This window comes from Lactuca saligna, chromosome 5 (assembly GCF_052625555.1).
Source record: "Lactuca saligna cultivar CGN05327 chromosome 5, ASM5262555v1, whole genome shotgun sequence".
Classification (NCBI taxonomy): domain Eukaryota; kingdom Viridiplantae; phylum Streptophyta; class Magnoliopsida; order Asterales; family Asteraceae; genus Lactuca; species Lactuca saligna.
This window is the reverse complement of record NC_136421.1, coordinates 161,800,477-161,872,565: the sequence shown is the minus strand read 5'-3', so window position 1 is coordinate 161,872,565 and position 72,089 is coordinate 161,800,477. Positions and strand designations below refer to the sequence as shown.

The 72,089-nt window shown below is 36.1% G+C and overlaps 1 protein-coding gene across 3 annotated transcripts; it reads left to right on the top strand.

The window, feature by feature from the left end:
- Positions 1-23,425: 23,425 nt before the first annotated feature.
- Positions 23,426-68,209, top strand: LOC144997049 (DUF21 domain-containing protein At4g14240-like). Of its 3 annotated transcripts, none has more exons than XM_078956866.1 (13): positions 23,426-23,807; positions 24,259-24,335; positions 24,558-24,641; positions 24,751-24,864; positions 25,177-25,260; positions 25,387-25,458; positions 25,567-25,634; positions 26,110-26,197; positions 26,430-26,503; positions 26,781-27,063; positions 27,193-27,239; positions 27,322-27,397; positions 27,524-27,741. In XM_078956866.1, the coding sequence occupies exons 1-13, from the start codon at positions 23,567-23,569 to the stop codon at positions 27,632-27,634; spliced, it is 1,419 nt and encodes a 472-aa protein (XP_078812992.1). In that variant the 5' UTR covers positions 23,426-23,566; the 3' UTR covers positions 27,635-27,741. The 3 variants fall into 3 exon arrangements, with proteins under 3 accessions (XP_078812992.1, XP_078812991.1, XP_078812990.1); XM_078956865.1 differs by lacking the exons at positions 26,781-27,063; positions 27,193-27,239; positions 27,322-27,397; positions 27,524-27,741 and adding exons at positions 67,066-67,348; positions 67,478-67,524; positions 67,610-67,685; positions 67,869-68,209 and having other exon boundaries at positions 23,428-23,807; XM_078956864.1 differs by lacking the exons at positions 23,426-23,807; positions 24,259-24,335; positions 24,558-24,641; ... (8 more) ...; positions 27,322-27,397; positions 27,524-27,741 and adding exons at positions 63,841-64,261; positions 64,803-64,879; positions 64,996-65,079; ... (8 more) ...; positions 67,610-67,685; positions 67,869-68,209.
- The last annotated feature ends 3,880 nt before the right edge of the window (positions 68,210-72,089 follow it).

The following is a 72,089-nucleotide window of genomic DNA, read 5'->3' as shown; positions in this document are numbered from 1 at the left end:
AAACATGTTTGCTTTCATAAACTTTGTTTTTATGCTTGTTTCTACTACAACTATGAGCTAAACTCGTTTTTGTTTCTGTTTGGGGAATACCAAAGAACTCCTATGGTTTAATTATTGAATTTTGTTAATTGTCTATTGGTGATTTATTAAATTAAGTTTGTTAAAGAACCTTATGTATTAATCACTACTATTTTCTGTTAATTGGAAGGCAATTAGGTTGCATGAACATCACTTAATTGTTAACCTCATATGTCTATGTGAATGCTAAAACGTATGCTTGGAAGTAATGAGTATGAAACTAAGATTAATAAGAAAATAGGAAGATTAATGTGTGAGCTTGTTTGAAAAACCATCAACAAGAGGTTAATTGAATTGATAACTTAATTGACCATTACAAATCTTATTTAATCCAAATAATTAATCTAGGAAATTAATTAGTTTAAACACTTGATCAACGCCTAAATTAGTTAATTGTCTAAGGGTTAGGAGTAATGAACATGAACCTAACTATTATCATTGGTAACCAATAGCAATTAATCTACCTTAATTTAAATAACCATAGGAGTGAATTGGTTGAACCTAAATAGAAACATCTTTATCAAATTTGGTGAATAGTTGTTGCTTTAGTTAATAGTTAATTTAGTTGTTTAAGTTTCTAGTCTTGCAAAACTAGAGAAAAAACCATTTACTTTTATTATTTGTTTTAGTTAAAATTAGCTCTTAGTTTAATTTCCGTTCCCTGAGTTCGATACCTTACTTATCAATCTATACCACTTAAAGACAGGTTCACTGCCTTTGTGTGCTTAAATTATCAATAAAAAGTAGGGATAAAACTAGTTGAATTTACACACATCAATTTACTTCCAAAATTTTTAGAAATTACACACTTATCTTCCTCTTACATAATTTTCACTTGTAAGTATATATATATATATATATATATATATATATATATATATATATATATATATATATATAGGTAGATGTTCGGCCGAAAGATATGATGTAAGTGGAAGATAATGGTGAAATTTTAAAACTCTTGGAAGTAAATCAAGTTAGGGGTTAAAGTTTAATAACCGTGTATGATTACAATGCATATATTATACAAAACGATGTAGTATGGTAGGTTTGGGTACCTAAGCTTATATACGTTCGAGGATATATATTCATTTTTCCATACATATTGTAACACCTGGTTTTGAAAGTACTCGGTTGTGGCTTCGGAGGACAAGGGTATATGCATAATGTGACGATTTTGCCTTTTATGGATCTCGGGTCTTATTCAGAAGATTTTATGCTTGGGGTGTAGCTAGGAGTGTAGGGCTTCCTACCACCTTTTCATGGATATAAAGTTCGTCGGAAACGGACTTAGAATGAAGGAGTTATAGCACTTTGAAGTTATTGACATGATTGGTCCCTAATAGAGAAAAGTGGCAAGAGGGTACCATGTATGCAAGGTGATAGGCACGAATGTACACCCAACGTAAGTTGGGGTACGCCCAACATAGAAGAGTAAAATGGACGTGGGTAGTTTGTGAGTACGTTGGGCGTACATAGAGGTATGTGGGGCATACGTCATTCAGACTTAAACCCTAAATTTTAGGGTGTGCCACTATAAAAGGAATAATATGCCTCAATGATTAGCCTCCATTTCACCCTTAGACAACCACCACAAAACCTAATCCTTCCTTGAGTGTTCTTGGAGCTTAGAAGGCCATTAGAGAGCATTTTGGTGTTGTGGAGCCATTTTCCAAGCAAGTGAAAAGCAAAGCAAGGTGGTGTTTCAAAGGAAAAGCTGTAGATTTGAGATTTTTGTTCCATTTTAGATCATTTTGAGGTATAAAGCCTTTAATTTTCCTCAAGTATGCTTAGATCTAGTGTGGTGATGTTTTTGACATTTTTGGTCCCAAGAATGGAGCTTTATGGTTCAAATCCGATTCTGTAGTGAATTATGAACATTGGTTTGGCATGTGGAATTAAAGAACACATAATGAACATGGTGAGTTGGGTGTTTAAGATATGCATGGTGTTACACAAAAAGGGGTCTAGATCTAAATCCACATAAATAACACGCACACACACGCTTAATGTTACATCTCTCAAGCACACCTCCATAAGTGGTATGAACCCACCTTATATTGAGGTGTTTACCTGTCTCTCTCTCTCACTCTCTATCTCAATTCATAAGGCTAATGCACCACATGCAAGCAGGTTTCCAAAAGTCAACACATTTACAAAGTCATACATGGATAACTTTGCACCCAACATTCTCCCCCTTAAAGTTAGGAATGGATGATCCACTTCAAATATTCCAAAATCGAGCAACTACTCGATCCGAGCCTCAAGTGTGACACATGTTGAAATGAAATTCAAATCATCAATTCTTCCATGATTCTTCAATTTGGGTTCTATGATGTGAGACCATACGAACCGGGCATCAACGAATGATTAAGAGCTTCTCAAACTCTAAAAAATCACCCTAAAGTTTAGCATAAAACACACCCCGAAAATATTTAATAAATCCAAACCCATCTCGAACCGAAAATCACTTCTGAATCTCCAATCACATCATTTCATAAAGTGCAAAAATTCAAGGTCACTTCGGTCTTCAAGTTCACGTAATATGAAAATTTCAACTTCGAATTTCCATATAAATTCCTCTCCCTTTTTATAATCTAAACTTGATTATAAAACCATCAAGGAAAGAGAATGTGCTCTATTCGGATTTTTTCATGTCAAAACTCCCCCTTAACATGTGGCATAAACTTTGTGCTTTAATTCGGAAAACCCAAAAAATATTCAATTTTTAGCTTTGTTCACGGACTGCCTGTGACAAAATTTCTCAAAAATAGGTAGAAATTGTCAATTTCAAAATTCTGTAGTGACCCGGTGCGCCTAAAACAACCAAAAATGCAAAACTCTCCCCCTTTTGCAAAATTGGGTAGAAAGCATCAATTCGCATGAACTGTAGGGGCCTGAATTGCATTTTCTTCAATTTCTCAGCAAAATCAATCCAATTTCGAAATTAGGTATGAACAACCAAATTTTCAAAATTTCAGGGACCGATTTCAAAATTTCTGCCTTTTGTCCTCTAAAACTTCGAAAATCACCCCAAATGTCAAAGTTGGGTAAAAACTACTAAACATTCGAAAGTGTATGTGCAACTTTCGAAATTGTTGCCACTTCCGTTGTGACATCCCCATTTTCACGGCCAGAAAAGACCGATTTTGTTTATGTTTTATAAAAATCAGAGTACCTCTTTTAATAAAAATGTTGCGAAATTAGTTCCCAGTAAAACATGATAAATACTTTATCAAAACATTTCTGAAGAAAATATTTTTATTCATTTTAAAACATTTGGGAAGTCATCGTCAATACAGAAACATAAGCATAAACAAAAGTTACATTCATTATCAATAGTGATTTATATCTTCTTAATCTTTCAGGGTAATGTGACTTCATATCAACACCTATGATATAAATAAACTGAGTGTGTCAGGTTAGGAAACATGGTGAGTACATAGGGTTTTCAACCCACAATAATATAATTATTATGCTCAATCATCAAACAGTTAACCCAATTACGCATCCCTATTATCTTCTTTACTCTTAAGGATCTACCAGAAGAATCAACTATTTCTCATTCATTCATTCCTAAGGATTATCCTAAGGAATAGGTATGAAGTCCATCATTATCAATGACACAGCTGTCAAGCACAACTGCTAGTTCTATCACTTAGGCGCAACTACCAGAATTGTGACATTTTCTATGAGGCGCAGCTGCTGGTATTGTCCTTCAGGCAAAGCTGCTAGGGTTATCTCATTTATTGACAATATCATTTTTGAGAGCCCACTCGCAATACATTTCAATGGGTTTTTAGAGTACACCGGTGAACACATCGTTCACAACACCTACAGGTTGCGAGCCTGCTAGTGTTCCACCGGACTATCTAGAATAGTCAATGGTTGTCATCCATGCTTTGCTAGATGACAGGGTCAGCATTTCGGAACAAGGCTTCTCACATCGTCCACCTCTCACCCTTACCTCATGGTCTATATCACTTCTCAACTCATCATCCAACTCATATTTCATCTACACATGTTTTACCCAACATATTATGTAGATATAAATACATATGCATTTTAAATCATATAAAACTTGTATAATATCGTTCATCCAACATAGATAGAAAGTATATAGATAATATGCACACAAAGCATGTAGTTTATATAAAGTACTTCATATCTATGTGTAAGATGAAAGGGACCATGCACTCACTTGATAAGGTGGTGACTCGACGCTCGGACAACACTTCATTACTCTTAACACAATTTTCCTTTGACAAAGCCTAGAATCATTACCACTAGAGTTTAGTCTAAGATTCACCGAGACTAATTAATAGTATTTCTATTATTACTATTATATAAGCACAAAATAATATTTCTCAACCACTATATATAGACAGGGGCCAGATATAAAACACCGGAGGGCAAGACCATTTTAGCATATTGCACTTCTAAAATCCAACAACCCTATGCGGCCCTTTAGACTAGATTCCCCGTACCGTGAGTGGTTAAAAAGATATTATAACGACACTTATATAACTCATAATAATAGCCTAAATACTTACTATAAGGTCTTAATAACATTACTATATTGAAACATAAGACATACTAATGATAGGGTAGGTGTAGCTCACTTACATCAGCTTTTTCACAAAATCGGTCTTCGCTGAAGCAGCATTCTCAAGCCGAAAGGCTACTTTTTTGTGACTCTGGGAGCCTCGGGGATTCCTTTGGGTGCTAGGGGGTTTACCTAGACTTTAGGGGGCTTAAGGGAGGCTAGAGAGAGAAAGTGAAGTTGGAAAGGTGTGAAGAATGAGGGAACCCGACACCTCTATTTATAGGCTGGAATCTTGCACTACTCGTTGAGTAGGGGTGCCTACTCGTCGAGTCCATGGCCAGGTGTCACCTTATGGTGGCTTGCCTTGGGGAGAAAGCATTGGCCCATATTCAGCCACGTCACCCGATTTCGCACAGCACCCTGCTGACTTCTAAACCCCATAACTTTTGCATACAAGCTTCATTTTCGATGTTCTTTATATCCACACGTAGGTAAAAAGATATCTACAACTTTCATTTGGACTCCATTGGCTAATTCTCGACCAATCTTAAATTTAACACTACGAGGATATTATATTGTTAAATGTCCGCGTCAAATTGATAACTTCTTCATACGAACTCCGTTTTTGTCTGTCTTTTTATCGTTGAGTTCCTATTAATGAGATCTTCAACTCTCATTTAGTTCGTGTAGGCCAAAAACCACTCGAACTAAAATTCAAGTGTCGGGTCGTGCACTGCTGTGCCAAATCTTAGAAAATTCATAACTTCCTCATACGAAGTTAGATTTGGGCGCTTTTTTTGTATGTTCTCGGTTTAACGTATACTACAACTTTTGTTTATATTTTTAAGGCTAAAAATTCCTCAATCGTAAATTCACTATTTACGTCTCCCGGTGCCGTGCCGGTTTTGCCTAAAAACTTCGATGGGTCATAACTTCTTCGTTATAACTCGGATTTTGGCGTTCTTTATATGTACGGAACCCTTGTAATATATAATACCACATGGAAAAGATTAATCCTTCTAAATAATATTCCATAAAAAAACTCAATTTTGATGTTTATTGTGTCTAAATTGACTAGCTCGGATCTACGGGCGTTACATCCGTCAAATTTTCGAAAATCATCACTTATTGCCCAACTTTCAAAACTACAGGGTCCAACAGCAAAAAAAATTTCATTTTGTGCCAAAATATAGAAACTCAACTTGCGAAACTTTGTCCCAATACACAAACTTTCGAAATTAACCCTTATTTCGAAATGTATTACAAAGTGACAAATAGTCGAAACTTCAAGGACACAATTTCAAAATATTTTATTTCTTTCTTTTTTCCAAATTCGTTACAGAGACAACAAAACCTTCTTCTTTCCAATTCTTGAACCAAGGAACTAAATCACATAACCCTTCGAAACATTTATCAATTCTTCGAAACAAAAACAGCTAACCTTTCGCTTTTAATTAACATCTTTGATGAACACAAATTCTATCCCGTTATCTTCAAACCCAAACATCAAAATTTCGAAATCACAATCCATCTGCTTTTCGTTATTATGCATACTTCCCAGATCAACAATCCAACAATAAGGATCCACCGATCAACGAATCCAATAGTTTGTCATCAAGATAGCGAATCTTGTTATTATACCCATTCAATCATATAAACACGACTTCCTAGTCGATAGAAATCAATAAACCAATATCAACAGCCACTGATCTAAATCAAAATCAACTTAAGCTTCAACTATCAACTCTAAACTTTCAATTTTCAAAAATCAAGTCTTCACAATCGAAATCAAACAACCATTGCCCATCGAAATTAAACAACAAAAACGACTTCTTCGTTTTTCAGTCATTAACCCAAATCAATGCTCTTTGACTCCAAAATCAACATCTCAACATTGAAACAAAATTCAGAAATCAACATACAAAGGGTGAGATCGAATTCATCAACTAAGAGGTTTCAATTTTGATTTTCTTTTAGACTTTTCATACCCGACCATCAACAAATACCTAATTCATCTTCTTAAATCAAGTCTGATTCCTTCTTTGAACCCGTAAATCAAGAACACCATTGATAAAACATTCATCTTCTTGATTTGTTCTTTCAACAATCCAATCCAAAACCAAGATTTCTCAATTTCGTATCATTAAAGAAGAATAAGCTTCTTTATTATCACATCATCAGAAGGTTAGGACAACTTAAAACTATTTAGATGAAAATGATTTTAAGATACAAAATTCAAATTGAAAACTTAAATCGTGATGAAAATTGGAATCATGAATGAAGATTACAAGCGATTTTGAGAAAATTGATTTAATGAACAGCAATCGTGAATCAGATTTGTCGCAAGAACATTTGGGGTCAAAATGATAAAACATGAATAATGATAAAATATTGAGATTTGGCTTACGAATTATTTAAGAATAATAAATATATTAGTTAATGGGCTTAAAATCAATGACAAATGGATTAAAGTTGAATTAAACTTCAAAATAGGTAGATGAACAGTAAACGATTTTGAAATCTGGAACAATATCTTTCTTGAACAGTAACAAATTATATTCATTTAGGCTTCGAATAAAATTAGACTTTCAAGAATATTATATGAACAAATTTTAGAATGATGTACAGTAACAGGATTTTGTTCTTATGCTTGATCTTAAAAAAATTAATTGGATCAAACAAAGAGATTTGAAACGAATTAGATACAATGAATCAAAATGATCAAAAATCAGGAACGCATCGCACGAATTCAATGAGATTAAGAGAGATCATAGAGAGAGACTCACCATAAATGCTCCAGTTGTGACAATATTTGCCAAACTGAGAATCATTCATCAAAAAATCACGTTGATCTTCGAAGACCCGCTCTAGTACCAAATGTAGTGAATTATGAACATTGGCTTGGCATGTGGAATTAAAGAACACACAATGAACATGGTGATTTGGGTGTTTAAGAGATGCATTCGATTATGTATGGTGTTACACAAAAAGGGATCTGGATCTAAATCTACATAAATAACACACACACACACACTCAATGTTACATCTCTCAAGCACACCTCCATAAGTGGTATGAACCCACCTTATATAGAGGTGTTTACATGTCTCTCTCTTACTCTCTATCTCAAGTCATAAGGCTAATGCACCACATGCAAGTGGGTTTACAAAATTCAACACATTTACAAAGTCATACATCGATAACTTTGCACCCAACAGATTCCTAGGCTTAGAGTTGCCACTCTCAGTGCCAAATGAGTCCCTAAGGTAGAAAGTTGTCATCTTGGATGTCTTAATGGGTTAATTCATGAGTTAAGATCACTTTCATGGAAATAGAATACCATTTTTGGAGTTTGGGCTTATTTGGATCATGTAAAGTCACCAAGTCAGTAACTTTATGGATTAAGACGTGGAAGAGAACTTGGATCTGTGATTATAGCCTTTGGAATAGAGTATTAAGAGCTTAATAGGAAAAGTGAGTTAACAGAGAAGTACTTTGGGCGTATATGCATGTATGCACAACATACAAGCCATACAGTCGTACGCTTAGCATACAAAGGAGTACGCCCCGCGTACTCAACTAAAGTGTGCTTTGCGTGTTTTGGGCCTCAAATTGGGCCATACATTGGACTTCGTTCCTTGGGCCTTAGTGGGCCATCAGAAGACAAATATTTTAAGATTAGAATATGTTTAGGCTTTAGCATAAGGCCCATTAGAGGGATTGGGCCCAATTTAGCAAATTAGGCCATTAGTGGGCTTGGAAAGTCTAACTAGTATTGGGCCTTTCATATTATGGTTTTGGGCTTGAGGTTGAGGCTCACGTGAAGGGATTGGGGTATTTGGAAATTGGGCCATATATTAGGCCTTGTGGAAGTGTTGATCTTTTTGGGCCAAGGTTAGGGTATAGTCCAATTTAGGATAAGAGTATGAGAGGGGTAGAATGGTCTTTTACCCCCAGTAAGGACTGATGGTTAGGTTATGAGAATCCCAGTAGGAACGGGTCGAAGGCACCAATGTCGGCCCGTTTATGTATGTTAGTATTACCGGGTTAGCCCGATGTAGCTTATATGTTTTCGGACTTCGTTCTGATGACGGACGAGGCCTAAGGAAGGTTTATATGTAAGTTTTCGAACTACGGTTCAATGACGGGTGGTGCCTGAGGAAGGAATGCACGTTTAGTTATACTTGTTGTCTTTGTGACACTTGTATGTGCCTGGTAGGGAAGTGAGTGTGGTAGGGGACTCGTATCTCATCACTAGCTGAGTTTGGACGGGGTTCCATATCTCATTAGACCGGAGGGTGTAGGAGGGAAGCTTCCCTCACTTTTTGTGGGCCATACCCTCCTTCCCCTCACCTAAAAGCCAAGGAATGGGTTGGAAGCCCTTCCCTCACCTTTTTTTTTAAATATATTTCATAAATATATTATACTCATTTTGTAGGGAATTAAAAACCATGAGTTTTGATATATATTTTTATATTTTTTAGTAAGTATATAATTTTATAAATATTAAAGAAGATAAAAAGAAAAAAAAACATGACCAATAGCGTGAAGGGAGAGAGTGCGGCACCCCCTCCTCCCATCTCTTTCCCGCAACTTTTTTCCCTCACCTTTCCCTCACCCACGGAGTGGTGTGTAGGATTGAGGGAAGCTTCCTCACCCCTTTCCGCACCCACTCCGTCCAGCCTTATTAACAGAGTAGGGGTGGGGCCCAAGATAGGCGGGGTCATAAGACTAGCAACTATAGAGTTGAGTTTGATTGGTATGTACTAGCATGATTGTGATTATATGTTTGTATGTGTATAGCGGGCGGGGCCCAGAGATAGGCGGGGCTTAGCAGAAACAAATATGTAAACCGAGCGGGGCTCAATGCCACGCGGGGCCTGATGTCGGATTCGTCCGATGCTGGGCGAGGCCCGATATAGCAGGCTAGGTCCAATGTTTGCAGTATGTGATTATGTGTATGGTATGTGGTAGTTTGGGGAGACTCACTAAGCTTCGTGCTTACAGTTTTCAGTTTTGGTTTCAGGTACTTCCACTAGTAAGGGGAAGAGCTCAAGATGACTATATGAGACACACCACAACTTTTAGCCTGGGATAATTTACTTTGATATTTTTATATATGATTTTGATAAAATATTTTGTTATGATGATTTGAGATACATTACTTATGTCTTTTATTGAGATGATGAATGATAATTATGGTTTTTATGAATATATAAAACAAAATTTTTGGACCGTATTTTGGTATGTTACACACACACACACACATATATATATATATATATATATATATATATATATATATATATATTAATGCATCAATATTTAAAAATATATTTGGAAAGTAAAGGCTAGGTTATAGAATACATATACCTTGGAAGGATCAAGCCTTAAACAATCAACTAAAGTAGTTGGGCATGTACCCTCGATTAATACACATAGATGTGATACTGTTGGATGAATATGAATCTACAAAAAAACAGATGTTTCAATAACAAAAGTGAAAACTAATTGAATTATTGATTGTTGGTTCTATGTGCTCAAGAAGGATCATAAAATGATATTGTCAATAATATATTGCCTTCAAGGGTCACTAATAACAAGTAAACACTTTAATTGATTATTTTAACTAAATGAATTTGATTCATGTTAAATATCATAAATCTTGTAAATATTATTTTGTTAGAAAATAATATAACAACATAATTTGTGTAAGATTTAGTTATTTAAGTTAAAGAGTTAAGTTAAATAAATAAAACTTGTATATATATATATATATATATATATATATATATATATATATATATATATATATATATAGAGAGAGAGAGAGAGAGAGAGAGCTTGGTTCAAATGTTTCTCACATCTGTTGTGTGCTAGATGCACCAATAAAAATTTAGTAAAAAATAAATTATTATTTAATCAAATAAAGATAAATATTAAAAGATTTTCATGATTATAGGTATATTAAATGATATTCATAATTATAATTTTTTTTTATAGAAACTAATTAAATTCATTATTAGTATCAACAATAATATTCTTTCAAAATGAATTCGCATCTAGTTTTTCATGTATGAGTTCGTATTTTGTTTCATGACCCAATCACTCAAAATATATAAAATTTGCATAAAACATGGAGAACAAGAGTGTATTTTTGTAGAATGAGAGTGTATTATAGAGGAATGAGAGTATATTCTTACATAATGAGAGTGTATCCTAGTAGAATATAGTATCGTTCTTGATATTCCATACAACTTTGTTGTATTTTAAGTGAGCATGTTCATAAATAAAACACGAATGCATAGATGAAAACTTAGATACAAATTCATTATGAAAAAATGTTATTAGTGACATTAATGATGAATTTAATTAATTTCCATAAAAAAGAATTATAATTATGGATATCATTTAATATACATACAATTATGGAAATCATTTAATATCTATCTTTATTTAATTAAATAATTATTTAATTTTACTAAATTTCTATTGATGAATTGAAGCACACAATAAATGTCATAAACGCATAAACCTACCTACCTACCTATATATATATATATATATATATATATATATATATATAGAGAGAGAGAGAGAGAGAGAGAGATAGGTTCAAATGTTTTTGACAACTATTGTGTGCCCATGTGCACCAATAGGAATTTAGGAATAATTAAATAATAAAAAATGGTAATAAGGGTAATTATGTAACTTTAGCATGCTAATTAAAATAAAATCCCTTTATTCATGGAAATTGCCATAAAAATCTGTTTGACCAACTATTTAACCCTAGCCTTCTATATCATACGTAATATGCCTCCTCCAATTTTCTTATGGACGAATGAAGATCGTCTGATCAAAAGAGGTAGTCAAACCTCTTGCTGGAAATCTGTTTCCCCATTCCATTGATTAAGAAGATGTTATTCTCGGTGGCTCCATCTCCAATCGAAGCTAGCTTCAACATCAAGGCAATTTTGGAGTCACAAGAAGTCAGTGTATGTTTCTGCATCATTGTTACAGTTCCTTCGATGTTCGGTTCTTTAGAGCTTTTCCAAATTGAGTAAACTTCGTATGCCCTTATTTATCCGGTAACAACTCTTCAATTCTCATTTATTATGGATCGTTAACTTGTGATTCAAATTATCTATTTCTATTGTTCGCTGAATTGGATGGTTAAGTAAGTGAAAACCTAACGTGTTCAAGAAGAACGAGCTATGCACATAAGGTGCTCGACTAAATTCCTGAAAGAAGGACCAACTTGCTGTCTTATTGAACTGTTGGTGGAATTGAAAATATTCTGATTTGCACACCAACTGTTTGTTAAAATGTCTCAGTGAACTTCAGTTACTTATTCCAAAATTTGTTCTTTCTTGCTTAATGAGTCACTTTCAGTTAGAAGGAAGCATAGAAAAAGATGTTAGTTCGTATGGTTCCAGCTCTTGTATCAAGGCCTTATAATGTAAGTAACATTCTTTATTCATGTGTTCAAGTTGATGAGTTTCAATTTCTTTTATGTGGATGCTCTTCTTTCTTACAAAATAATGTTTTCAAATCTTATATGAAAACCACGTTTCTATGCTTTAATGGGTCTGCCATATATTTTGTTTTTCTTTCGGTTATGGAATACAATTCTAGGTTGTTTGTGCCTTTTTATTTTTCATCAACACAAATTAATTTACTCTTTGAACCTTGTGGTATGCATTCTAAATCATGTTGCTGGAAATTATGTTTATATGTAAACTATTGCATGTAAATCAAATATGGTTTTTGACTTGTTTGATGATAATGTCTAACAAATGTTTGTTGAAATGCCTGAAAGAGTATTTAAAGAATTTAACCTTGTGGTATGGATTCTATCAGAATTACTAGCTGTAAATACAATACCTTTGAATGTATCCTATATATTCTATTAGAATTTATTCTATCAAAATAAAATCGATGTATTCTGCCAGAATGTATTATATGTATTATATCATATTCTATGTATTCTACCAGAATATATTAAGTTATAGATAATTGTAAGTAACATGTTTTTAACAAGTATTAGTTTTTGTTGTATTTGTGATAGGAATGGCTGGAAGAAGGCGTTTAAGACCTTGATATTTTTTTAGAATATGTATAATTATAATAGAATGTAAGAATATGTATGAATTTGTATTAAGTTTGGATGTATAAGAATATATTAGAATTGATTCAAGAATTTTGTTTTTCTTCAATAATATTCTATTAGAATAAAATCCTGATTCCTGAAAGAGCATCATTCTAACAAAATAATATTCTATTAGAATAAAATTCTGAAAGAGCATCATTCTAACAAATAATATTCTGACAGAATAAAATCGGTAAAAAAACTGAATTGAATTAATTAAAAAATTCAGATTTTTTTAAAATTAGGAGAATTAATCATCCCTAAAAATCCGAAAATTTCCTTTTATAAATGTAGTTAATTGTCCAAAATACCCTTTTACTTAAAATTGTGTGATTATATGCTACATGTTACCCCATTGTAATATCATACACCCTCAAATCATGTTCATTGATTAATTTCATCCATTGGTCCAGATTTGTGCATTCTGGCACACAATAGTTAGTAAAAACAAAATAACCTAAGCCTATATATATATATATATATATATATATATATATATATATATATATATATATTTGTGTGTGTGTGAAAGGTTTTATAAAATATAAAAGTTTAAATTTTATAAAATATAAGAAAAATAATGGGAATAGATGTTAAGTATTTGACTTCCCCCCCCCCCCCCCCCCCCATGAAGAACTTCCCACTCACCTCCACCTTCCCAGGGAAGGTGGTCCAATACATGTAAATGGGAGAAGGCTTTCATTTTCCTTTCCCCTTCTAGCATAAATTCAATAATACACACATATATACAAGGTTTTTCTATCAAATTAGTTTATTAAAGAATTAGCATGCATTCACCATTTTGAAGATCAAACTTGGATTTTATTATTTAAGGGTTCATGAATTTCACAAGAGTGGTTCTAACAATCCAAAGTGTTGTAATCTTGCCGATGGATCATTTCTTTAGAGGATCTCCACTTCAAGTTCTTTCTATGTTCACCAACGTTCAACATCCCGACAGTATCCAAAGGAAACAAAAGGTTGTTTATTTTATCATTCAATGGTTGTTTACATAAAATTATTGCATGTACATGTATTGCGATCTTGTTATGTAAATTATGCTGGTCACGTTTTCTTATAGTCTTCCATTTCAAAATTGATATTTTCATATTTTAAACTTGATCTTAAACACCATATTTCCACCATTTACCTATTATTTTGTACCCTTAACCTATTATAGAAGGTTGTAATGCCACTCTATAATACCTCAAATTTCAAACCAAAATTTTCCTTTTTAATTTACCAAAAATATTGTTCACAAACTAAACCATCAAAAAATCACAAGTATCAAATACAAAACATCACTGCAAATATCAAAAGTGTCACATAATGCCCAATAACAAATCTCTCAGCGAGTGTGTACAATCAGACCTTCACTTTCCCGCGATCCTCAAAAGTACTTGTAGCACATACAATCAACAAATGTAAGCACAAAGCATAAAGAGTTCCCCAAAATACCACACACATCACAACATAAATTAACCGTTATGGGTTATCAGCAACCCTAGAGACCACCAGATTGAATTAACCGCTATGGGTTAGCAGCAGATTGATTGAGGAGGCTTCAATGCAATCTGTCACATAATCTTCAATCGCAGCTTGACCTTGCTTCTGGAGTTGACAGATTGAATGTTGAAAGAATAATCTTCATTTCTTGTTCCTTCGAATTAGAATTCTTCGATGATCACGGATGAAGCCTTGGCTCAGGAAATCTCGATATAGTCTCCATGAGTCTTATCTAAATCTGAATTCACTTTTCAAGACAAAACAAAACAAAACTAAAAACAAAGTTAGCACAAAATATTTTTTTTTATTTTTTTTTATTTTTGTTTGACAAAGCTAAAAACAAAGTTAGCACACAATATTTTTTTATTTTTTTCTTTTTTTTTTAATTTTTGTTTGATTTTTTTATTTTTGTTTTTTTAATTCTCCCCCTAAATTTGTGCATAGAGGAAAACCATGGACAAATTTAACAAAAACAAAAATATTTGGGATCAAAGTTGTTAGACAACCTTAATCCATTTATCGGTACCTCCCCTTTCATGAATAGATCTGGCCAATCGTCGGTATTGTGGTCCACTTAAGCACAAAAAATTGTAACAAATTTTGGACATGTTATAAGTGACAAGACAATTTGATCCTATATTCCTAGATAAACTTCCTAATCACCATTCAACTGACAACAACCAGTGATATTGTTGTCCACCTAAATTGAGCAGCGAGATCTACAGACAAGCTATAATTGTTCAAATTTAATTGTACTAGAACGTGTTTCTCGCTTCCTGATATACCCTAATAATTAAGGACTTCCAAGATACTCCTTACTTTAGGTGAGCAAACAATTATTAGGAGAGAGAATTGATTTAGATTGCATATATTGTACACCCAAGTCGGATCTCTTCCAATCACGCAGAGGGTGAAACATATGACTAACTAGAATTTCAGAGGGATTAAGAAGCAGAAGGTTGCATATGATGTGTACCAGGTCAGATTATTAATCACGCGAATGAGACATCATATGGCTAACAGGCAGAAAGAATTGCATAGATAGAAGATGTAGAGAGATAGAGTTGCATATGTTGCAGTCCAGGTCGGATGTAAATCACAGAGAGGAGGCAACATATGACTAATAGAAAGAAAGAAAGAAAGAAAGAAAGAAAATAACTTTCTACAGACCTAATTTATCGGAATTCCCCAGTCGCCCCGTCAATATCAGAATTAAGGACAAAGTCTGTACATCAAGGAAAAGTTAAACCACAGTTCTAGATACGGGTTCCTTTAATGTGACTAGTGGATTCTCATGTATATCTCCCTGCTCAACCTATCCAAGCATCGTATTGTCAGGATAAACGAATCTATCTAGGTCAAGATTTGTCAAGTCATTTGATTTCTTAAGTTCATCTTTGCCTAGTCAAGTCCATTTAAATCCTTCGTGCCTACCAGCGCATCGAACACTGAGCTTAGACAATTCAGCTTTGGTACTATACACATACTCATATTACCCGTTATCACTTATTGATATCACTTCCCAAACAATACTTACAAACGAAAAATATAAAAGATTGAAAAATTGTCTTTAAATCGAAACAGTGTTAGATCAACTTAGGAGTATAAAGAAGAAAACGCAAACCATAATTCACTGATTGAATTTGCATCTAGGAGGTCTGAGAACAACACGCACAATCTCAGAATAGATCCAAAAATTCTTCACTTCGTTAAGCACAAACCCCAATGTGTGATCCCCTCCTTTCTTCCTTTCCTGCAAATGACACATACTCTCAAACAAAGTTCTGAGTGTTGCACAATTGAGAGATGCCTCCTATCATGTGCCTGGAACAACCACTATCTACAAACTGAAATTTGATGATATGTCTCCATAGTTGCTCCGACATAGAGCGGGATCAGTTGGTCTTTGGAACCCAGTCCATTTTGAAACTGGGTCGACCTTTTTCATCCTTGCACGATACTCTCTCCCATGACATATCCTGCTTATCACAAACAGAAGATGTAGAAACGTTAGAGTTATTACTTGATTTGGGAGATTGAACCTTTGGAACCCATTTGTAGTTAGGTTTGACCCATTTGTTTTTCGATCCGATGGGTGCATCGACACTTGATTTTGAACTCGAAGTCAACTTCCAAGATGATTTTGATTTTGGCTTCTCGAGAGCATCTCTTGGATTTTTCTTCTTGGCCGGCATTCCCTTCTTGTTCTTGGGAGTTGGATTCTTGTCCTTCTTGGCATTTCAGTTATCATTGTTTGAACGTGGCCTCGAAGGGTTTCTTTTAAAGTATTTTCCTCTTGGCGCGTTCTGCCACCCCTGTGCATCGTAGGTGTAACACTCTAAAATTCAAGCTAATTTAAACTTTTCAAAAGCATACCAATTTCATTAAGTTATTACAAAAAGGTTTTCAATACATTTATTATCATAGTATGCCCAGAACCATAACATGAAACATAAACATGAGGAGCGGTACGATCACGCCTTCGCCTTGCCACGGTCTCCGGAAGTACCTGAAAAACATTAAACCACAACTGTAATCCCGAAAGTTTAGTGAGATACCCCCAAAATACCAACCACATATACCACGCATAACATAACATAACCCAATAGAACAACCATGCACTTTGGGTCTACTGTGTGACTGGTCCGCCGCACCGGGCCTTCAGTCCACCTGGTCCACCCTCCGAGTCTAGCCATATCCTTTGAGTCTGCATCGTGGTTGGTCCGCCCGCATCGGGCCTTCAACCCACCTGGTCCACTCTCTGAGTCTACAGTATGATTGGTCTGCCCGTATCGGGCCTTCAGTTGGCCTGGTCCACTCTCCGAGCCTTGGCACGTCTGGTTCGCCCTCGTGGGCCTACAGGCTATCTGGACCGCTCGTTGGGCCTTCGGGATAACCGGTCCGCCCTGGGTATGTTGGCCTACAATACAAAGCAGGACCCGCCTCAACCTAACCCCAGTCAAACAACCATGTGCACATAAACATACAATCATATAACAATTCACATCCAATCAAACCAATCTAGCAGATCACATAACATAACATGCTCTAAACAGAATACCGACCTAACCGGTCACTAGCATAGCATCATCCTATATACCAGGATACCGACCTTAACCAGGTCTCTAACATATACCATCCTAACTACCGGGATGCAAACATAGCAAAGCAACAACATAACAAGATACCCGGATTACAATCCGATAAAGGGCCGACCTTGGTGCCTTAGACCCTGTTGATATAGTGAGGATAACTCACCTTGCAACTGCTGACTGAAAAGATAAGATCACGCTGCTCCAACCTTCGACACGAACTCCGCCCCTGATACTACCAAAAGACCGAATCTAATAAATACCAATAATTACCAAAATGTCGTTGGAAGTCAACTGGTCAACTCTTGACAAAGTCAAAGTTCTCAGTCAAAAATTCATGACTGGCCGTACTCGTCGAGTCAGCCCGATGACTCGCCGAGTCCCTCAACTCTGAAAATCCCCTCTCAATTCACTGAGTCATCCCTTGACTCACCGATTCTTAGCTTAACCAAAAAAGGCTAGGACCTCAAGACCAGACTCGTCGAGTCCAAGAATAGACTCGCCGAGTCCAAGGCTATCTTCAACCAACTCGCCGAGTTGTTCTTCCAAATCGCCGAGTTCCTGCCCACCTTCAAGCAACTTGCCGATTACACCCTTGTGACTCGCCGAGTACCCCTAGATCTTAATTCATACAGAAGCTTTCCAGGCCATGCAGATGATCCAAAACATAGATCTACCCTTATACAACCTATCCATCACGTAAAGTGGCAAACTTTACGTGAATCCAAAGAGATCTAAGCATATAACTCTCTAGGGTTAGGGTTTGGGACAAGATGGCTTCACCAATCACTCAAGAACAGGGACTTTAATGCACTTTAGACCTTCTTCATTCCAAATCTGAGGTAGCAACCCCAGATCTAACCTCCAAACGCGAAATATCACAAGCTATTCTTTCCAAATACTCCAAAATGATGAATCTAGATGAATAATAGCCCAAGCAACAAAATAATACCTCAAAAGGAAGCTCCAACAGAAGAGAAATCTGAATCCTAGCAAAGCCCCTTGCTCCAAGCCTCCTAACTCTCCAAGATCTCTTCCAAAATCTCTTCTCCAAGGTTCAATTGCTCTAAAAACTCTCACAAACATACATAAGGGTTTTCTGGACTTCAAGAGAGGGTAAAGAGGCTAGGGAGAGGGTTTTATGTTCATTATATAGGGCTAAATCCCCGGGATTCGGGTTTTCTCCATATAGCACCAACTCGCCGAGTCCACCCTTGAGACTCGCCGAGTTGGTCACTTATCACTCGACCAGCATCGCGACCCTACTCGCCGAGTCCACCCATGGACTCGCCGAGTTGCCCTTTCACATTTACACTTTGAACCCTGAACTTGCACTCCTGAACTCGGGATGTTACAGTAGGGAACGTATGTGCGATTAGGACGATTTCTGGCAATGTGTCCAGGTGTTCCACAGTGAAAACAAGTCTTTTTCTTCATTGGGAAGTTGTTTCTTCCTGCCCCTGGTGGCATGTCCATGCCTTGTCTCTTGTTGTTCCTACAAGCACAATTACAGCAAGCCGTCGGTTTCGCTTGTTTTGGTGGCTTGTATTTCTCAACAGAAGGTTTAGAAGTTACTGAGTTAGAAGCAGCAAATTCAGAGTTCAAGGAGACATTTGTTTGTTCAGTAGTATTCTCCTTGTTCTCATATTCCGCTACTTTACCTGCACGGGAAGTAGAAACATCAGTATTCTTCACCTCAACACCCTCAGTTGGCCCTAATTGTTCAGTCTTAACTGAAGTTGGAGTAGGGGTTTGGCCATACTGACAAACATTTCTTCATCATTGGTCTCAAGGGGTTGGTTATAGTTGTCATTAAAAGGCGGTGGAACACTGTGATACCCTAGACCCTTGTTTTGATTATCTTTGAATTTTAATTGCTTCTCAATCATCGAGGCAACTACCTCACTTGACACATCATATTTTCTAAAATTAAAATCTGCATTTTCAAATTTGTTTTTTAACGTGTCAAGCTCGGCAGTCACATAAACAATTTGTCTCTTAATATAGTCAAAATTTTCACATTTATTGCTAAATTTCTCTTGAAGTTTTCTAAAATCCTTAGTTTTGACCTCTAGTTGTACTTTTAAGGGTTTTTGACTTTCCTTAGAGTATAACCTTCATATTTAAGGTCCTCATTTTCCCTTTTTAACAAATCAATTTGTTTGCGAAGAAATTTAATCGTAGCTTCACAAGATGGAGTACATGAAACTTCATTTACCGGAATGGATGAGGAACCCATTTTTTTAAAAAAATATGCCCTTTGACTAAAAAATCAAAAGTCAACCCTAAAAGTCAAATTTAAAAGGTTAACCTTAAAATTCAAACCGAAAAGCTAAATTTGAAAATTTTAAAGTCAAACGAGAAAGTCAAAATTTAAAGTCAAAGGTCAAAATTTAAAAGTCAAAGTCAAAATATTAAGTAAAAAGTAAAATAAATAAAAGTTAAAAATTAAAATCTAAAATTTTGGTTGAAAATGAAATTTGAAAATAAAGGAAATTGATTTTTGAGTAAAATATGTCAAAAATGCGAAATTAGGAACCGAAAGAGAGTCCTTTTGAATTAAATTTGGGAGGAAAGCAACATCCAGCAAGGCGGATGAGATGGTAAGGCATTGGACTTGTTTATCAGGTGACCAGGGTTCGATTTTTGGCACCTCCAAAATTTCTTTTGATTATTTGTTGTTGTTGCGAAGTGTATAAAATAAAAACGAGCGAGATCTTGAACGAATTGCCTTGTAGCTCAACTGGTAAGAGACGTGTTTGATGAAGCTGGCACCCCCCAAAGGTCCTTCTTTTTAAGTATAGGACTCACAAAGCTGAGTCTTGCCGAGCCGTGAGCCGAGACGTACACCTAGCCGCACACACCGAGAATGCACACGTTCGAGCCTCACACTCCTAGCCGCACACTCGAGCCGTACACCTTCAACTGGCCGCACACCTTCAACAGATTCACGAAAAAACGATGTTTTTCCACCCCTTTTTGCTCCAAAACTCGATCAAAAACTCGTTTTTATGAAAAATGCAAAGAAGAAACCCCCTTATTTTTAGAGATCTATCCAAAAACGCAAAAATCTTTTTAAAATAAGATTAAATAAGCTCCAGATCTGACAAAATTGATTGATACAATCCAAACTCTGATACCAATTGTAAGTCCCCAAATTGCTTGTGTATCAATCAGATCCAATTGATGGTGCGAAATCCCAATCAAACGGATGATGTCAGATCACAATAAGAGAAGGAGAAGAAAAATAATAAGAATCTTGATTGTATTGATGATATGAATGAAGTTCCTTACAATAGATTCTCTCACACACACTCTTCTTCACTCTAGTTTCTCTCTCTCTAGAATGCCTTTGATTTCACACACTTAAGCTCCTAGGCCATGCACTCCTCACCCACCTAACATCTATTTATATGAACACTAACAGTCCATGAGTGTACAGCCGCACACACCTGTCTAACCGTACACAACCACAAAAAATACATATTAAATGACTGGAAACCCAATTGCCTAGAAAAGCAAAGTATAAACCATATTTTCATACACAACACTATTCTACTACACATGTAAGAATAAGTGAGGAGACTCACCTGATACTGATGACTGGTAAGTCTCACTCCCAAACTACCAGAACTAGTCTCTACCTAATAAACACAACAAGTAACCCTAGTTAATTAAGATTATAACTCGACTCATAGGTCTAATCCCATAATTATGCCCCTGAAGGCCAAAAGGTCATTTTGCCCTTCCATGGTCCAAAACCCCGAAATCTTTTGACCAAAAGTCAAAAGTCAGCAAAAGTCAAAAAGTCCACCTTCTCGTCCCTATGTGGGATGTATACTTCCTATGCGGGGTGTACAACTCGACTCAACAATCATCGACGACGGGCTTGGCTACATAGGCGTAGCCATGAGTATGCCCAACGTACTCTGCCTGGTCCCAAGTCCCAACTTTTATCTCTTAATCCTTTAAGAAAATTATCCCAACTTCAGATCAGACTAATATAGAATGCCTTAACCCATAACATTACTGACTTTAAGCCTTTGCATGGCTAGATAGGGCACGATACACAAAACCTTAACTTCTACAACACTCTAAGTTGCTTAACTCGTGCATGGGCCAAAGGAAACAATCAAGCAACCATTTTTATGAATCTAAGCACTCTAATACATCTAAAAGGACAACCAATATGGTCTAGAGTACCCCATACTCACAAAGGTCCAAGCTTTGGGACAAAAAGCTCATAAAACTCCATCTAAAGAGATCTACAAAGAACGTTAGCAAGGTATGGACTTTATACCTTCAAAATATGCATAAAGTGAGGTAGTTTATAGATCCACAAGCTTGTGCAACACCACTTTCTTCAGTGATCTTCTTCCTCAACAAAAATGCATAAAGTTACCAAAAAGGCTCCAAGATCTTCACTCTCAATGTTAGGGTTCGATATTAGGGTTTAAAAAGGAATGAAGGATGATCATGGGAGGTTCAAGGGTGAGATAATATGTTTAAATAGGGGTGAAACCCTAAAATTTAGGGTTTGGCATTAGCGATTGTACGCCCATCGTACTCCCTCGTACACCCATCATACACTGCCTCCGTCCTGGCTCATTTAAAGACTTACACCTGGTGTACATGGCTAGTACACCCCGTATAAGTAAGAAATTCTCAATGCTCGAATTAATAAATAAATAGACTGGTACCTTGGGATTTGAGATGTGACAATTCTCCCCTACTAGAATCAAAGTTCACCCTCGAAGTTAGCCTCAGAAAATAGATTAGGGTAGTGCTCGTGCATCTCAGTCTCAGGCTCCCAAGTCCACTCTGAGCCTTTTCGGTGTTACCACTGAACTTTAACCAAGTTCACTACCTTGTTCCTCAAGGTCTTCACTCTCCTATCCAGAATCGCCACTAGCCTCTCGATGTAATTCAGATGATCATCGACCTGAATGTCCTCCAAAGGAACCACAACTGTCTCATCAGCTATACACTTCCTCAACTGGGAAACATGGAAGGTATCATGAATCTGACTTAACTCCTCAGGTAGCTCCAGCTAGTAAGCTACCTTGCCTACACGAGCCAACATTCTGAAAGGGCCAATAAACCTGGGGCCCAACTTGCCCTACTTCTTGAAGCGGATAACACCCTTCCAGGGTGATCCCTTTAGAAGCACCAAATATCCAACCTAAAACTCTAGCTGAGAGTGTCGCTGATCCGCATAACTCTTCTGGAATCTCTGTCTAGCTTGCTGGATAAGCTCGGCTGTCTTGAGCACTATCTCAATGCTCCCCATGACTATCTGATCGACCTCGTCTCAACGTACTCCCTTGTACACCCAACATATGTTGCCTCCATCCCAACTCATTTAAAGACTTAAGCTCGACATATATGGTTAGTACGCCCCGCATAAGTCAGAAATCCTCAATGATCGAATTAATAAATATATAGATTGGTACCTCGGGATTCGGGATGTGACATGCACACCTAGTCAAATTGTCAATATGTTCACAATTCCTACAAATTGAAGATTCCAAGAAATCATCATAAGGAAAGTAAAACCACTAACTGTTGGAGGTAGCTAGTTTCACCATTTATGAAAGTTAAAATTCCAAATCTTAGTTAGATTCCTTCCACATACAGTAACCGTCGGTTTTTGTTCCAGACAATTAGGGCGTTACTCGCCTACGCTCATCCTTAAGGAGAATGCCGTAGTCGATTGAAGGAGAAATGAAAGTGTTGATGTGACTATATGATTGACGACAATGCAAGGGTAAACCAGTTATCCCTTAGTTTTTCTTAATATAAGAAAATGAACTTATAAACTACCAAAAACAATATTAAGAATTTTTTAAAACAAAAATATAAGTTTGTAGGGTGTCAATGACATAATATTAATAAATAAAATACAGGTGTTTTAAAATATAAAATATAGGTGTTGTAACATATAAAAGAGATGCATTTTCCAAAAAAAAAAACCATATATTTTACATTGACCTGTTACAAGATATATTTTAAAATTATCAATCAGCCACCTCGGTTCTGTTAGTTACTTATTTAACTATCAAGAGTTGTTTATTGAACAGAGAGAGCGAGAGATATTTTGATATCACTTGCGTTGAATACTTCTCTAGAAAGAGTTGTTGCTGAATATAAAAAGAGTTGCCAGAGAATCAGCAAGTCGCCATTGTTTCTTGTACAGGATGCATTTTATAAACGCAGTACAGTTGATACGAATGGTGACGAGTCCCAGTAGCAATTCGATGTTAGGAGCAGAAATTGAATTCGGATCGGCGATGTTCTACGTTTACGTTGGCATCTCGTGTTTTCTAGTCATCTTTGCCGGGATCATGTCCGGCCTTACCCTAGGATTGATGTCTCTAGGTCTCGTCGAGCTCGAAATCCTCCAGCGCAGCGGCACTCCGGTCGAGAAAAAACAAGCAGGTTTTTGATTTATTAATTCGCACTTAATTCTTCAACTTCTTTATCTAGTTAACGTGATTGATGCCTATTTTGAATGTATGGTTTCCTTCTTCCAATTTCTTGATGCTTTTTTGACCTTACAACTCTATTTGGGGTCCCAATTTGTATACGGAGTCAATTTAACTTGTAAACGAAGGTTTTGACTAGGATTAATCTCTACATGGATCACATCAACTGTGGTTCTATTCAAATATGATTTGATGTATCTGACCATTTTCAATTTCAAGTCAATGATTTCTAGTCGAGCAGAGAAACATCGACATTTTTTTTTTTTTTTGCTTAAATATGCTTTTTTATATCAGCATTTATGATCTTTTTTAGAGTGCTCAAAAGCTGTAGAAACTGTTTCCTTACATGGCAATGGTATTCATTGACCTCTCATATTGGTTTTATGCAACATTATCTTCTCCAGCTGTCATATTTCCAGTGGTTCAGAAACAACACCAACTTCTTGTAACATTGCTTTTATGCAATGCAGCTTCCATGGAGGTAATGCATTAAGATTTAAAATGGTGTTTTTAGAATTAGATCAATCCTTTTTTTCTCAAAAGATGTGGTTTGTTAATTTAACATTTAATAACCATTTGACAAAAGTACACACATCAAAGTTTTTAAACAAGCAAATCCTTGTAAAGTTTGTTATTAACTATTATTATATTTTTCACAAGATCCTTTTTGATGTAAATGTTTTATTCTATTGCAAATCTTCAGGCCCTACCAATATACTTGGACAAGATTTTCAATCAAGCTGTTGCAATCGTGCTTTCTGTAACTTTTGTCCTACTTTTTGGAGAGGTAACTTAGAAAATTCAGATTTTGGCTTCTTTCTTTCTTCTTCTTCTTCTTCATGAATCATGTATATGTATAAGTATAACTTTTTTTACAATTTATTTTTCATTAACAGGTGATTCCACAAGCATTGTGTACCAGATATGGACTTGCCATAGGTTCTAGCTTTATCTGGCTTGTACGTATTTTGATGATAATTTGCTATCCAATTGCTTACCCTATAAGCAAGGTAAATTTTAGGTTTAAAGGCAAGAAATTACAATGTACTTTCATTTATATGTTCATTATAGCTTCCTACTTTCATTTCTTCCTATTAAAGCATTGCAATATGAAAAAATTATCCAATTATATGTGACTATTTGGGTATGCTTTTCATATCACAATGCCTTTATAAATAATAAGAATCAAATTGGAAGTACAATGCTGTAACATAAAGAAACAAAAGCAGGATGCTGTAATAAACCCAAAAATTGAAGTATGTTGCTATGTTAAATATATACATTCTAGTTTTATTATGTTTTAAAGTATTTTGTGATTCCAGATTCTTGATTTGGTATTGGGACATAATGATGCTTTATTTAGAAGAGCTCAGTTGAAAGCTCTTGTTTCCATCCATGGCCTAGAGGTTAATTCTAATCTTTTAAGCATGTGGCATATAAGCATATAGACTTTTCTTTTTCTGAAATTTAGTTATGAAATTTTATTTTGGAATCCTTTTTATGCAATCAATAACATCTTGATTCTATTGCAGGCAGGAAAGGGAGGTGAACTGACTCATGATGAAACTACAATTATCAGTGGAGCACTTGATTTAACTGAAAAGGTATCAAATGAAATAAACCTGCAGTTTATAACATTGGTGTTTCTTTTTTCTTATATTTATGGTGTAAATTATTACTTTCTTAAAGTGATCATTGATTTGTCTGATCAGACTGCAGAGGAGGCTATGACACCAATCGAGTCAACTTTTTCATTGGATGTTAATTCAAAGTTAGATTGGTGAGTTTTGTACTTTTGTTCATGTACATTATTATATTTGTTTCTTATCATTTTGTCTTCTTTTGACAATTATTAAGCTTGCATGATTAATAGGGCAGCAGATTTTTTCTCATTACCTTTCCAAATCTTTGCTAGAGTTCTACTTAAGATAAATCGAATAACTAAATTACCCTTGTACACCTTTTGAACTAAAATCAATAACATATATATATATATATATATATATATATATATATATATATATATATATATATTTATATATCCTAAGTTGGCTTCCAAAATAACATAATATTCAATAATCAAGTTTCAAGAAACAAACCAATCCCCTTCAACCAAATGATTTGGTACTCTTTGTAGATGCTTTCATACGATTTTTCTATCAAAATTCAAAAATAAAAACCAATTAAACTTTCATATATATAAAAAAAAATGAAAAAAATGCTGCATTGATTTCCTTCTGTTTTGAATATGTCAGGGAAGCAATGGGAAAGATTCTTGCAAGAGGTCATAGCAGAGTTCCTGTTTACTCTGGAAACCCAAGAAATGTTATTGGACTTCTATTGGTAACTTCTCACTCTCCTTTAATCATTATTATCATTTAAATGCAACAAAAGTAGCAACAAACTTTCATTCATTTATTTAATATAGCAATGTCATCATTTGTATACAAAAATCAACTTTCACTGCTATATTTAGATAGTACATGTTTTTACAAAAATGAAAAACTAAAACTATAATGTTATGTAAATAAATGAAAGTAGGCATCTCCTAATTTTATCATTGTTTGAGGTGTAGGTGAAAAGTCTTCTTACTGTAAGAGCAGAAACAGAGACTACAGTAAGTGCAGTTTCCATTAGAAGAATTCCAAGGTTTTCGTGTTCTTCTCTTCAATTTTCCCTTTTTGATCTCAGAAAAAAGAGAGCTAAATGCATTATTTATTTATTGTAGCATCTTACCTTCATTCCTTTGTACTTTCAAACTTTTTCTTATCAACACTTTTTCCTTTGAAAAGTACACCCAGTTATAGCATTGTACTTTCAATTATTTTTATTCGGACATCATACTTCGAAAATCTACTACTTTTTTTATCAATCAATCAATCAATCACTATATTCTTCTTTTTTTTTTTTTTTTTTTTTTTGATAGGGTTCCAGCTGACATGCCACTATATGACATACTAAATGAGTTCCAAAAGGGAAGTAGTCATATGGCAGCTGTAGTCAAAACTAAAGGGAAAAGTCAAAAACCTTTTACACTTGAAGAAGAACCAAAACAGAGTGACAATGTAGCAATTGATGTGGAACCACGAATTTTTGCTAAGCTAGGGGATGTTGGAACTAAAGGAGTGTCTTATTTAACTGAGGACATTGAAGAAGGTGAAGTCATTGGTATAATCACTTTAGAAGATGTATTTGAGGAACTTCTTCAGGTTCTTTTGTTGCTTCCTTTACCTATAAATTGAATGCTTAATACCCATGTGTGGTTTAAACTTTAAACTTTAAAGTATCTACCTGCTTTTTAAATTTTAAATACATGGTAAAATTTTCTATCAATGCAGGAAGAGATTGTAGATGAGACTGATGAATATATTGATGTGCATAAAAGGTACATTAAATTTGTAGAATTGTAATATGTTATTTTGTTTTTGATGAAAATAAAAAAACCCACTAATATTTGCTTTCAACAGGATACGTGTAGCAGCAGTTGCAGCTGCTTCATGTGTAGCCCGTGCTCCCTCATTTCGGAGATTATCTTCTATTGCTGTAAGAAATCCATCTTTATATATATATATATATATATATATATATATATATATATATATATATATTCATCTTCTTGGTTTTGGTTAAACCCGAATTTGCTGATATTGATGTTGTTAAATACATCAGGGAGCCCAAAATAAGCAAGGGCACACTCCAAAGAAGTCGGGTGATGGTGATTCAACTTCATCAAAGTTGCAAAGGGCTCTCGTTGAGCCTTTGCTTCGAAAAGAGACATAAAATGGTCAATTGGTCAAAGCCTCGTAAAAGACAGTTTTTGTGTGCGTGGTATATATATATATATATATATATATATATATATATATATATATATATATATGTGTGTGTGTGTGTGTGTATATATTACATTATAATAATGAGAAAATATTGTTATGTCGTTTATTGATAAACAACAACGATACTTATATACAATCTAAACACTAAAGAAGGCAAGATAATCAATGTAAATCAATTAAAATCAGCTCCCTAATAACAACTATATCAAATCCTAATTATATGCATTCCAACTATAACATATTGTATTCTACAACACTCCCCCCTCAAGCTGGCAGGTATATATTTATCATGTCAAGCTTGCAAGTAAGTTTTACAGCTTCCTTGGGAGACTTTTAGTCGACAGATCGGCAATATGTTGTTTTGAGGGTAAGTAGACCATGTAAACACTTCCGTAATCTTCTATATATTTATCTATAAAATAAAGATCAACTTCTACATGCTTGGTTCTATTGTCGTGAAGTGGGTTATGAGCTATTCTTAGGGTTGCCTTGTTGTTGCAACAAAGTTTAATTGGTGCTTCAAAAGGTAACCGTTAGTCTTCCATTAGCCGCTTTATCCATATTCCTTCACATATGCCATGAGCAACAACTTGGAACTCAGATTCAAGATTCAACACTGCTTCAGAATAAATGCTTTGTGATACAACTGACTGCTTTTTGCTTCTACATGTTACGAGGTTTCCCTATACTTAACTACAATACCCACTAGTTGATCGCCTATCATTGACAACACCTGCCTTATCAACATCGGCAAACACTTCAAGGAAACAATTCTAGTGTGTGATAGATAGATGAGCTTTCCCACTAACTATCGATATCTTTTTTATTGACCTCTTAACCGTCTTTTGTAGTTCATAGCTTTTTGTTGGCTTCCATTGGGGTGTCAGCAGGTTTGCATCCTAACATTATTGTCTTAGCTAGTAAATCCATGACATATTTTCTTTGTGAAGTGGATATTTCCTTTTTGAATTCTTGCAACTTCCATTCCTAGTCCTAGACAATATTTAAGTAGTTTGAGGTCTTTCATCTCAAACTCCAAACTAAGATAGGCCTTTAGTTTGTTAATTTCATCCGAATCATTACTTGTTATAATAATAACATCGACATACACAATGAATTGCAAGTTTTCCGTCATTTGAATGTTTAAAAAAAACAATGTGATCTGCTTGTCCTTGGTCGTATACTTGTATCCTCTCCTTTGAGTGAATTGGCTAAACCATGAGTGTGGTGATTGTTTTAGCCTGTAAACTGATTTTTCAACATGTACACCTTTGGTTCTAGGTTGTCATATCTTGGGGGGAATTCCATATAAACTTCTTCACCAAGTACCCTATTCAGAAATGCATTTTTAACATTCAGTTGCATCAGAGGCCAATCAAGATTAGGTGTTAGAGAGAGTAAAAGTCGAACAATAATGAGCTTTTCAACCGGAGCAAACGTCTCTTGATAGTTAATGCCATATGTTTGTGTGTAGCCTTTATCTACAAGTCGTGCTTTATACCTATTCACACTCATGATATTGTTGTATTTGGTGGTGAACAACCATTTACACCCAACTGTTTTCTTCCCAATCAGAAGATTAATGGCCTCCCACGTTTTATTTCCTTCGAGGGCTGTTATTTCTTCTAGCACTACAGTCTTCCAATTGGGAGACATAAGTGCTTCTTCTACACTGCTTGGAATCTTAACTTGATCAATATTAGTAACAAATGCTTAGTGTGTGGGATGTAAGTTTTCATAGGCCATGAAACCGAAAATCAAATGTTTTATACATTACCTTTCCTAAGATCGATGAAAGATCTTCATTATTAGAATGCATGACCTGTGTCGGAAAGTTTTCTAGAGCATATTCATGACAATCTTGGGTCTTTGATGTCTATACTCTGTGAGGGTGATGCCTCCTTGAATAAACAAGTAAATTTGGGACATGTACTAACTTGTTACAAGCATTATCGTTGATTTGAAGTGGTTCTAAAGCTGCATACAGGGGTTGAATTGGTGGCACAATTGGTGGTATAGAATCTAGTGGATTTTTCAGGGGAGTATCAAATTTGAGAAAACTATCCATGTTCCCATCTTTATTTAGGTTCCCCCCCCCCCCCCCCCCCCCTAAAGATGAGACTTATTGAAGTAGGGTTTAGATTTGAAAAAAAGTAGCATCCTTAGAGACAAATACTTGATGCAAGGTTGGTGAGAAACAATTATATCCTTTTTGTGTTGAGAAGTAGCCAACAAATACACATTTGTGTGCATGAGGATCAAGTTTGGATTGGCCCGAGCGATAAGAATGGACAAATGTCTTACACCCAAAGATACTTGGTGGAAGTGATGAGACTTGGAATAATGGGAATGCCTTTTTAGGACAGAAAATTAGAGATCGAAATTGAAGGACTTTTGATGGCAGCATGTTTATGAGGTAACATGCAGTAAGAATAACTTCACCTCATTGTTATTTAGAGACATGTATGGTAAAAATTAGGATGTGGACTACCTCTAATATGTGGTGATTCTTTTGACATCATTCTTTTGTGGGGTGTAGGGACATGAAATTTAGTGAATAATACCATGTTTGGAGAGATAAGTACCTAAGGTGGTTTTAAAGTATTCCCTTATGTTATCGGTGTGAAGAGTGTGAATTGTGGATTGGAGTTAATTTTTGATCATGTTTGGAGAGATAAGATCCACCTTATTACCACCAATCCATGGAGGATGACAAGAACCTCAATTTTCAGCTTGTTTCTAATTCATTAAGTGCTTAATGGGTGTTGAAGACCAAACCCTTAAACCTCTTCTTATGAGCTTAATGTGAAGAAGCGTAATGTTTATAAGTCTATTTGTTCAAGTTCTTAGTCCATTAAGTCATTTATTATTTGGTATTGGAAATAGTTAGTTTAAGCTCACATGTCATTGTTTTGGTTGTCTATGCACTCAACCATTAAGGAATTAATGAGTTAAGTGGAATGTAAGCTCATGCTCACTGGTTTTGCAAAATTCTGAAATTGTTCTTTAGCTTTCAATAAACGTAATAAATCACTGGATGATCCAAATTGCATAAAAAATATGTCCTTGGAAAGGTATGGATGCCTAGTTTCATACGTACCAAGGGCTTCATCTGATTTCATCTACACATGTGGAAGGATTGTTGTAAGTGCATGTAGGTCCAAAAATTCCACTGATCACTTTGGTCTTTTTTGTAAAAATCATAACTAAATCTAGGTATCCCCATATTTCATAAGGTTTCCATCTGAATTTTGGTAAGAATATGTAGTTTTTTTTTTTTTCTAAATTGGGATTGATCCAATTCTATTCCTAAGTTGGATGGAATTGGCATTTCTTATTGGTTGGTCCACAAAAATGTTGTTTTTATTAGTCAATTTATAAAATGTGTAAATAAATCTAGAAAAATTTAATTTCATGAATCCAAATATGAGTTTATATGAAAGGGTCTAGTTTGTCTCACAATTTTTCAAAGGAATTATTCTTATCCCTTCTAGGGTGTTGATGACCATTTTCGCTGATTGGTGCAGGAATGGGGACAATTTTTATAGTTCATTGTTAAATCATTAGAATTTAATGGAAAAATAATTAAAACATGTGTTTTACAAATATGGAAATTTAAGGGAATGTTCTGTAATAATTAACATCAACCTTTCATGGTGTTAGGGTTGAAAGGGGTAAATCGGTTCGTGAGCCGGTTGTTATAACGATTTTAAAAGTAGTAATAAAGTGTAATATTAAGTATTATTAAGTAATAATTGAGGAATGAACTAATTAGGGGTTATTGATGTGTTGTAGGATTCATGAGAGGGACAAGCTCACATAGTTCACGTCAGTAGTGTAGTAGTGTTGCTTAGAAGATTTGATATTAGGAGGTTTGTGCCAACTGTTTCACCTCGGAGACCATTATTGAGTTCCTTCTGTTGGCTCAGGTGAGTTTCTCCCTATATTTAGTGTGAAATTGTATATCCTTTGTATGGTAGGATATAGGTACCGATAGAGTACACATAAATGCTAGTGATTAAGATAGTACTTGTTATGTATACACTTGCAGGACACTTGGTGTCATTATATGCCTGACTAGTAGGGGCTTGCTTGTTTTCTTTGGATGATATTGTTAGGTGTCATGATTGGATAAGGTAATGGTAGTATTGGCATATCATTGAGTGATACCCTAGGGGTCATATATGGTTTTAATGAGATAGACTAGGAATTTTTGGTCTAAGCCTTATTACATGGTTCTTGTTTGATTTATTGCTTTCGGGTATGATCATATGTTTGGTTGTCTATCTTATTCTTGACTGCCTTATTCCCAATCTGCTTCTCCATCTTATGATCCCTTGTGGATCCTTAATCTTTCTTCTTACTCTTGAATCCATCACAGATTCCTTACACTTAATCCTCCATAGATTACATCTAAGTTCTTACAAAGAACTTGATATGTGTATATTCAGTCATGTAATTCATATAATATCTTAATACTTTTTGCTATTTTCATCTCAATTTATAAACAAACGGTACTTAATTATGTTAAAATTACATTTTCATCTTTAAAGACATGCTCAGGCGAAAAATGAAGCGGAACTAGCAATTAGAAGCTTATAAATTGAAGTATTAAGAAAGAAGGCTTAATTAAGGAAGAACTCGACGAGTTTGCTGGAAGATTCCTAGTACAAGGATGCCTTTCTGTACACACGTATTAAGTAAAAAACTCGTCGAGTTGGGTCTAATAACTCGATGATTTGGATTTGAAATTTGGAATATATAAATAAAATCGGTTTCTCCCGAAACCCTAACGAATGCCAGAGGCTTTTGGTGATTATGAGAGACCAGAAGTGTTCTTAGAAGCTTTGGTTTTCCAGAATTAAACCTAGAAGGCAATTTTGAAGAGATCAAAGGCAAACAAACATTACTCGTATCTTAATCTTTTATGTGAACCATATTTGGATCATTAGATTTTGATTTTAGGATGCTATTTGCTGTAGGTATGAGCTAAAAGTTTCATACTTCTATTTAGAGTAGATAAACTTATAAATATGGTTTGATTAAGTGGCTTGGATTAATTTGATTTGGTTATTTGTCTTGACAAGCTTGTTAAAAGATCCTTGCATGCTAATAATAAATATTTTCTGTTAATAACTAAGTAATTGAGTTGCATGAACATCCTCTTGATTGCTTGAATCTTATAGTTTTGGGAAAACAAGATTGTATGCCTAGTATTAGTGAACATGAACCTAGGATTAACTAGAAAATAAGTAAGTTAGTGTGTGAGCATATGTGATGACCAACCTCATATGAGTTAATTAAACCAACCAATTTGATTAACTATATTATAAGTCTTGCTTGATTCGAATTGAACACTAGGAAATCTGTTAGTTTAATCAACTGGCCATTGTTTGAATTAACTTATTTGCTAAAGGATTAGTAATAGTGAACATGAACCTAATCATATTAAAAATCGGTAACCAATGACATATTAATCCACATCACTTGCCACGAAATCAACCATAGGAATAAGTGAATCGAATCTAAACAGAACTCTTTTTAAATTAATTGAATCTAGTTGTCTTTTTGATTCTCCTTAGTTGTTAATTGTCTTTTTCTTGAGTACTTAGGAAGTTATTTAAGTTTCTAGTCTTGCAAAACCAGAGAAAACCCCCCATTTTAATTACATGTCTTATTTACGTAATACTAGTATTTATTTTAATTGTTATCATTCCCTGTGTTTGATACCCTACTTGCTTGAACTATATTGGTAATCAATAGGTACACTTATTTTTGTGTTTTCGTCTTTGTGTCTAAGTTAGTAGGATTAAAACCAGTACAATTCACACACATAGGAACTCACTTATGTTGTTCCTCACAAGGAACCTTTCTCTATCTCTTCTAACCATACTCAATCTAGATTCTCGCTAGAATCATCTATCTAGATCCCCAAAAGGGATCATCTCTTTATGTTCCCTAAGGAACCATCATATCATTCTCGCAGGAATCATACTCTTGTCCCCATCAGAACCTCTACTCTATTCCCAAAGGAATCATACTCTTCATCCCCTTAGGAACCTTACTCTCGTCCCCGAAGGAACCTTCTATCTCTTGTCCTTGAAGTAATCATACTCTTGTTACCATAAGAACTTTACTATTGTTCCCAAAGGAACCATATTCTTGTTTCCAATGGAACCCTACTCTTGTTACTTAAGGAACCATACTCTTGTACCCGAAGGAAAAATACTCTTGTTCCCGCATGAATCATACTCTTGTTCCTGTAGGAACCCTACTCTTGTTTCCAAAGGAACCATACTATTGTTCTCGAAGGAACCTTATTCTTGTTCTTGAAGGAACCATACCCTTGTTCCTGTAGGAACCTTATCCTTGTTCCCGTAAGAACCTTCTTTCTTTATCTATCTTTGTTATGCAACTCATCACATAACACTTGTCCATTGGACAATCTATCTATATGTCTCATCAAGAGACCTTCTAATCTTTCTCTACTAGTACTTAACTCCTTAAGTACTTAATCTTTATCTATGTCTAGTACCAAATAGCATTCTACAATACTAATGATAGCTAGATATACTTACATACTCTTATGATTATATTACATATAATCATCTTCTATCTCTTAGGTATTTACCAAATACCCTTCTCATTTAAACCCACATATTCTTGGTATTCATACATGCTCTGCTACATGTATCTTGCGCATACCTTTTACACCCTCTTAATATGTGTGCATGCTTTAATACATGCTATGACACACATATTCTTCATCTATCTTTATCTCTTTACTTGGGGACATTCATTTAGTGCCCCAAGCTCCAACATACACACACACGTATATATATATATATATATATATATATATATATATATATATATATATATATATATATATATATAGGGTAAGTTTCAATAAAGAACCATAATTAACAAAGAACCAAGAAACCAATCGTGAGCGTCGAAAATCATAATGATCAACGGCCAAGGAAATAGATGTACACTTGTACATTGGACGCACACACACACACTAAATTATACCAAAAATCCACCTTCTTGCCAAAAAACCCATCTCTTTTTTCATTTAAATTTTTTTACACCACGTTTTTTATCGAAAAAAAATCGAATATACCGTCGTTCACAATTTTTCGTCCTCTTTGCATAGAGATTCATGTTGATATATAAAAAAATGAACTTATTTTCAAGAAAAACCTACTTCATTTTGTTATTTTTTTTTCAATATTTAAGTTTATTTTTATCCAAAAAAACTAATTATACCAAAAATATGATTTTTTGTACTCTATTAATAAATATCAACACCGATTAAAAAAATACTCGATTAGTTTAGATTTACACTGTGGATCTAAACTGCAAATATTTCAATTTGTAACATTCACAATGTCAAAAAAAAAAAACTCAATCAGTTCAAATTCACATTGTGAAACTAAACTGTAAATATTTCAATTTGGATTATCGGAGGTTAATGCATTGTTATTTGGTGGTTATTGCATGGTTTACTGTGACCACATTGGAAATGGGGTGAAATCACATCCTAAAGTCAATTTTCCCTTGTCTTATTCACATCCTAGACCGCAAACCATAAAATATCCTAGTATGATTTCGGCCTTAGTGGCCTTTTATGGAGTTTTCGGCCAATTATGCTCCTTTAAGGTAGTTTACGACCAAACCTTAATCCATTACGGTAGTTTTCGACCAAGCTACTTAGTTTTGAGGATGCTTTTGGTCTTGAGGTCCTCCATGGAAGGGGTTTGCGGTTCTAACTTGCCCCCATAAAGTGATTTCGGCCTTAGTGGGGTATTATGCTATGAATAAAAAAAATTGTTTAATATGTGCTTTCTTGTTGATTGTTAAGGCTAATTACAACATGGTTCCTCAAGACTTATATATACACACACACACATATATATATATATATATATATATATATATATATATATATATATATATATATATATATATATATATATATATATAAGGAGATGATCAAATGAGAACACCTAAAAGATTGAGAACGCGAGAACAGTTCTGGACCAATCAATATATAATGACATATTAGTAACTGTACATTTTAATTAAATTAAAGTAAAATAAAATTCAATCAAATTCCCTTAAATTTAGGATCAGTTACAAAAAAAAAAAAAACAAAGAAATATTCAATTTTTTATTAATAGTATATAAAAAACGTTTTTAGTCAAATTTATTTAAAATCTAAAAAAAAATCTTAAAAAAATTATTAGTTTCTCCTATTTCACGTTTTTGTTTTTCAAAAAAAAAATGAATAGAAATTCAATCTCAAATCAATACACTTGTATTCACAAACGAAATATTTCTTCAAAAAACATAATACTACTCCAATCACAAATGAATGTACATCAAATTACAAATAATTCATTCACATGAATAAACACACTCATTCACATGAATACACTATTATTCATAAATAAATAAAATCATTTACACATTAATACACTACTATTCACAAATGAATACATTGTTATTCATAAATTAATACACATTCTATCATAAAATGAATACCTCTAATCATAAATAAATGCACTCATTCACATGAAAACACTACAATTCATAAATACATACAACAATTCACACATGAATACACTGCTGTTCATAAATAAATACACATTCTATCATAAACAAGTACAATACCCTTATTTAACAGAACATGCAAAAACCTTCATACATCTGAATTTGAAACCTTTCATCCAACAATCCCTGCACATCTTCAGAAAATCATTTCTCTATTTCTTCCGTATGAACCTCACCATCTTTTGAAATTAAAGGAAGCCTCAGTCTCAGAGCAGCTTGAAATGTATTCTGATAAAAGGAAGAACAAGTTTGATCTTCCTGTGTCATTTAAGATGGATGTCCGATTGCAATATTAAGAGAAAGGTTGAAAAGAAAGGCGAAATGATTTCATCTTCGGAAATGATGAATCTGAGTTCGGGAAACAATAATCTGTGTGTGAGATTATAACTTAAGAACTTTAGATTATTTTACAATAAAATAAGTAAACAAAAGGTTAATAAAATCTTTATTTAATTGTCTTGCAAAAGTACAAGATGTTCAAATTCATCCCTGAATCATCCAAAGGCAAGTTGAATTAGTTAAACCACCCCAGCCATCAAACTAAACCAAACGACAAACAATTGATGCTACAATTGAAATGACTTAAGTGAAAAAAAGAAGGAAGGATTTCACCTACCTTCGGCAATGATGAATCTGAGTCCCAAATATGGAAACAAAAGCTAGTTCAAAAAATAAAGGCGGAATGATTTCATCTTCTTGTATCTTTCAAGACAGATATCCGATTGAGATCTGAACCAGGTACACACCTCCCTCTCGGGTTTCCATGAATCGATTGCGATCTGAACCAGGTACACACCTTCCTCTTGAGTTTCCATGAATCGGGGGTGTAGGAGACTGATTGAGCTCAAGTTACAGGAGGCTGATTGGAAATCTACTTGCAGGACCGATTAGCTGTAGCACCTAGTTCCTGGTATGTATTTTAATCTAAGTATTTTTGCATTTTTAGCTAGAACTCGGCGAGTGGCAAGCCCGACTCACCGATTAGAGGCACGATATCCAGCACGTTTGAGTTGGCGACTCGACGAGTCCATATCCTAGACTCGGCGAGTCCGCCTGTCTCGATGAAACCCTAACTTCAAGAGTTTGCACCCTATTTAAACCCCCTTATGCGCCTCAAGCTCGCCCCCTTCACTCTCAGAGCACCCTTTGACAAACCCTAACCTTCCCCTTTGTGATTTGAGTGTTTGTGTGCTTTTCCTTGAAGTTTGAAGAAGAGAATGAAGGAAGGACCAAGGGGAAGGACAAGTGCAAGGATCTAGAACTCAATCCAGATTCCATTAAGGTATATTTCAGATCTTTCCTGTTGCCATGATGATTTCCTTTTAGAAAGCCCCATTTAAGCCATCTTTACGTATTTCCTAGTTTGATTGTAATATTAAGATCATATTGAGTGGAAATGGCCTTTGAATCTAGCTAGGTTTGAGCTTCAAGAGCCCAAATCTACTGCCTTTATGGGGCCATATTGCATGAAGGCCCTAGATCTACTCTTTTAGTGTGTTTTGAGCCTTAAATTCGTCATTGGTGTTTATCTACACGTAAAGTTGGAAACTTTACATGTTAATCGAGCCCTAAGAACCAAGATCTACAGATGGAATGCACTGGGTTCAAGCTGAATCGAGTATATAGTGATTGCATGCATGCGACTCGGCATGTCATTCTTCGGACTCGGCGAGTCAAGTCACGAGTCCCCGATTATCCCCTTTTTTAGTTATGTTGAGTGGGATCAGTGAGCTATAAGCAGACTCAGTGAGACGGAAGACAGACTCATGAATGGAGGTACTCAGCGAGTCAATGCCTTGACTCGGCGAGTCCAAGGCAATCTACTTGCCTCAAGAACAGACTCGACGAGTTGTTCATAAAACTCGGCGAGTCATAGACCAGAGTGTTCATTGGATGAAGATGAACTCGACGAGTTGTTCATACAACTCGGCGAGTCGAATGAAGGACTATTGGATATCTGTATGGAATGAGAACTCATCGAGTCAATGCCTAACTCGACGAGTAGGGACGGGAGTGAGGACAATCGAATGAACAGGGACTCGACAAGTTGGCGAGCCAACTCGGCGAGTCGGGTCAATTAGAAGTTGACCTTGACTTTGACTTTTGACTTGGTTAGGGGTAAAATGGTTATTTTACTCTAAGGATAGTTAGTAGTGTTTGATGGAGTGTTTCGTGGGAATTGCAGCCGGAGGATTTCCGGAGCAGCAGCAGACAGACAGACAGTTCCCGCACAGATCAGTAGCTACTTCGAGGTGAGTTACCTTCCAATAGCGGTGGGTCTACGGCCACAATGCTGGCCCACCAGTAGGAGTTGTGTGTTAGATGATTGTCTTTGTGATATAATCTAGGTTTGCTATTACTTGATATGTTATATGCTAGCTTGAGGTATTATAGTAGTAGAGTTCGGTTGATAGGACCGAAGGGTAGTCAGACACCCCAGATACGTCTGACAGTATGTGATGTCATGAATATATGCTAGCATGTTCTGAGATATGTGTTAGGGGTAGTAGGAGGGGAACAGTCCCCGAGTTCGGTTGTTAGGACCGAAGGGTAGTCAAACACCCCAGATAGGTCTGATAGTATGTTATGTATTGATATGTGATAGTAGTAGTGGTAGGGGTGAAATAGTCCCTAATGTTCGGTTGTTAGGACAAAAGGGTGGTCGGCACCCCAGAATGGCCGCACGGGTAGGTCGGCACCCCAGAATGGCCGTACCGGGTAGGTCGGGCACCCCAGAATTGCCTGACAAGTATGGTATGTTATATGATTGTGTTATATTTTACATGATTGTATGGTATGTAGTATGTTGGGGGAACTCACTAAGCTTTGTGCTTACAGTTTTCAGTTTGGTTTCAGGTACCTCTTCTTCTAAGGGGAAGGAGCTGGCGCGGTAGCGGTACATCATACACATGCACTATTTTCCACATTACGAGATTGTTCTGGGATTTGTACTCTTATATGTAGTTGATTTTCATATTTGGTTTTTCAAACATGATATATGATTGTGGAATGTCTTGATCAGACAATGTTTATTTACCAATGCTTTTTAAAGTATTGATTTTAAAATTGAAATTTTTTGGACCTAAAAATTGGGCTGTTCATTCGATTGTCCTCACTCTCGTCGAGTCCCTGTTCATTCGGTTGTCCTCACTCCTGACCCTACTCGTCGAGTTAGGCATTGACTCGATGAGTTCTCCTTCCATACAGATATCCAATAGTCCTTCATTCGACTCGTTGAGTTGTATGAACAACTCGTCGAGTTCATCTTCATCCGATGAACACTCTGGTCTATGACTCGTCGAGTTTTATGAACAACTCGTCGAGTCTGTTCTTGAGGTAAGAAGATTACCTTGGACTTGTCGAGTCAGGGCATTAACTCGCTGAGTACCTCCATTACTGAGTTTGGCTTCCGACTCACTGAGTCCGCTTATAGCTCACTGATCCCACTCAGCATAACTAAAAAAGTCGATAACCGGGGACTCGCGACTTGACTCACCGAGTCTGAAGAATGACTTTCCGAGTCGCATGCATGCAATCACTATATACTCGATTTAGCTTGAACCCAGTGCATTCCATCTATAGATCTAGGTTCGTTGGGCTCGATTAACATGTAAAGTTTCCAACTTTACGTGTAGATAAACACCAATGACGAATTTAAGGCTCAAAACACACTAAAAGAGTAGATCTAGGGCCTTCATGCAATATGGCCCCATAAAGGCAGTAGATTTGGGCTCTTGAAGCTCAAACCTAGCTAGATTCAAAGGCCATTCCACTCAATATGATCTTAACATTACAATCAAGCTAGGAAATGGGTAAAGATGGCTTAAATGGGTCTTTCTAAAAGGAAATCATCATGGCAACAGGAAAGATCCGAAATATACCTTAATGGACTCTGGATTGAATTCTAGATCCATGCACTTCTCATTCTCCTTGGTCCTTCCTTCCTTCTCTTCTTCAAACTTCAAGGAAAAGCACACAAACACTCAAATCACAAAGGGGAGGGTTAGGGTTTGTCAAAGGGTGCTCTGAGAGTGAACGGGGCGAGCTTGGGGTGCATAAGGGGGTTTAAATAGGGTGCAAACCCTTGAAGTTAGGGTTTCATCCAGACAGGCGGACTCGCCGAGTGCAGGATATGGACTCGTCGAGTCGCCAACTTAAACGTGCTCGATATTGCGCCTCTACTCGGTGAGTCGGGCCTGCAACTTGCCGGGTTCCAGCTAAAAATGAAAAAAATACTTAGATTAAAATACATACCAGGAACCAGGTGCTACAAATCTCCCCCACTTATTTTAGACTTCGTCCTCGAAGTCTGCCACTCGCTCCTAGAAAAGCTCGAGATAGTGCTCCCTCATCTCTTCTACCAATTCCCAAGTCCACTCCGAACCCTTCCGCTGCTGCCATTGCACCTTTACTAGCTCCACCTTCTTGTTCCTCAGATCCTTCGACTTCCGGTCGAGGATTGCTATTGGCCGCTCAATGTAATTCTAGCTGTCATCACCCTGAATATCCTCCAAAGGCACCACCACTGAGTCGTCCACTAGGCATTTTCACAGCTGCGAGATGGGGAAGGTGTTGTGGATCTGACTGAGTTCGGTTGGTAGATCCAGCCGGTACACCACCTTGCCCACCCGGGCCAGAACCGTGAAGGGTCCAATGTACCTGGGGCCCAACTTGCCCCGCTTTCTGAATCGGATGACACCCTTCCAAGGCGACACCTTCAGGAGAGCCATATCCCCGACCTGGAACTCCAGGTCTGATCAGTGTTTGTCGGCACAACTTTTCTGCCGACTCTAAGCAGTCTAAAGCCTACTCCGAACCTGTTGAATCCTCTCGGTCGTCTTGAGCACCACTTCGGTGCTCCCCATGACCCTCTGGGCATCTTCTCCCCAACATATCGGGGTCCTGCACCTTATCCCATACAAGTTTATGTTACGTTTAACAGTTTCAGTAGAACAACATGCTAGTATAGGACTAAGGATCTAGGAGTGATGCCTTATGTGCCTGTTTTCTGTGCTTCAGCTTATGAGGATTGTGTTGGGTTTTGGTATAATACAACATCCTATGGTGTACATATAACCCTAAATACCTTGGATCTATGTTTTCATTAATTATACATGCAAATGGTTTCCAAGGCATTAAACCTATAACTAGCATGCATTTGACATAAACCATATAATATACTAGTTAGGGAAACATACCTTTTATGTGGCTTGAAGTCTTGATGTATTTGGCCTTAAGAGCTTAGCACCAATGGTATGAAATGCCTCAAATGGAATCACAACACACCTAGGACAAAGGTGGCTCTTGAGAGAGAATTCCATGCACCAAAACACCTCCATATTTCTCTAAGAAAAGAAGTGGTGATTTTGTCTATGGAGTAACCTATTTATATGTAGGATTCCAAGGGTCATGGGTATCACCCATAATCCATACCCATGGGTTTTATGATCCATGGTTCATGTGGCCCAACTCTTTATGTATCCATACATAAAATTGGTCCAACTTGGATCATAAGCCCAACACATATAAATATAACTAATTATCACAATTAGTCCCCATAGATTTAATTAGTCTTTTTTATGACCACTAAATTTATTCCAAATTAATTCTTGATCAATACTAATTAAAACATATGATTGCATATTAATATATTATAACTTATAATATATTAATAAACCATAATTAACCTTCTCTCAAAAGTCCATCCTAACAAATTGTCCTGATGATATGAAACCCAAATGGACCATGCTACTCTTGGGTCGAATACATACCAATAATAGTTATGGGCTTAGACACCTAATCCAACAGATTTCATGCTAGAATTGAGTAGACAGTAGTAGGATAGCCTGAGAGTATGAGCTTAACATTATATGCTAGTACAGTTCCTGTTATGAGAATATAATTGCTAGAGAGTTGTTCCCTTTTGTTTGAATGCTGATTGCTTTGTGCTTTGTGGGACTCTGAACAATGGGAGTTAGCTATTAGGTGAGTATGTCACATCACATGTGATCAGGGTTGAATAATCTTAGAGTGCTGGAATTGGTCCTATTACGCAGCTCTTGTTTGAGTCTAACCGTGGTAGGGACGAGTCTTTTACTCGAAGGATTATCCGAGCCTCACCTCATGTGATAGTATTCAGGTAATGGCTAATTGGCATTGCAAGTAGGCCTTCAACAGCTGAGGACGGATAGGGTGGAGTCAGAGGTTTTCCCTAGGGTAAGCCTAGGATGAGGATAACAGTGATCAGCAGTGGAAAAATGGATCTGGTGGAGTCAAGACAGTCCTTGAGGAAGGTACGGATAGATGTGGAGGGTAGTATGGGCCCGTACTACTGAAAGCAGAGGATCCGTACCCGAACTGAGGAAGGTCGAGATAAGACCAGGGAACTTGTAGTAGATGTGATCCCTCAAGAGGTATCAGTATCACTAACGGTTGTATTTATGTATTGCAGAATGCTGGTACTATGTCCGAGGCCAGCAGTTGGCAGCTTAGGAGAGGGATCGGGTTCGAGATCAGGTTCTGAGCCAGTAAATGAGGGGCTATGCGGGTTCATAGCGTCAGAAATCACCAGAGGTATCCTTGAGTCGGCCCTCATCATCTTCGGGTCGATCAAGGAAGGGATAGTTGAGTTGATGGAGGACCGCCTCAGGGTGTTCAGGAGTGACCTGGCATCTGGTCAGTCAGGATCTCGCACATTGTCCTTTAAGGACTTCAGGGGTAGTGGTGCGCTATATTTCCATGGGGCGAAGGACTCCATTGCTGCCAGACGATGGATCACAGACATTGAGTCTGCACAGTTGACTAGGTTCTACCCCGAGGGGTCGAAGGTGAGGTTCGCAACAGGGTGTTTGAGAGACAGAGCTAGAGACTGGTGGGAGTCTGTTGGTGACTCATTGGGAGCCTCGGCAGCTGAGGCAATGACATAGCCGGACTTTGTGACCCGGTTCAGAACGGAGTTCGCACCTGCGGTGGAGCTCCAACAGTTAGCTAGAGAGTTTTTGGACATGAGACAAACGATGGAGAGTGTGGCGGATATCACCGCCAAGTTCCGAGAGAGGGTGTTGTTGGTGCCCCAGTATGAGGGAGATGAGGATATGAAGAGGACCCACTACCACGACATGCTGCGAGCCGACATTCGGAAGCATGTTAGTTTTTCGGCTTGCCCTACCCTGGACTCTATGATTTCCAGGGAAAGGGAGATAGATCTGGAGCACATTCGGAAGAGGAAGTCAGAGGAGGGAAAATAGGAGGGGCTTCAAGGAAGAAACCCAAGGGATCAGATGGTAGGCCGAAAGTTCAGACAGGACCGGGCCGCTGCAGGAAATGTGGCAGGCCACATGAGGGGGCATGTGGAGTGGGATCACCAGGCTGCTATAAGTGCGACAAGGTAGGGTACTTTAGTAGGGATTGTACCACCCCTACACCTGTGATACAGACGTTAGATTTGCTGTGGTTCCACTGCAACCAGAGGGGCCACAAGAAGGCCAATTGCCCCTAGTTGACAGTAGCCGCGCCAGTGAAGGCGCCGGCCCTAGCGACCTTGCGGGTTACCGATGGCTGGAAGGGCAAGGCAGAGGCTCCAGCGGTAAGGAGTCGGGCATTTCAGCTGACTACCGAGGAGGCACACGCCACACCCGATGTGGTGATGGGTATGATTCTTTCCTTCTAATTTATTTATATGATGTTATGATGTTGATATGTGCTTTGTGTATATACGTTTAGGATTGTTCCATGTGAACAGTATCCTAGTACAAGTGTTGTTTGACTCGGGTACCACCCGATAGTTTGTTTCTCTTGCACTTAGCAAGAATTTCACTGAGTCTCCGGGCTTGTTGGATTTCCCTTTAGAGGTAGAGATTGTCGATGATCGGTCGGTGCGAGCATCAATAGTGTTCATAGATTGCGTTTTGAGGCTATTTGAGGAGCGCTACTTGGTAGACTTGGTTCCCATTCTGTTTCGTGGGAACAAGGTGATTATAGGCATGGATTGGCTCAGCCCCAATGGGGCGGTGATAGATTGTGCTCAGCAGCTGGTGCAGATCAGGACCCCAAGTGGGGGAGAGTTGGTAGTTCAGGGCGAGAGGCCTCCGCGAGGGCCAGCGATATGTTCGTCAGCGAGAGCTAGGCGCTAACTTCAGCAGGGTTGCGTAGGATATGTCACGTATGTTATGGAAACCTGTGAGGTGGGTAAGGCGACGGTGAGCGAGGTTCTAGTGGTGCGAGATTACACAGATGTGTTCCCAGAGGAGCTTCGTGGGCTACCTCCAGAGCGACAAGTAGAATTCAGGATCGACCTAGTCCCTGGTGCGGCTCTGATAACCAAGGCATCGTATCGGTTGACTCCACCTGAGATGCAGAAGTTGTATACACAGCTGCAGGAGCTGTTAGACAAAGGATTCATTAGACCGAGCAGTTTGCCCTGGGGATCCCCGATTCTATTTGTGAAGAAGAAGGATGGGTTGCATCTTATGTGTATAGATTATCGGGAGCTGAACAAGGTAACGGTGTAGAACCGTTACCCACTCTTGAGGATTGATGACCTCTTTAACCAGCTTTAGGGAGCATCTTGGTTCTCCAAGATTGACCTGCATTCAGGATACCATCATATGAGGGTTAGGGAGGAGGATGTGCAATAGTCTGTGTTTCAGACGCGTTATGGCCATTACGAGTTTGTGGTGATGCCCTTTGGGCTCACCAATGCTCCTGCCGCGTTCATGGACCTCATGAACTGCGTGTGTAAACCGATGTTAGACCGGTCTGTGATAGTGTTTATCGATGACATCTTGATTTACTCCAAGACGCAGGAGGAGCACAAGGAACATCTGCGAGAAGTTCTGGAGACCTTAAGGAGGGAGAACTTGTATGCTAAGTTCTCCAAGTGTGAGTTCTGGTTGCGCGAGGTGCAGTTTCTGGGGCATCTCGTCAACCTGAACGGGATCTCAGTGGACCCGGCCAAGGTAGAGGCCGTGATGAGATGGGAAGTTCCAAAGTCTAGGGGTGTGCAAAAAAACCGCAAAACCGAAAAACCGAGCCGAACCGGCCGATCCAAAACCGAAAAAAACCGAAACATAAAAAAACCGAAACCGAAAAAACCGGATATCAACGGGTCGGTTTTGGTTTGGATACTTAGGTATCCGCGGATAACCGAACCGAACCGCTTGATATATATATATATATATATATATATATATATATATATATATATATATATATATATTATTCATTTTCATTGAACTTTTAGCCATATCCCAAACAAAAATCATGATCGTCTATTCTAATTTTACACTTCTACATTATGTTTTCTTCTATTTTTATTTTTATATTTATTATACCAATTATAATGTATGTTATTTGACCTTCATTATGTATTTATAATTCTTTGGACTTAGTAATTTTTGAAAGAAATCGTTGGAATGAAGTTTGTAATTTTAATAGTATTTGAATTCTTATATTTAGCGGGTACTCGTGAACCGAACCGTGGTTACCCGCCTTTATACGGTTCGGTTCGGTTCGGGTTTTTTGCTAATTCGGTTCGGTTTCGGTTAGTACACATGAAGTACCCGCCCCGTGATGACGGTTCACAATTTTATTACTATCCGAACCGAACCGCCCTGTTAACACCCCTACCAAAGTCTCTATCTGAGATTCAGAGTTTCCTAGGATTAGCGGGCTATTATCAGATATTCATTTAGGATTTCTCCAAGATATCCGTACCCCTGAGGCGGATGACGAAGAAATCCGTGGTCTTTCGATGGGGGCCTGAGCAGCAGGCAGGGCCGGCCCAATACATGGGCCGCTTGGGCTTAGGCCCAGGGCATCAAAGTTTTTGGGGCATCAAATAGTTCCAGCTGTATCTATATTATATATAAGGATGGACCAATAAAAATAGCCCATATCTTTGTGCTCCATATCTTTGTGTTTACTGATGGAAAGAGATTAGGGAAAAAAAGAGGCGCCAAAGCTAGACATAGCAACATAGAGAAACGAAACGTCCCATGGTGCCTAGAAATTGTTGTCCACGAGGTAATCAAATCCTATTAACCTGTAATACGTCTCTGTCTCTTTCTCTAATAAATAGAAAGTAAGAACAGATGTTGATATTGTTGTTTAATCGGTTCTTCATTGTTAGAGATATAGGGATTCTGAAAAGTGATACTGATGCATCAATTCTTAATTTTTGATTTAGTGATGTTGGCGTGATTGTATTTTGTTGGTCGCTGGCTGTTTTAGTGCTTCAGATTTATCCTCTAACTATATTTATTCTGGATATTGCAGTTTCAAAATCATTTTGGGTAAATTTAGTCTCGAAATCTATTTATTTCTTATCTATTTGATGTATTCTCTATCTGATTTCCACTGCTTATTATTTGAAATCTATGTTTATTTAGGTTTGTTTCAAAAATCTCTTTAACTTCTTATTCATCTGATTTCTTCTCTACTTCTATACAGGAAAAGTTAATCATAGTCTGAAAGATTAATCGTTCATCTGAAATCTGTTTGACTTCTTATTCATCTGTTTGACTTATGGTTAAGTTTTGTTATCGAAATCAGTGTTTATTTACTTTTTTTAGAAATCTTATTTGTTTCTTATATATCTTATTTCATCTTTGAGACTTATGGTTATTGGTTTTTTTGTTTTTGATTTCTCTATTGTTTCTGAAATCGGATTTGGGTGGTTTGGCTACTAATTTCATTATTGTGAAGCAGGAGCTATATTTTTGAGTTCTGACTTTACTACCTAAAGATCCGTCCTTATCAAATTTCTGATTTCTAGAGGCTGCCTAAAGATCGTTTCTTATCAGGATGTATCTCTGAAGTATGATGATGCAAGAAATATTGAATGTATTAACAATTTTAAGTATTGCAAATGATTTTTGTTAAAATATTGATTATTATGAAAGAGTAGATGTTTTTATTGTTTTTTTATTTTATATATATATATATATATATATATATATATATATATATATATATATATATATATATATATATATATATATATATATATATAAAAGGGCATAAATTTTTTGTTTTGCCCCGGGTAGTAAAAAACAATGGACCGGCCCTGGCAGCAGGCAGCGTTTGAGACTTTGAGATAGAGATTGTGCGAAGCGCCAATCTTAGCCCTGCCAGAGGGGGTAGAGGATCTTGTTGTATACTGTGACGCGTCCATTTCAGGGTTGGGCGCGGTGCTGATGCAAATAGGGCATGTCATCGCCTACGCTTCGAGGCAGCTGAAGCCTCACGAGGCGAACTAACTGACGCAGGATTTAGAGCTGGGGGCGGTTGTCTTCGCCCTTAAGATTTGGCGGCATTACCTCTATAGAGTCCGATGTACCATTTACACGGACCATAAGAGTTTGAGATACCTCATGGACCAGCCGAATCTGAACATGAGGCAACGATGGTGGTTGGATATGGTAAAGGATTATGACTGCAAGATCCTTTATCACCCACGGAAGGCCAATGTGGTGGCCGATGCGCTTAGCCGCAAGGCGGCACCGATCAGAGATGTGTGTATGAGGATGACGGTGGTGACCCCACTGTTAGATCAGATACGGGAGGCTCTGCAGGAGGCTATGAAGGAGGAACATCGGAAGAGCGAGCGTATAGTGCGTCAGGTTTCCTCCTTCGATTATGATAGCCGAGGATTATTGACACTACACCGTATGGTGTGGGTACCGTATCACAGGGGTATGCGTAAGGTTCTACTGGAGGAGGTGTACAAATCCCGATTCTCCATTCATACCAGGGCGATGAAGATGTATAGGAATCTTCGTATGGATTATTGGTGGCACTGCATGAAGCAGGATGTGGCATGGTACGTAGAGCGATGCTTGACCTGCAGGAAGGTCAAGGTCGAGCATCAGAGACCACACAACAAGATGCAGCCGTTGGATATCCCGTTATGGAAGTGGGAAGATATCACGATGGATTTTATCACCAAACTTCCCAGGACTGCACAGGGAGTGGATTCTATATGGGTCATCGTGGATCGGTTGACCAAGAGTGCTCACTTCATACCGATCAAGGAGAGTATCTCGGCAGAGAAGTTGGCCGATATCTACATCCGAGAGGTGGTGGTGCGGCATGGAGTGCCAGTCTCTGTGATTTCGGATAGAGACGTATGGTTTACTTCCAGGTTTTGGAAGAAGTTCCATGACGAACTAGGTACTCGTCTGCATTTTAGCACCGCTTTTCACTCGAAAACAGATGGTAGAGCAAGTGGACCATCCAGACTCTGGAAGATATGTTTCGGGCATGTGTGTTAGACTTCGGTGGTAGCTGGGATACTTATCTTCCTTTGGTTGAGTTCTTATACAACAACATCTACCACATGAGCATTGACCGTCCTCCTTTCGAGATGTTGTATGGGAGAAGGTGCAGGACCCCGATATGTTGGGGAGAAGTTGGCAAGAGGGTCATGGGGAGCACCTAAGTGGTGCTCAAGATGACCGAGAGGATTTAACAGGTTCGGAGTAGGCTTCAGACTGCTCAGAGTCGGCAGAAAAGTTATGCCGACAAGTGCCGATCAGACCTGGAGTTCCAGGTCGGAGATATGGTTCTCCTAAAGGTGTTGCCTTGGAAGGGCGTCATCCGATTCAGAAAGCGGGGCAAGTTGGGACCCAGGTACATTGGACCCTTCAGGGTTCTGGCCCGGGTGGGCAAGGTGGCGTACCGGCTGGATCTGCCAACCAAACTCAGTCAGATCCGCAACACCTTCCACGTCTCGCAGCTGCAGAAATTCCTGGTGGACGACTCAACGGTGGTGCCTTTGGAGGATATTCAGGGTGATGACAGCCTGAATTACATTGAGCGGCCAGTAGCAATCCTCGACCGGAAGTCAAAGGATCTGAGGAACAAGAGGGTGGAGCTAGTAAAGGTGCAATGGAAGCACTGGAAGGGTTCAAAGTGGACTTGGGAACCAGTAGAAGAGTTGAGGGAACACTATCCCGAGCTTTTCCAGGAGCGAGTGGCAGACTTCGAGGATGAAGTCTAAAAAAAAGGGGGGGGGGGGGGGGGGGGAGATTTGTAGCACTTGGTTCCTGGTATGTATTTTAATCTAAGTATTTTTGCATTTTTAGCTGGAACTCAGCGAGTTGCAGGCCTGACATGCCGAGTAGAGGCGCGATATCGAGCACGTTTGAGTTGGCAACTCGACGAGTCCATATCCTGGACTCGGCGAGTCCGCTTGTCTGGATGAAACCCTAACTTTAAGGGTTTGCACCCTATTTAAACCCCTTTATGCGCCCCAAGCTCGCCCCTTTCACTCTCAGAGCACCCTTTGATAAACCCTAACCCTCCCCTTTGTGATTTGAGTGTTTGTGTGCTTTTCCTTGAAGTTTGAAGAAGAGAAGGTGTAACGATGAGATTTTCATAACAAATTTTTCATTTCTCAACAACCAAATTTATGTAAAAACATTCTCAAAAGTATTCAACAATAGTTATCAAAATATAACATATCCCAAGATCGCAAAAAATGAAATCCTTTCTCTAATGTTTACGCGTCACGCCGACACCTTTCCTCGGTCCTCGCTAGTACATGAGACACAAAAGACAACAGTTGTAAGCATAAAAGTTTAGTGAGTTCCCCAAAACACCACATACAACACATATGCCACTCGAGGCTACTGTACAACCCTCCGGTCGATGTGTCTCAGCGGGACCCTCCAGTCCCATAGCTCGTTGGACCCTCTGGTCCGGTCATAGCTCGTTGGGCCCTCTGGCCCGGTCTGAGTCGTTGGACCCTCCGATCTGGTCTATATCGTTGGACCCTCCGGTCCAGTCTATACAATCATATAACATACAAATAACACATAACACGTAAATTCACATATTCTCATACATAGCACATAAGACCCTCCGATCCACATAAATACCACTCTAGGTAACGTATAGTGAGAAGACTAACCTCGCGTAGCTCGATGACTTGTAAATCTCGGAAATCTCGAACTCCGTGGGATAAGATCTAGCCTCCGCCTAATCATATGGAATAAACACTCGAGATCAACACATTTCCCAAGGCTAGACTATCCTTTCTCTTAATACTCTCATGAGGGTAAAAGACCATTTTACCCCTCACATGGCTCACATACCCTAAAGTTGACCAAACCCTAAAAGTCAACAAAAATCAACCCTTCGGGTTACGCTGCGCATACTAAATATGTGTTGGATTAATGTCTAAGTCCATAACTATAATTGGTAAGGCTTGACCCGACCCGGCATGGTCTATTTGGGTTGCATGGCATCATGCACTTGGATAGACTATAATGAGAGAAATAAGACACTTATGGTTATTAATATATTATAAGTTCTAGTATATTAATAATAAGAATAATAAGATTATTTAATTAGTATTGATCAAGAATTAATCTAGGATTAATTAAGTGATCAAAAGAAGACTAATTAAATATATGAGTTGATTGTGTAAATCATTCATACTTATATAGTGGGCTAATGCTCCATGGATTATCTAGTTGGGCCAAAACCCATATGATGCTCCATGGATGCTCCATGGTGTATTTGAACCCATGGATCCAAGGAAATGGAAAGTCATGAAAATTAGAGTTTACCCTAATTGTATAACTATATAAGCATCTTATTCTTGAGGAAAATCGGCCACTAGATTATTCTAGAGAGGGCTAGCCGATTTCATGAAGTGTAGAATTCTCTCTAAGTTATTCCAAGTGTTTATGGTGTTGTGTGAACCATTTGAGGTGTCACACTTGGGGCACTAGGCACTCAAGCTTCATGAAGACATTCTACATCAAAGAGGTATGTATTCTATCTTGTTATATTGATAGTTTTGTATGCTAGATTAGGATAATACCTTGGATGTTCATATTTGCATGTATAATAGAGAAAACATAGATCCAAGGTATTTAGGGTTGCATGTACACTTAGGAGTGTTAGAATGCTCATAACCCAACAGTGGTATCAGAGCCTAGGCTTGTTTTCTTGTTATACTTGCAAATGGAGCTGAAAAATCGAGTTTTGATGCTGTCAGCCCAGCAGACTCGCCGAGTCCACGAAGGGACTCGACGAGTCCAAGGCAAAATGCATCTAACTCGCCGAGTTTTGTTCATGCACTCGACGAGTTGGACCCCAGGCATCATATTTTCGAGTTTTTTGGCTAGAAATGGACTAGGAACATTACCCTAAAATGTTTTTGAACTTATAAACATGTTTTTGATGTGGTAATGTTCATGCTAATCCAGTTTCAAAGATAATTGTCAATAGATTCATGTTTTGTATTAGTTTAAAGGTTACACTAATTACATGAAAAAGTTTGATTTGAATTATCTTGTTCTTATGAGTTGCTTAGATTAATAGAAAAGTTAATTGAAATAGTTGTTTTCAATCCATTTTAATCTAAGAGTTGAGTATAAAATGTGTTTGTGTAACTTGTCCTCAAGTTACATGAAGAGTCACATTAAAGACTCATAAAACTCATAAAAGTTGGCAATGGTTACAAAATGAAGAGTCTTGTGTCATTAAATATTTTATTTTATGACTCCATAACTTGTCCTCAAGTTATAGAAGTTCAAGAGTCACTTCATTAAAGTGTAAAAGTGTAACCTTAATTAATTCCATAAGTTATAAAAATAAAGAAAAGTTAATTCTTTTATTAGTTTAAAGTCTTCCATAAGTTATGGAACTTGAAGAGTTTTTGGATTAAAACTACTTTAAACACATAAGTTATGGAATTAATTAGTTTTGAATAGTTTCAAAACTTGCCCTCAAGTTTTGGAATTTGTAAAGTTTTCTCTTATGAATACTTTAATTCCAAGTTAGTCCTTGGAATTTTAAAAGTTAAAATTCAACCCTTATACTTTATAATATTATAAGTTAATAATATATATATGTATAAGAGTAAAGTCAGTCTTACCTCTAGTACGCCTCATTCACGAAGCCGGACTATAAGGTGGGTATAAGGTTGTTGCCTATAAAATGGCAACTTAATGGGTGTCCACTCTCACCCACCGCTTGCTTGACTGGTGGAGGGTCGTTAGCCGAACGGGTTTGACAGGACTATAATTCTCCCTTCATTAAAAGTATTAATGATAAATACTAAGTAACTAAACTCTTAATAATTCCCAATCTTAGTTACTTAGGAAAAATGTGAATAAGGTGCTAATCCATGAAATTACACTTTACACTTTGTCTAAGTCGTTAGTGGAGCGTGTGTGGTTAACCGGCACACTAACTTGGACTTAACAAGGTAGGTAAAGGGTGACTTAATGTTTATCATAGTATCGATGGAGCGTGTGTGGTTAACCGGCACATCGATTAAGGGGTAAACACTTAAGGGTACCAAGTAATTTGCATGGTTACTTCACACCTTGTTTTGTGATCCTCGACATCCCAGTCACAAAACCTGAAGGGCACACTCGAGATTGAAACATGCCATTGAACAGTTCAATGAATCTCAAAGATCTAGGAGTTTCAAATTCAATTAAAACCTAATAATACATTTCGTTTATCTTGGTGGAAATTGGTGAATCGTCATTCACCTACCTTCAAATATTTTATAGCTTGGATTACGGCATACCTCTTCTAAGTTATAAAATAGGTTGTTGGGTCCTAGCCTTAATATTTCATATTGGGTGTCATATTAAGGACTTTAAGATCAACTATCTTGAATATCTCCCAAAAACATGTCTGGTTTAGACATTTATGATCTTCACAAATCTCTTGAAACAAGCTTTCCTAATGAAGATGATGTCCCATGGATATAATACTTCTTTCTCCTCCTCCAATTATTCTCCCTAACCCACAAGTTCTTGAAATGTTTAAGGTCACTCAAGACCTATTGGCAAGGCAAGGTCTATGTGTGGTCACATCTTGGAGATGTAGTCACATATTGACAAGCCGGGAGAGTTGGGTGTCAAAGTCTTGAGAAAGTTGGTGGTTCAACTACTTTCTAAGTCACATAGTGAGTTCTTTTGGAACACCTATGAAACAGACTATGACAAGACCCTTAATGATCCTATCTATTTGCTAAGATCAACTTCCTGAAACTTTATGGACATTGACAATTGTGACACTGGAAGTATAGAAAAAGCATTATCCTCCCAAGGAAAGGGGTTGACCATAGTCAACTCGGTTGAACAAATGGTAAAGAGAAAAGCTAAGTCTGTGATAGTCCCGTGTACCATTATCAAAGGGTCCATATGTTTATATTGCCAAAGGAAGGGTCATTAGTTGTGAAGCTGCCAAATTTACCTAAGGATGTTAAAGTCAATAAGTTTGACTCTACTTCAGGTAAAGTCCACTATCTAACTCTGTTAAGTTTCTATTTTCAGATTCCTGATACATGATGTGACTGGCTCACATGGTAATGTTTTAAGAATCAAAGGAAAAGTGAAGGAACTTAAAGAAAGAATATGCTGAATCTGATCGCATAGATGGATTTCTATCGCGTAGTTTGAAGATCGGATTCTTGAGCTACTTCTTCGGAGTTATGAGGTATTGCTTAGGAATAGATAACAACAAGTTTTCATATGGATTGCAAGGATAATTTTTTCCGCATAGTTTTAAAATAAAAGAAAATTTTTTGATTTTATTTATTTTAAAATATCCTTACAATGGCATTTGAGGAAAAATTGTTGCTTATATGATTCCATTAATAGCAAGAGTGGAAATATGAAATTGACTCTTTCATTTGTGGTAATGTCTAAATTTGCCAAATAAGGAAAGTTTCTCATCATCCAAGTCTCAATTGGACCGGAACTTGGAATCATGCAAGGTGTATAGCATGATGAATGAGAACTTTCAAGTATTGGAAGAATTAAGACTAATTACTTGGTCACATGGATGTGTGAGTCAAGTAATGGACTAAGGGATCGAGTACATAGTCATATGCACTGATTAAGTCCACCACAAAAGATCAATAAGATTATTCGTCATAATTTACTAAAGTTCAGTAGATATGGTTATACTTACAAGCTTAAGTGTAATTCTGAGACATTGGAAAAGGTTCCAATGTAAGGCAGAGCGAATAAGAAGAATCAAATTAGGCAGAAGGATAAAAGTTTCTCAAATCTGAAAAGATGGGAGAGTACTTTAGTATCAGTTTTTGTGATCATCTTAATGATTAAGAAACCATATCAAAATTAGTTCTCTAAGGAAGTCTTAGTGCATTCTTATGACTAAGAAGAAGGGATCTTGAATTGTTGAAATGGTTAAATCAAGAAGATGAGTCGTACTTCATTCCAATACAAGTCTTAGAGTCATACTCCAAGATTGTAATTTGAGTGACATGTCTTAAAGAAGGTTTAAAAACACTTATCAAATGTAAGAGTAAAAGTTTCCTACTCTTGTACATTTGAAATTGGTAAGTTGTGATGTTTTGGATAAAACAAAGACCAACTTAGGCCAATTGTGTGAAGTGTTTGTCTTGATTAGAATCCGCACTATCTCTTGGATGTTTGACAAGGGAGTCTTATAGGTCAAGAGGACAGTGGGAGTCTTAAAGGTCTTGAAAGTCTCAAGAACTAATCAAGAATAAAACCTAAAGTTCTTCACTCGCACACGACTTGAGGTTTATAACCTATCGTGTTGACATAGTCTGTGCCTATTCCAGTTAAAGTTGAGTTCTTAGAGTTCTCAATTGGTTGCACAACAACTTGGAAGCAATGGCAGACCCTTGAGCTGCCAGGTGGCAAGAAGTTAAGATTGAGTTCAGTCCATATGAGTTTGGATTTTTCATTATCCTTGTCTTGTGACTATGGTTTTGACAATTCACATGGATAAGAACACATACACCATTAAATCTAAGTGTCATAAGGTTTCTCTCCGATTCATGAAAAATGATGGTGAGGAAACACTTTCACTAAGTAGTTTTTAGTTAGATAGCAATTGTGATATTTGCATTCTCAAAGTCGTTAGTGGAGCGTGTGTGGTTTACCTTCACACTAACCTGGACTTGTGAGAAGTGGCAAAAAGATCTAAGCATTATGATTACGGCATCCCTCTTCATAATTGTTTAGACACACAAGTGTGCTATCTAAGGGAAGGTGTATGATTTTGATAAAGTCTTATCAAAACAATCTAGTATCAGAAATCTGAACTTTGGTAAGAAAGTCAATAAAGTATTGATTTCTAGAAGTCGAGCTTTCTGAGTACATGTCAAAGCTAGTAGGAGCATAAGTGTTATGCTAATAATCATCATGTTAGTGGGAGCATGATAATTATGATAAGTATTGCAAGTTAGCAATGTTAATTATAGAAAACAAAAGGTTTCAATTAGAAAAAGTTGTTTTGCTATAATTAAGGGAGAGGAAATTATACTTCATCTCAAATCTATAAGCTTAGATCGTGAGGTTTTAATCATTTAGTCAAGGGTATATATGAATTTCATGTTGGAATGGCTCAACATAAGGAAATTCTGTATATGGGTCGATTATTTGCGTTCTAAAATTCGATTATGATTACGGCATCCCTTTTCATAATCTGAATTATGAGAACTTGGCAAATAGAAATGGAAATGTTATAGCAAAAGACTGGTTTAGTCTTTATGTGAGACATCATGAATCGTGTCCCATATGCTTCGGATATAGGATCGATTACATGTGCTATATTCATCCCTTCTAAAAGTTTCCAAATGCCTGGGGAATTAAGAAGGGAAAAGGTTTAGAACTGGATATGACTAAAAGGATTAAACAATTGTCGAGGACAATCTAAGGTTTACCAAAGATTGGTTTCTCAAGGACAATTGGAAGTATAGTGATAATTCTGGAAGGACCATATTGACCTAATCTGTAAGGAGGCAACTCTTGTTCAGAAGTGATAGTCAAAATGGAATCTGGAAATGTTTCAAAGTTAGAATTTTCAATCTGTGTAAGATTAAGGAAACTTAATGCAAGAAGGATGTTTCCAAGGAGTTGATCTCCTTTGGAATGCTCTGTAATGATTGTTGTCAAGTCTTTCTGACTTTGTGCATAATCATTACGAGAGGATCAATGCATATAAGTTTAGAATCTAACAGATTTCAGTAAGTGACATGAATTTGGAATTCTTGCATTTGCAGTAAGGATTTGGGAGTGTGAAAAGAGAATCATATTGAAGTTATGTTCAATTGATCTAGTTCACAAAGTAAAGATCATAGACAAACATAGTATGCATACTTGGTGTATGGCATGACTAGTGTTTAGAAAACATAGTGTACATGCTTGGAGCATGGGACAACTATTGTTTTTAAATTCAAGAATAAAGTTGATAGCTAAAACAGTATACAATGAATAATGTGTAATCATATGGTGATAAATAAAAGGTGTTTTATTTATGTTCATAGGTTTTGATACCATATTGGATTCAATTATTATTGTGTTTCACTTTGCATGTTTTGACTTCCCAGATAAACTAGGTTATTCTTCCGGAATAACTAAGTTATTCAAACCATCCACAGTCGGTCATATGTTGGAAGTAGATATGAATTAAGACTGTCATGGGTTGGCTTGTAGAGGTCTAAGGTGTTGGACAAATGGCTACAACACTCATGAGTGCTCATAAGTTTTGAGTATTGGATTCAACCCGCGCTCATTGGAATCACTTCATCGATTTTATCACGAGTGATCATGAGACGATAATATCTTATATTCTTCAAACATAGAGATATGAGTTGTTACTATGAGTTGCTTGTACATTGATTGCACGAAACCACATTTGGTAACTCGGTGCTATAAAACATGCCTTTGTGTATGATTCAACAAGTAGTAGAACAAGCCATATGAGTCGAAGTTTATCCATTCCTTTTACCTTCGGGATAAAAGCGATATCTGTGGGCCCCTCGATGATTTGATGATGACAAATGGAAGTGCTCGGCCGGGCCAGGACTGATTTGATTTGTTCAATTAGTCAGTCGTCATAAATCGGAAATCGGAAATCAACAAATGGACAGAGAGAATGATTATAATCCATGTCTCAGTCCATATGATATCTAGAATAGAGGAATATATGATCCCTTATCTAATGGACAAGTCATCGACAAAGGTCAGAGTTCATCGACAAGGTCAGAGTTCGACAGAAGCTTTTGAGAGCTACGATTGCCAGTTGGTTCCTGAAGTCATACGCAATAATAGTTTTAGATTTATCCAAGTGGGAGACTGTTGGATTAATGTCTAAGTCAATAACTATAATTGGTAAGACTTGACCCGACCCGGCATGGTCTATTTGGGTTGCATGGCATCATGCACTTGGATAGACTATAATGAGAGAAATAAGACACTTATGGTTATTAATATATTATAAGTTCTAGTATATTAATAATAAGAATAATAAGATTATTTAATTAGTATTGATCAAGAATTAATCTAGGATTAATTAAGTGATCAAAAGAAGACTAATTAAATATATGGGTTGATTGTGTAAATCATCCATACTTATATAGTGGGCTAATGCTCCATGGATTATCTAGTTGGGCCAAAACCCATATGATGCTCCATGGTGTATTTGAACCCATGGATCCAAGGAAATGGAAAGTCATGAAAATTAGAGTTTACCCTAATTGTATAACTATATAAGCATCTTATTCTTGAGGAAAATCGGCCACTAGATTATTCTAGAAAGGCTAGCCGATTTCATGAAGTGTAGAATTCTCTCTAAGTTATTCCAAGTGTTTATGGTGTTGTGTGAACCATTTGAGGTGTCACACTTGGGGCACTAGGCACTCAAGCTTCATGAAGACATTCTACATCAAAGAGGTATGTATTCTATCTTGTTATATTGATAGTTTTGTATGCTAGATTAGGATAATACCTTGGATGTTCATATTTGCATGTATAATAGAGAAAACATAGATCCAAGGTATTTAGGGTTGCATGTACACTTAGGAGTGTTAGAATGCTCATAACCCAACAATATGTACGTTGGGCGTAACCGATACCTTCAGAGAATCGGGGTGTGCCACCCCATACGGTGCACGTACTGGAATTACGCCTGGTGTAATACCCAGTTTCAGTCCTTCAGCTCTTGAGGTCTTAAACAGTTAAGACCCATGTCCAACTTTCAGATCTGACCATTTCTAAGCCTCTTAAACCATAAAGACGATGACTTTAAGCCTTTGCATGGCCGAATAAGTCACTAGCACCCAAAATATTCCATTCTCTAACCCTAGAAGGCATAATACTCAAGCATGACCTCCTATCAACGACCAAGATGGGAACTTTATGGATCTAGACCACAAATACTACTGAAAAGGGACAGATCTCAGACCATGGAGCACCTTACACTCATCAAGTCTCCACCTTTGGGGTTTTTAACCCTAAAAATGGCACATGCAACAACAAACAAAAAGAAGAGGAAAGTTTTGAACTTTATACCTCTAAATGCAGCTCCTTTCTCTATAGATCTCAGATCCAAACTTGCACTTCAAGCTTTTAGTCTCCACAAGCTCCTTTCTTCCTTTTTTACTAACACACCAAGGCACTATTAGCTCCAAGAACACACACACACACTCACTAAGGACGATGGAAGGCTCTCTCTTAGGGTTTTACTCACTGATATGGAGGCTAAGAAATGAGCCTTAGCATCCTTTAAATAGTGCACAAGTCTTATTAGGGTTTTGCATCTGGGCCGGGTACGCCCGACGTAACTATTGGTACGCCCAGCGTACCATAGCGACTCCGTATCTAAAATAAGCGCACGAGTACACACAACGTGCCCCTTTGGTACGCCCAATGTACTCACTTGCAAGGCTTCTTCCACTCAAGGACCAATCATGACCAATTGACAAAGAATAAGGGTGGAATAAATGTACTTGAATCTGGGGGTGTTACAGAAGGAAGGAAGGACCAAGGAGAAGGAGAAGAGCAAGGATCTACAGCTCAATCTAGAGTCCGTTAAGGTATATTTCGGATCTTTCCTGTTGCCATGATGATTTCCTTTTAGAAAGCCCCATTTAAGCCATCTTTACCCATTTCCTAGCTTGATTGTAATATTGAGATCATATTGAGTGGAATGGCCTTTGAATCTAGCTAGGTTTGAGCTTCAAGAGCCCAAATCTACTGCCTTTATAGGGCCATATTGCATGAAGGCCCTAGATCTACTCTTTTAGTGTGTTTTGAGCCTTAAATTTGTCATTGGTGTTTATCTACGCATAAAGTTGGAAACTTTACGTGTTAATCGAGCCCTAAGAACCCAGATCTATAGATGGAATGCACTGGGTTCAAGCTGAATCGAGTATATAGTGATTGCATGCATGCGACTCGGTGAGTCGTTCTTCGGACTTGGCAAGTCGAGTCGCGAGTCCCCGATTTCCCCCTTTTTGAGTTATGCTGAGTGGGATCAGTGAGCTATAAGCGGACTTAGTGAGTCGGAAGCCAGACTCAGTAATGGAGGTACTCGACGAGTCAATGCCCTGACTCGGCGAGTCTAAGGCAATCTTCTTGCCTCAAGAACAGACTCGACGAGTTGTTCATAAAACTCGGCGGGTCATAGACCAGAGTGTTCATCGGATGAAGATGAACTCGACGAGTTGTTCATACAACTCAACGAGTCGAATGAAGGACTATTGGATATCTGTATGGAAGGAGAACTCATCGAGTCAATGCCTAACTCGACGAGTAGGGTCAGGAGTGAGGACAACCGAATGAACAGGGACTCGACGAGTTGGTGAGCCAACTCGGCGAGTCGGGTCAACTGGAAGTTGACCTTGACTTTAACTTTTAACTTGGTTAGGGGTAAAATGGTCATTTTACCCTAAGGACAGTTAGCAGTGTTTGATTGAGTGTTTCGTGGGAATTGCAGCCGGAGGATTTCCGGAGCAGCAGCAACAGACAGACAGTTCCTGCACAGATCAGTAGCTACTTCGAGGTGAGTTACCTTCTAATAGCGGTGGGTCTACGGCCACAATGCCGGCCCACCAATAGGAGCTGTGTGTTAGATGATTGTCTTTGTGATATCATCAAGGTTGGCTACTACCTGATATGTTATATGCTAGCTTGAGGTATTATAGTAGTAGAGTTCGGTTGTTAGGACCGAAGGGTAGTCAGACACCCCAGATACGTCTGACAGTATGTGATGTCATGAATATATGCTAGCGTGTTCTGAGATATGTGTTAGGGGTAGTAGGAGGGGAACAGTCCCCGAGTACGGTTGTTAGGACCGAAGGGTAGTCAAACACCCCAGATATGTCTGATAGTATGTTATGTATTGATATGTGATAGTCGTAGTGGTAGGGGTGAAATAGTCCTTGAGGTTCGGTTGTTAGGACCGAAGGGTGGTCGGCACCCCAGAATGGCCGCACGGGTAGGTCGGGACCTCAGAATAGTCGTACCGGGTAGGTCGGGCACCCCAGAAATGCTGATAAGTATGGTATGTTATATGATTGTGTTGTATGTTACATGATTGTATGGTATGTGGTATGTTGGGGGAACTCACTAAGCTTTGTGCTTACAGTTTTCAGTTTGGTTTCATGTACCTCTTCTTCAAAGGGGAAGGAGCTGGCGTGGTAGCGGTACATCATACACATGCACTATTTTCCGCATTACGAGATTGTTCTGGGATTTGTACTCTGATATGCAGTTGATTTTCGTAGTTGGTTTTTCAAACATGATATATGATTGTGGAATGTCTTGATCAGACAATGTTTATTTACAAATGCTTTTCAAAGTATTGATTTTAAAATTGAAATTTTTTGGATGTAAAAGTTAGGCTGTTACATTAGGGCTATGAATATCGAAGCTGCGATGGAGGTAGGGTAAGAGATGAATATATCTTGGTGTTTAAATGATGGAGGCAGTCAACTGATTCAACCCTAGGTAGAGAGAGAGAGAGAGAGAGAGAGAGAGAGAGAGAGAGAGAGTGAGTGAGAGAGAAGGGGGGGGGGGGGGGAGAAAGAGGGGATACGACAATGGAAATAAGAGTGGGAATGAGAAATTATAGGATTAACCAAAAGTTTCAATTACTGTTATACCCTTATGCCATTTTTAAAGTTACACTTTACTACCAATAGTTTTAGAATTAACATAAATGACCCGTTTGATAATAGCCTTAGATTTGAATATTTAGATGAGCCAGATGTGTTCTCGCGTTCTCAACTTTTTAGGTGTTCTCATTTGATCCTATTCACATACACACACACACACACACACACACACACATATATATATATATATATATATATATATATATATATATATATATATATATATATATATATATATGACAACTTATAAAATTAATGCCCATATGGCTTTCAAATGTTTTATTGCAATAAGGTTACATCTTACATTGTGGATACATTTGTACACAGGACCCTTTAGACTTGGTTTGACCCTAATTTTTCTAGTTGTGACAAACTCTCTTTAATCTTATGGTTTTCAAACAGTTGAATGATACCTTATGTTTTCAGGAAAAGGGTTTTAAACGTTTAATCTATTTTTCTTGAAAAACTAGTTTGAAATTTGAGACGTTACAAGTTGGTATTAGAGACTTAGTTTGATGTATTCGAAAGAAATTTACATGTATCATTAAACATTGGACTATGGACAATGACACACTATGAACATGCAAACTTAATCACTTTTTAAGTGTTTAACTAATTTTTATAATAACTTTTAAGTTTCAATACATCTAAAAGCTGAAATCAAATAATAGTGTCATTTGAAACTTGTAAATAAAAATATGTTTATATGATAAAATGACCACTAATGAATATTAATAATATTTGAAATTCATATTATGATAAAGAATCAAGAATCAAGAGTGAAAGATAAAATAAATAAATTAGTTATATTATATAGGGAAAAGATGAAAGATTAGATATATGTGTAATTATTTATCTTGAACAACATTCGTATCTTTTTTATATGATTTACATAAGTAAATCTTTTTTTTTGTCTGTCTGTCTAAGGAAAATACTTTTGTTGTAATATAAATTTAGTATGGAACAGTTCCAAAGTAGGACGTGGTGACATTTTTACAAATGGCTTAAATTTTGATTATAAAGAGATAAACTTACGTAGATAGTCATATTTATGCTCATCATTTTTGTGACTATCTAATAAATATTTTTCAAATTCATATTAATAAAAAATAAATTATCGTAACATATAAAAAAAAGATTAACCACAGCTAGGGGTGCGGTTTGGTGCGGTTTTTACTCAAAACCAAACCGAAAACCGCAACTTCAGTTTTTTGAAGTTTAGAAACCGTATAATTCGGTTTTTATGCGGTTTTTTGTCATTTTTTTTACCTTTTGTTTTTTTGCGGTTCAGTTTTTATGATACCACTACATTTTGGTTTGAAATCAAATGACATAATCATTCATCCAACAAGCTTTTAATACTTGAAAATAATACAAATTAAATATAATATTTGTTTCACCTTTACATGACATAATATCAATTAATATATTCATAAGAATTATACTATGATCGATAGTACTTCATATTTAAATGTTAAAAGATGTCATAACATTATTTATTCTTATAAATATCAATAAATATATGCTTAAAAATATACAATCATTATCTAATAAGAAAAATATTTATATTTATAGAAATTTTAGTTGTCACAAGTCATTTGTTCTTACAAATATATATATATATATATATATATATATATATATATATATATATATATATATATATATATATATATATATATATATATATATATATACGTTCAGGTTCATTTTAAGCCATTCTAATTTTGTGAGACCGTGAGACCAAATCTAAAAATAATTTTAAAATGCAAAATAAATGGAAAAATCCAAAAATTCTTTTTTTAAATATTATTTTCGGAACTTGAATTAGCTAAAAAAAATTGAAAAAAATAAAAAAAAATAAAAAAAATGCAGTTTTTTTTTTAAAAAATACGTAAAATATTTTAAATAGAATATTACACTGACATATTCTAAAAAATAATTTTAAAAGGAAAAATAAATGGAAAAATCTAAAAATTCTTTTTTTAAATATTATTTTCGGAACTTGAATTAACTAAAAAAAATAAAAAAAATCCTATTTTTTATGAAAAATATGTGAAATATTCTAAATAGAATATTACACTGTACATATTCTCAAAATAATTTTAAAATGCAAAATAGATGGAAAAATCAAAAAAATTCTTTTTTTAAATATTATTTTCGGAATTTGAATTAACTAAAAAAAATTAAAAAAAAATAAAAAAAATACGTCTCACGGTCTCACAAAATTAGACCGTCTCACATGAATCTAATATATATATATATATATATATATATATATATATATATATATATATATATATATATATATATATATACATACAGTGTGGTTTTGTTTTTACGGTTTTTTCAAGACTAGAAACCTCACCGCACCGAACATTTTTGATTTTTTACAAAACACAAAACCACATCGTCAGTTTTTATTTCGGTTTCGATTTTTCGATTTTTGTTATACTGTTTTTTCGGTTTCAGCTTCGGTTTTTACACCACACCAAAGTGCCCTTACCAAACAAGAGGTAAAAAACTTGCTTAGAAAATTTTACCACAATGAAACTGTTAAACGGTATAATTCTAAACAGATCAATCAGGCTGCCTCGGATCTGATTCTTAACTTGCACAGAATATTTCCCTACAAAGGGTTGTTGAATATAGAGAGCGAGAGAATCAGCAAGTCGCCATTGATTCTTGTACCTTATTCCCAACACCATATCCCGTAACTTCATAATTGATAAGGGAATCACAGAGAGTGAACAACCTGTGGTCATAGATTCAATCCAGAAATGATGCATGCCATAAACGCAGTACAGTTGATACGAATGGTGACGAGTCCCAGTAGCAATTCGATGTTAGGAGCAGAGATTGAATTCGGATCGGCGATGTTCTACGTTTACGTTGGCATCTCGTGTTTTCTAGTCATCTTTGCCGGCATCATGTCCGGACTTACCTTAGGATTGATGTCTCTTGGTCTCGTCGAGCTCGAAATCCTCCAGCGTAGCGGCACTCCTGTTGAGAAAAAACAAGCAGGTTTTCGATTCATTAATTCGTACTTAATTCTTCAATTTCTCCATCTATTTAACGTAATTGATGCCTATTGTGAATTTATGGTTTCCTTCTTCCAGTTTTTTGATGTTTTTTTTTTCCCGACTTTACGACTCAATTTCGGGACCCAATTTGTACACGGATTCAATTTAACTTGTACAAGAACGTTTTGAGTAGGACTAATCTCCATATGGATCACATTAGCTATGATTCTGTTGAAATAATTGTAAATTAGCTTTTTGTTTACCTTTATGATTCGAGGCATCTGACCTTTTTTAATTAGAACTCTGTGATTTTGGAACTGAGCTTCTATGTATTTAACATGATGTCAATGATTTCTAGTGGAACAAACCTTTTTTTAGATCAAGTATTACCTTTTCACTTTATTAAAACTATTTCCTTTTTTATATCAGCATTTATGATCTTTTTTAGAGTGCTCAAAAGCTGTAGAAACTGTTTCTATACATGGCAATGGTATTCATTGACTTCTCATATTGGTTTTATGCAACATTATCTTCTTCTCCAGCTGTCATATTTCCAGTGGTTCAGAAACAGCACCAACTTCTTGTAACATTGCTTTTATGCAATGCAGCTGCCATGGAGGTAATATATTAAAGATTTTAAATGGTTTTTATAGAATTAGATCAACCTTTTTTTCTCAAAAGATGTGGTAGGTTAATTTTATAATTTACATGGTTTGTTCTATTGCAAATCTGCAGGCCCTTCCAATATACTTAGACAAGATATTCAATCAAGTTGTTGCAATAGTTCTTTCTGTAACTTTTGTCCTGTTTTTTGGAGAGGTAACTTAGAAAAATCAGATTTTGGATTCTTTTTTCTTCTTTGTTTTTCTTCTTCATGAATCATGAATCATGAATATGTATATAGCTTTTTTTACCATTTATTTTCCATTACAGGTGATTCCACAAGCAGTGTGTACTAGATATGGACTTGCTATAGGTTCTAGTTTTATCTGGCTTGTGCGTGTTTTGATGATAGTTTGTTATCCAATTGCTTACCCTATAGGCAAGGTAAATTTTAGGATTAAAGGCAAGAAATAGCAATGTACTTTCATTCACATGTTCATTATAGCATCCTACTTTTGTTTTTCCTATTAATACATTGTACTTTGATAAGAATCAAATTAGTAGTACAATGTTGTAATACAGAGAAACAAAAGTAGGATGCTATAATAAGCCAAATATGGAAGTATGTTGCTATCTTATGTATATATACATTCTAGTTTTTATTAAAATGTTGGAGCTTATGTTTTAAACTTTTTTGTGATTCAAGATGCTTGATTTGGTTTTGGGACATAATGATGCTTTATTTAGAAGAGCTCAGTTGAAAGCCCTTGTTTCAATCCATGGCCAAGAGGTTAATACTTAATACTTAATACTTAATTCTAATCATTTAAGCATGTAGCAATATAAATTTTTTTTTTGATGAAATTTTATTTTGGAATCCTTTTTATGCAATGAATAACATCATGAGTCTATTGCAGGCAGGAAAAGGAGGTGAACTGACTCATGATGAGACCACAATTATCAGTGGAGCACTTGATTTAACTGAAAAGGTATCATGTGAAATAAACTTACAGTTTATATTATAACATTGTGTTTTCTTGATCTTAAATTGCCAGTTATAAAATTTGATTGTTCATATACTATCTGTAAGATTGTTGTTTTGTAAGCAATAAGGTATCTGGATTATGAATTTGTTATCTTTCATGCCTCTGGTTTTTGTTTTTCTTCATTTTCTTGTTTTTATGATGTAAATTGTCACTTTCTTTTCAATGGAGAATTTCTCAAAGTAATCATTGATTTGTCTGATCAGACTGCAGAGGAGGCTATGACACCAATCGAGTCAACTTTTTCATTGGATGTCAATTCAAAGTTAGATTGGTGAGTTTTGTACTTTTGTTCATGTACATTATTATATTTGTTTCTTATAATTTTTTCTTCTTTTGACAATTATTAAGCTTGCACTAAAAAAGCAGCATATTTTTTTCTCAATACCTTTCCAAATGTTAGCTAGAGGTCTACTCTCGATTTCTAGTCTATGCAAAAGACATGAATGCCCTCATACCATCATCGCTAAATGAAAACCAAAAGGTCTTCTAGTTGTGTAGCTTATAAATTTTGTGGAATTTTATCGCATTTCTGACTATTTAGTATTTATTCTCCCATAAATTAGTTCACATGGATTATTGATTTCCTTTTGTTTTGAATATGTTAGGGAAGCAATGGGAAAGATTCTTGCAAGAGGTCATAGCAGAGTTCCTGTTTACTCTGGAAACCCAAGAAATGTTATTGGACTTCTATTGGTAACTTCTCACTCTCCTTTACTGATTATTATCATTTAAATGCAACAAAAATAGCAACAAACCTTCATTGATTTATTTAATAATATAGCACATCCTACTTTCATTATACTTAAAAAATCAATCAAACTATAGCAATGTCAACCAGATAGATTTTTCAAAGTAGATGTTTTTATAAGAATGAAAAACTAAAACTATAATGTTATAGAAATAAATGAAAGCAGGGTGCTATTTCTTGCTATAACACACAAAGCATCTCCTGATTTTTATCATTGTTTGAGGTGTAGGTGAAGAGTCTTCTTACTGTAAGAGCAGAAACAGAGACTCCAGTAAGTGCAGTTTCCATTAGAAGAATTCCAAGGTTTGCATCTTCTTAAACTCAAAAAGACATAAATGCCCTCCTCATCCTCATCCTCATCCTCATCCTCAATCAATCAATCATGATATTCTTTTTTTCTTTTCACAGGGTTCCAGCTGACATGCCACTATATGACATACTGAATGAGTTCCAAAAAGGAAGTAGTCATATGGCAGCTGTAGTCAAAACTAAAGGGAAAAACCAAAAACCTCCTACACTTGAAGAAGAACCAAAAGAGAGTGATAATGTAACAATTGATGTGGAACCACGAACTTTTGCTAAACAAGGAGATGTTGGAACAAATGGAGTGCCTTATTTAACTGAAGACATTGAAGAAGGTGAAGTCATTGGTATAATCACTTTAGAAGATGTATTCGAGGAGCTTCTTCAGGTTCTTTTCTTGCTTCCTTTACCTATAATTTGAATGCTTAATACCCATGTGTGGTTTAAACTTTAAACTTTAAAGTATCTACCTGCTTTTTAAATTTTAAATACATGGTAAAATTTTCTATCAATGCAGGAGGAGATTGTAGATGAGACTGATGAATATGTTGATGTGCATAAAAGGTACATTAAATTTAAAGAATTATAATATGTTATTTTGTTTTTTTTTATGAAAATAAAAAAACCAACTAATATTTACTTTCCACAGGATACGTGTAGCAGCAGCTGCAGCTGCTTCATCTGTAGCCCGTGCTCCCTCAGTTCGGAGATTAACTGCTATTGCTGTAAGAAATCATGTTTTTTTTTTCTATAATATAAAATATTAGAAAATGTAAATAATAATAATAAGGGTTCTAAGCAACAAATAGCCCTTTTTTCTTTCATTAATCTTTTGCTATGCATACATTTTTATATGTTAATATTATTGCTTTTGGTTGACTTGGATTTGGTGATATTGTTGTTGTTAGGGAGCCCAAAATAAGCAAGGGCAAACTCCAAAGAAGTCGAATGAGGATGATTCATCTTCGTCAAAATTTCAAAAGGCTCTCGTTGAGCCTTTTCTTCGAAAAGAGACATAAAATGGTCAATTGGTCAAAGCCTTGTAAAAGGCTTTTTTTGTGTGCGTGGGAGGGATATATATATATGTCATTAGCCCCTAATGGTTAAATTATAAGAAAGGTTTGTGAATTTGTTGTGGATGCGGATGCGGATGCACCTTTTTTTTTTTTTTTTTTTTTTCTGTAATGAAGTTAAGGCTGCATATTGTAAATCTAATACCAAGAAATAGTAGAGGGAAAACTTGTTATTAGATCTTGTGTTTTCTATGGTCTCGTTTGTTATGTAGGACTGGACATGGTGGGTTGAACTGCGTTTGACGTGCAATTGGACTGAAACTAAAACTAATACCAATGCGACAAAAATTGCAAAGTTAGGGGGTGTATGGCTTAGCTTTTTAGAGGCCAAAAGTCAGGTTTTCCCGATTTTTCCAAAAAGTTGATTTTCCTTTTATCTAAAATCCAAAAGTAACTTCTAAAAGTTTTTGCCAAACATCTTTTAGCTTTGATCTCTTCCTAAAAGAATTTTTGGCCTCTTAAAAACTAAACCAAACATCCCCTTAGTCTAGTTACTCCCACGTCCCAACTTTTTGGGTGGGATAAAAATTACATTGTTTTCTATGGTTGTGTTTGTTTCGGAGATAAGACTAGGTGAGCTAAATGTGTTGGTTTGTGGGGCTATTTTTTTATTTATGATAATGATGTTTTTGCGTAGGCAACAGGTCGAGAATATATGTCCTATTTTGTTCAATCTTTTTGGATAGGGTAATAACTGCGTTTGTTACACGAAACAAAAATAATTGCATATTTCTCTCATTCAGGCTCATGTCTAATGCATGCCATTGCTACTAAAAGTCGACGTATAAAGTCATATCGTGGGTAACAAATGGGAGTTACATGTGTGGTCAATGTTAGCCAACATTAATATGTTGGCTATTTTGTGTTTTTGGTATCCGTTTAAAAATTATGTGTTTCATGCATGTCGAGATATACAAAAGATAAAAAAAAGAACTTGGTAATTTTGACTATAGTATTAGTTGTGTTTTGCTTTTCAACCGGACGTTGTGTTCACAAAAAACCAATCCTTTTGTTGTGTCTCCACACCCAAATGAGCTTTGACAGAATTATGTGTGTTAGCATAACAAAAATGTTCTTTTCTAAAATAACGTATGGAAGTAGATTGTAAGATTATCCATGTTGGTGTAATGATATTAGTTTTTTAAATGTGTCACGTCAGCTTTATAATTACCATTATTTATATTTTGAGTCGTGTCATGTTATGTTATTTTGAAATTACCCTTTAGTCTTTTTTAGTTCCGTCATGCAATTATATTTATACCAATAATATCAATATTGTTTTAAAAGTAATTTTCACCCACGAATCAAAAAGTACGTTAAACTATTTAAAATATACCTTAAGCATTTAATTAAATAAATTTCATCAACATGTGTAACACGAATATTACAATCTCCAATTTATTTAGTTAATAATTATTAAAACATATAATAAAAATTCTTAGACAAACAATGATATAATAATAAGGGTGTCACTATATGTATCCTCCTCCCATAAATCGTCAAATCATTGGGGGCGGGATACACAAACACTATTACACTCATATAGAGGCATACAAAACAATTTGAAGATTTAAGGGTGGATAATACATATAGAAATTCCTAATAATAATACAACAAAACCCAAGTTGTCGTATGTTAATTAGCCACCAAATTGTGTTCAGTTTTGAAGTTAATTTTTGTTTTACTTTGTTTTTCAGTATTATTTAATAAAGTTTTATCTTTTCTATTTTACTTGTATACTACACACCATGTTTTTTTGTTCAAATAACCTATATGTTTTTGTTTTTGTTTTTCTCATTATATATATATATATATATATATATATATATATATATATATATATATATATATATATATATATATATATATATATATATATATATATATATATATATATATATATATGTTTAGGTTTATGTGAAACGGTCTAATTTTGTGAGACCGTGAGATGCATTCCTAAATCACTTATTTTATAAATAAAAAAAACGTTTTAAAATGCAAAATAATTGAAAATTTTCGATTTTTTTTTTCTTTCAAATATTGTTTTCGTCATTTATATTTTCCAACAAAAATTAAAAAACATACCAGAAAAATAAAAATAAAAATAAAAAATACCGTTTTTTTACATACTCTCGTAGAATATTAGAATATTCTAGTAGAATATTAGAATATTTACATATCTGACAAATCTAGTAGAATATTATAAGATTCTAAAAATCGTATTAGAATATTTACAGTGTAATATTCTATTAGAATATTTCATATATTTTTTCAAAAAAAAAAAAAGGTAATTTTTTTTAGGTAAAAAAAGTGACGAAAATAATAATTAAAAAAAGAATTTTCAGATTTTTCTTTTTATTTTGCATTTTAAAATTAGACAAAACTGCAAAAATGGTCCCTGTGGTATGCATTTTTTTGGGGTTTTAATCCAAACCACGACTTGTTTGGATTGGTGGTCCTTTTGGTTATGTTTGAACGTAGATTTGGTCCCTCGTAAAATTGAAATGACTATAATGCCCTTCTGTTATAATTTTTTATTTTTTCTCTATTTAATTTAAATGAAAAAGAAAATAAATAATTAATTTGGGTCTCTCTCTCTCTCTCTCTCTCTCTCTCAACGCAAAGAGTACAAAACAATCACCATTATTTGGATAAATCCATATAAATCTGGATGAACACTTGAAAAAACGCAAAACTTAAACAAACACCAAAAATTCTACATATGAACAAACCTAGAAATTGAAGATAATCTTGAACAAGTATGTATCAGTCCATATGAACACATTAATAAAACCATAGAATTGAATTAGGGCAGTAAATGATAAGAAAAGTCCAATCCATCTCGCCACCTTCTTCTCCAACATCAAAGAATAAGGAGAGGCAGCGGAGGTTCAGTGGTGGTTGTAGAGAAGGAGAATAGTCGTTGGAGATGCGATCGAAGATGGAGATGTAGCGATTTGAAGGATTTCTTGTGACGTTTATCTTTCCAGCAACTATAGCGATATGAAAGAGATCGAAAAATCGATGCACATTCACTTGAATTCGTACCCTAGAATATGGTTTGTTCATGTTTCCTACAACTATGGCGATCGATTCTTATGAGGTTTTCCTGCGACAGAGCGATAAACCAGTAGATGGGCTGGTGGCTTCCAGTTGTTAGGGTTTGCAGCAGCAGATCGAAGTTGATTTGCAGGTGAGAGGTTAGACTCTCGACATCAAGCTGATGAATTTCAATGTGATAATTTCTTAACCTAGATAAAAAAAACGAAAGTAGATATAAATGGGAGAGAAGTGTATTGGTGGTAAGTTATTAAGTAGATTCGTTTGCTGGTAGTGATTATACACAAAATAGTGAATGGATTTTCCTTTTTGATTTTGGGTTGCAGGTGATCTACTAAAAGAAAGACAAATAGAGAAGAAGGGGTGGGTGGGGAAGAAGACGATGGGAGAGAGAGAGAGAGACAGAAAGAAAGAGAGAGAGAGGGAGAGAGAGAGAGAGACAGATAGATTTTGTATTTATTTATTAATTATAAAATGGTTAAGAAAGAAAGAAAAATGAAAAATAAATATGTTAAGGGTATTTTAGTCTTTTTAATTTGGAGAGGGACCAAATCCGCAACGAAACTAGCTCAAAAGGACCACTAATCCAAAAAAGACGGGGTTTGGACTAAAACCCCAAAAAAAAGCATACCACAGGGACCATTTTTGCGATTTTGTCTTAAAATTATTTTTAGGTTGCATCTCATAGTCTCAAATGAACTTGAACCTCTCTCTCTCTGTATATATATATATATATATATATATATATATATATATATATATGTGTGTGTGTGTGTGTGTGTGTGTGTGTGTATGTGTGTGTGTGCGTTCTTTGGAAAACAGACAAATTACATATAACCCATCTTATTTTGGTTATCTTTTTTGTGGTTAGCTATTATATTGTTTTTTTCATTGAAAACTATTCAAGTCTTAAACATTTTTTTGGGTTATCTACAGAAAGTTCCAAACTATTTTCAAAAGTTTTAATAAAGTTCTAAAAGTTTTTTTTTTTTAACA

What these genes read in the sequence shown, in the direction of transcription:
- LOC144997049 (XM_078956864.1), top strand. Translation starts at nt 64,018, where the DNA reads ATGATGCATGCCATAAACGCAGTACAGTTGATACGAATGGTGACGAGT. An exon ending in TGTTGAGAAAAAACAAGCAG is followed by an intron (nt 64,262 to 64,802) that starts GTTTTCGATTCA and finishes CTTCTTCTCCAG; the next exon opens with CTGTCATATTTCCAGTGGTT. An exon ending in ATGTTATTGGACTTCTATTG is followed by an intron (nt 66,603 to 66,886) that starts GTAACTTCTCAC and finishes TTTGAGGTGTAG; the next exon opens with GTGAAGAGTCTTCTTACTGT.